This window comes from Physella acuta, unplaced genomic scaffold, assembly GCF_028476545.2.
Source record: "Physella acuta isolate Inbredline_101_S28 unplaced genomic scaffold, ASM2847654v3 ptg001690l, whole genome shotgun sequence".
In the NCBI taxonomy this organism is placed as follows: domain Eukaryota; kingdom Metazoa; phylum Mollusca; class Gastropoda; family Physidae; genus Physella; species Physella acuta.
In genome coordinates this window covers 1-62,500 of record NW_026733203.1, presented here as the reverse complement: position 1 = coordinate 62,500, position 62,500 = coordinate 1, and the positions used below count along the sequence as shown (strand labels likewise).

The 62,500-nt window shown below is 34.8% G+C and overlaps 4 protein-coding genes across 4 annotated transcripts in view; 2 read left to right on the top strand and 2 right to left on the bottom strand.

Annotated features, from left to right (window-relative positions):
* Positions 1–1,720, top strand: part of LOC131929900 (uncharacterized) — a 14,402-nt gene extending 12,682 nt beyond the window's left edge. The window contains exon 6 of the mRNA XM_059286280.1: positions 1,135–1,720. Coding sequence (XP_059142263.1) covers positions 1,135–1,193 — 59 coding nt within the window. The 3' untranslated portion in view covers positions 1,194–1,720. The remainder of the gene's footprint in view (positions 1–1,134) is intronic.
* A 12,959-nt stretch (positions 1,721–14,679) lies between these two features.
* On the bottom strand, positions 14,680–26,239 carry LOC131929897 (uncharacterized). The gene is made up of 6 exons (XM_059286276.1): positions 26,125–26,239; positions 21,304–21,393; positions 20,526–20,761; positions 18,689–18,887; positions 16,154–16,222; positions 14,680–15,179 (listed from the first exon to the last, which is right to left on the bottom strand). Exons 2-6 carry the CDS (start codon positions 21,344–21,346, stop codon positions 15,118–15,120), a joined length of 609 nt encoding a protein of 202 aa, XP_059142259.1. The 5' UTR covers positions 21,347–21,393; positions 26,125–26,239; the 3' UTR covers positions 14,680–15,117.
* Positions 26,240–28,979: 2,740 nt separating this feature from the next.
* LOC131929899 (IWS1-like protein) lies at positions 28,980–46,756 on the top strand. The gene is made up of 19 exons (XM_059286279.1): positions 28,980–29,068; positions 34,337–34,398; positions 34,579–34,706; positions 35,168–35,403; positions 35,977–36,072; positions 36,652–36,948; positions 37,255–37,401; positions 37,490–37,807; positions 38,766–38,796; positions 39,099–39,205; positions 39,456–39,585; positions 40,344–40,491; positions 41,826–41,960; positions 42,158–42,235; positions 42,354–42,471; positions 43,089–43,197; positions 43,602–43,661; positions 45,075–45,189; positions 45,544–46,756. The coding sequence occupies exons 1-19, from the start codon at positions 29,044–29,046 to the stop codon at positions 45,667–45,669; spliced, it is 2,466 nt and encodes an 821-aa protein (XP_059142262.1). The 5' UTR covers positions 28,980–29,043; the 3' UTR covers positions 45,670–46,756.
* A 2,101-nt stretch (positions 46,757–48,857) lies between these two features.
* On the bottom strand, positions 48,858–57,394 carry LOC131929898 (uncharacterized; the record flags this gene model as incomplete). The annotated part of the gene is made up of 8 exons (XM_059286277.1): positions 48,858–50,062; positions 50,625–50,819; positions 51,488–51,585; positions 52,730–52,925; positions 53,811–53,988; positions 54,962–55,092; positions 56,062–56,199; positions 57,241–57,394. Coding segments are annotated over 8 exons (1,339 nt in total), but the record flags the coding sequence as incomplete, so codon positions are not given.
* Positions 57,395–62,500: the final 5,106 nt, after the last annotated feature.

Genomic DNA, 62,500 nt, shown 5'->3' with positions numbered 1-62,500 from the left:
TAAAATGTTTATAATTGTTGCATTTTGAACACTCTTGAAGCGAGGCGTAGAAAAAAAGGAGCAATGTCTTTGTTATCAATGGGAAACATGTTCACAATTATTATTTTAGTTTGAAAAGTTATGTCTCCCTGGCCAACGTGACTTCGAATTTTTAGCGAGAGAACACGAGACCGGCAAGCCTTATTGAGATCCCACAGTCAGCACTCGAAAAAAATCTCGCATCAAATCTGCTTTGATTATAAGCCTACAAAACTGTAGGTGTTCGGTTATATCTAGAGAGGCAGGTCCTTGTATTGAAATCGGTTTGCGCCGTGTTATATATGCCGGTAATTTCATAGTACATACTAGAAGATCGACAATAAAAATGTGCAGTAAACATAATCTTAACTTGAGCTTCCGAAAAATATTCTTGCTTTATAATCTTGCTCTATATTCCTGCTTTATAATCTTGCTGATAATCTTCATTTATAATTTTGATTTATAACCTTGATTTATAATATTGCTTTATAATCTTGCTTTATAATCTTGCTTTATAATCTTACTTTATAATCTTGCTTTATAAGCACACAGATTGAATCAAACGTTGAGCCATTTTCTATACATGAAGATCGATGTGATAAAATCAATAATTAACTGAATTTAGCAAATAAAAGTTTTAAATAAACTAGCTACAATTGATTGTAAATAAAGAATAGAAAAAAATTATAAATTCAGAATCGTTAATTATATAATGATGATCATATTGTATGTATCATACAGTCTCAAAGGCAAACTTTTTTTTTTGAAAACTTAATTACAAATGTATTTTTCTGATCTTTTAAAAAATATCCAGTTTTAAATGCTTAAAAACTATTCTAAAAGCAAAAAAAAACTGTTCAAAATAAAGTTACGCTTGCGAAAAAAATTATTTTCATTAATGAAAAGAAACAAAGAACTCTATGTCATGTTGTATTAAATTAAAAATGTATTTATATTATTTTTCCGAGTATTGTTCCTTTGCACTAATCGCTTTTTGGCGATTGCCAAAAAAAAAATACTTTGGGCGAACAATTTGGATTTTTCTCGAAAAGACATTATCGAGTAAAACCCTAGTTCGGGCCTATTTATAAATTGCTATGTTTACATATTTTACAGGATGGATCATCGCAACTGGAGCTGTGGTTTCAGTTGCTCTGGCTAAATTTATCGGTTAATCCTAATTTTGAGAAGAGCTTCATGTCCGTGAAGTTTGCACAGACAACGCTGAGTTATAAACGATATCTAGTTTTTAAAACTCGATTGCAAAAATGCGTATATAAATATTAGTTTAAGATGTTAAATACATACATGCAGTATTTCATGTATTAATTAATATAAAAGCAACTTTTGTGGAATGGGTTGTTGAAAATTCACATTTCAATGACAGGAAATGAATTTGTAATGTTACGAACTAAAACAATATTTAAAACAAATTAAAAAAACATCTTGTTTAGTTCATTTAATTTTTTTTTTATTTTACTTACCCATTTAATTTTGAAGTAACAAGTAAAGTTAAAATTGAAAATTCGCACCTGTAAGTTAAAATTAACAGCTATATTTTAATTGCTTACATTTTATGAATTTGTAGATGCAAAGAAACGAATAGCTAAAAATGTACTTTATATTGTATTTATAGTGTAAAACTGAGCTAATGTTGAAAGGAAATTTACAGTAAAACCGAAATAAACTTCTGTGATTGCAATAAAAAATCAGTATTGTCTATCTTTTACTTTAATGTATGTAATCATTGTTGACTTCTCTTGTTTTCAGTTTTTATGTGTTTTATATTTTATGCATTCTGTTAAAAATTTACCATTTTAATTTAGTTTAAAAACTGAAAATATTAAATCTTAATTAAAGAAATAAAATAACGAATTTTATTATTTTAAAAAGACTACTAATTTTTAAAAATGTTTGAATTATGCCTTTGTTCTATGTTAAATAGTTTTAGTTGTCTTAACTTTCTTGTTCTCAGTACTTTGTATCAACATAGATCTTGTACAGTGCTTGTATCATCGCAGATCTTGTATCATCACACAGTTCTTGTATCATCACACAATGCTTTTATCATCACATAGTGCTTGTATCATCACACAGTGCTTGTATCATCGCAGATCTTGTATCATCACACAGTTCTTGTATCATCACACATTGGTTGTATCATCACACAGTGCTTGTATCATCACACAATGCTTGTATCATCACACAGTGCTTGTATCATCACAGATCTTGTATCATTAGACATTGCTTGTTTTATCACACAGTGCTTGTATCATCACACAGTGCTTGTATCATCACACAGTTCTTGTATCATCACACAGTTCTTGTATCATCACACAGTGCTTGTATCATCACAGATCTTGTATCATTAGACATTGCTTGTTTTATTACACAGTGCTTGTATCATCACACAGTGCTTGTATCATCACACAGTGCTTGTATCATCACACAGTGCTTGTATCATCACAGATCTTGTATCATTAGACATTGCTTGTTTTATTACACAGTGCTTGTATCATCACACAGTGCTTGTATCATCACACAGTGCTTGTATCATCACACAGAGCTTGTATCATCACACAGTGCTTGTATCATCACAGATCTTGTATCATTAGACATTGCTTGTTTTATTACACAGTGCTTGTATCATCACACAGAGCTTGTATCATCACACAGTGCTTGTATCATCACACAGTTCTTGTATCATCACAGATCTTGTATCATTAGACATTTCTTGTTTTATTACACAGTGCTTGTATCATCACACAGTGCTTGTATCATCACACAGTGCTTGTATCATCACACAGTGCTTGTAGCATCACAGATCTTGTATCATTAGACATTGCTTGTTTTATTACATAATGCTCGTATCATCACATAGTGCTTGTATCATCACACAGTGCTTGTATCATCACAGATCTTGTATCATTAGACATTGCTTGTTTTATTACACAGTGCTTGTATCATCTCACAGTGCTTGTATCATCACACAGTTCTTGTATCATCACACAGTGCTTGTATCATCACAGATCTTGTATCATTAGACATTGCTTGTTTTATTACACAGTGCTTGTATCATCACACAGTGCTTGTATAATCACACAGTGCTTGTATCATCACATAGTGCTTGTATCATCACACAGTGCTTGTATCATCACATAGTGCTTGTATCATCACAGATCTTGTATCATTAGACATTGCTTGTTTTATTACACAGTGCTTGTATCATCACACAGTGCTTGTATCATCACACAGTTCTTGTATCATCACACAGTGCTTGTATCATCACAGATCTTGTATCATTAGACATTTCTTGTTTTATTACACTGTGCTTGTATCATCACACAGTGCTTGTATAATCACACAGTGCTTGTATCATCACATAGTGCTTGTATCATCACATAATGCTCGTATAATCATATAGTGCTAGTATCACCACACAGTGCTTGTATCATCACATAGTGCTTTTATCATCACACAGTGTTTATATCATCGAACAGTGCGAGTATCATATTGTGTGAAATTATTGTGTATTCGAAATCTTTATTCCGTGAGATCTTTTGTCTTTGAGCTATTTTGTTTAGAATATTGTGTCTAATGTTATTTGTCTTGAGATCTTTCCTGTATGAGGTATTTTGTCTTTAAGATAATTTGTCTCTTAGGTATTTTGTCATTGAGATATTTTTGTCTTTGAGATAAATTGTCTCTGAGATATTTCATCATTGAGATATTTTGTCTGAGATTATTTGTCCTGTCATTGCCCTATCTTAATTAACGAAAATATTAAAACAAATGCAGAAAACGGTTCAGAGACAATCTATTTATTTTATTAATAACTACAAAGTGACAAAGCTGAGAATGCAGAAATCTAAATGTATCTTAAACAGCATAATAAATATGGTAATATTTAATTGTGAATAATTTATAGCTAATACAAAAAATACAATGTTTTAGTATAGAAATGCGTTAATAGGAACGTAATCTTCAATCTAACCTTGTCAGCAGACAAAAAAGCTAAAATCAACAATTTATTACATATGTTACATATGTTATTACATATGTTATCATTTTATGTTGAAATCTTTGAACAAAGAATATTATTTTTGTTGCAAACAGGCAGAAACTTCTCTAAAATGGGTTGACGAAATGTGAATAATAAAAATAAAATACTTAAAAAAAACTTTTTAAAAAACCACGTTTTTCTTGTGGACTAAAAAGTAGAAAATAACTATTTACATACATTTGATGACAAAAAACGTGGGTCGGGCAGATGGGTCGGGAAATTTGATGGTGAACGTACCCACGTTTTTTGTCATCAAATGTATGTAAATAGTTATTTTCTACTTTTTAGTCCACAAGAAAAACGTGGTTTTTTAAAAAGTTTTTTTTAAGTATTTTATTTTCTACTTTTTAGTCCACAAGAAAAACGTGGTTTTTTAAAAAGTTTTTTTTAAGTATTTTATTTTCTCCTTTTTAGTCCGTTGCTACACATGAAAAACGTGGTTTTTAAAAAAGTTTTTTATATAGTTTATTTTCTACTTTATCTAATGACTTGATTAAGTATGAATTGACTAAGTGTTTATAAATACACGGACTAAAAAAATCTTGAGCGACCAGGATTCGAACCTGGGTTGTCGCGGCCACAACGAGAAGTACTAACCACTATACGATCACGGCCAGCGCGCTCACATCGATTGGGGCCGAAGTAACTGTGTCGATAAGCCTCCAGTCTTGTCGGTATCTTTAGAAATCATGTCCTCAATTTTATGGTCCTTGGGGCGTAATTAAATTAAGCTAATTACGGTCTCTAATTGCTAGTTTTTATGATTGCATCTGAAATTGTTAGGCGAAAGTAGCATGCATGCCAAATTTCAGGTCTATAGAGCAATCAGAAGTGGGCTAATTTTCGATGTCAATTTTAACAACAAACACACGCGAAGCTGAGTTAATAAAAACGTGTTAAAAAGCTAAATTTAAAGTATATATATATATATATATATATATATATATATATATATATATATATATATATATATATATATATATATATATATATATATATATATATATATATATATATATATATATATATTTATATATTTATTTATATATATATATATATATATATATATATATATATATATATATCTAATATATAAAGCTCAGTTCTGTATGTAATGCATTTGTATATCGTTGGAATTGTACGAATTTAAAAGTTAGAAAATTAGCGTGCGCATTTGTCTAAATTTATGAGCTAAAAAATTACTATTGAAAGTGTTAGGAAATAATTTTCATTTTTCAAATTCTAGTAATAATTGTCGGCATGTTCATTAAACACAAGTTTTTAAAAAAATATCATCTTTTACAAAAATTCTAATTATGTCTTTATTTAGTCCTATAGCACTTACTTCCCTTTGATAAATTAGGAAAAACACAATTACTTCCCTTTATAAACCCATTGCATTCCGTGAAAATAATTTACTTTTTAATTACTTTGTTTTGGTGTTGGGAAAAAAAATAATTACATAATTAGCGGGGATTGATCAAGTGCAAATGTTGTAGGTATTTTACGGATAAGCTTGGAGTATTAAAATTGTTTATTAAATTGAAACAGGCGCGTTCGTTTAAGTGAGTGCAAAAGACTGTGAATAAGTTGGGGTACTATAGTCGTTCATTAAGCTAAAACAGGTGATTCCGCCCCGGGCGTTTATGTTCGCGTTAGTGTTTTCTTTGTGTTTAGGTGGGTTTGCGTTAGTGGTTGCGTTTTGATTTGGTTCGTTTTTGTTCTTTCTTTTTTCGTTTTTGTTTGTGTTTTTTTTGTTTGGGTTTGTATTTGTGTTTTTGGTTGGTTTTGCGTTTGGATTTGGTTTGTTTTCGTTTGCTTTTTCGTTGTTTTTTTTTTTTTGTTGGTATTGGTGTTTGTGGTTGGGTTTGTTGTTAGGTTTTTGTTTTCGTTTGCTTTTTTGTTTGTTTTTTCTTTGTGTTTGTATTGGTGTTAGTGGTTGTAGTTGTGTTTGTTGTTAGGTTTTTGTTTTCGTTTGTATTTGTAATTGTGTTAGCTTTATGTTTGCGTTTTGTTGTTTTGGTTGGTTGTGGTTTGGGTGGGCAATGCCGGGTTTATGATGATTACTAAACACACAGGTAATGGTCTTTAACAGAAAGGTTTTTCACAGAAGCCAGAGCAGGGCCTGGCCGGGACGGCTAGTATATATATATATATATATATATATATATATATATATATATATATATATATATATATATATATATATATATAACACTACAAGACTTGATAAAATGTGAATCCCCACAGGATGATCAAAGTAAAAATTCACTTTTAATATTCCTATTACAGAAGTGTCGTTAAAAATGTAACAGTTGCAATTTTAAAGATAATTATAATCTATGTACTACTAAAACTCGAGGGCTGATTCGCGTAGATTGTTACGCCGCTTAGAAGTAAAATATATAAGTTATTAACGTCTGTAGAGTACGAGCCTAGATAGCTAAGAGGTTAGCACATTAGGTTACTATGCGGGTGGCGTGGGTTCTAGACATGCCAGTTTTTTTATTTATTTCTTGGTATTAGTTGTGAATGATAATGTTGCCTTTGCCTATTGGAACTTAGCGGGATAGTAGAGTTCACCTGTTTCTTTGTCCTCAGTATATAACGTGGATAGTGTCGTCAGAGCCATGCTCGGCCGGAATCTTTTTTTTTTAAAGATTAAACATGTTGTCTGAGACTTGGCGGAACACTGGGCAGGTGACGTAGTGTTGGGTAGGTGTAAAGTTCACCTGTGACGACAGCATATGAAACGATAGTGTAGATAACGGGTAGTCTAGTTTATAACAGAGTTACATTTTACGTGTTTGTAGCTTGTATAAAATTATTAAAATTACAAATTTTGAACTGAAAAAAAAACTTTTGACATAAAATGCAAATAGACTGATTTTTTTTTTTTAATAATAAAATTTAAGTTGGTCAATTTGAAGTTTTTAGCTCTATACAACAGTATGAGGCATACAATCGTACTTCAACACAATTAAAGAACTTTAAATACTTATTTCGTAAACCTTCAGCGAGCCATGCACGAGCAGAAACTTTACAGTGTCCAGGCTCATCTGATGGTATAACTCACAGCACCAAATCCCGTCAATGTAGACGATATACTTATCCTGCCTCACCAAGACGTACACTTGCGTGTCACGATCCACTACAAACGGATAGGTCGTCATGTTGGAGAGTCCTGACGATTTCCATGAATAGTTTAAATAATAGCTGATGCCTATTAAATTTTTCTGCACATCCGAGTTCCAATTTGCTCGAAAGTGAAACGGTACGCTACTTCCTTGTTGGCGAAGCTCTATTGCTATGTTTTGCCCGCTCAAGTATCGGCCGTAGAAATAGATCTAAAAAAAATAAATCGAAACCTTATTAATGCTTTAATGTAATATGTGAGATTTAACAATTGTATGTTTAACTGCATAATATACGTCTGAGTCCACAAAGCTCTGATGGGTACCTAACTCATGTTAAAGAACGTAAAGGCGGCTGGGCATACTGCCGACCACATTATCCCTTCATATGCCGAGTTCACAGAAAAATATGAACTCTACTCCATGGATCGCTAGGTCTAAAGAAAAATCTTTACTTTTACGTAATATACATATGATGATGATATTTCAAAACATACAATGCTACTACTGTAAATCGTAACACATTCCATTCATATTTTTCTAGTCCAATAAATTACATTCAAACCAAAAGTATAAAGAGATGAGAATTAATACTGAAATTACACTTTGAAGAAAATTACCAGTTCGTTCAATCAGAGGCGTAGCGAGGGGGGGGGGGGGTCGGGGTTGGGGGTGCGGACCGCACCGGGTGACACCATTTAGGTGGGTGACACCAAGGCAAAAAATAGCAAAATATATAGAGAAAAAACTTGAGGGGGGGGGTGCAGATCGAAAATTTGTCCCCGGGAAGGGTCGCTGTGCATTAAGTGCCGCACCGGGTGACACCGACCTCGCTACGCCACTGCGTTCAATATTTTGAGAGCAGGACATTAGCCACCATAGGACTATGTGGTGAGATTGTAGAGTGATGACTGATAACCCAAAAGTTCAACGTTCTCGAGTTCGTAGAAGTTAAATGAGTCCATCCAGCTCTGATGGGTTCCTGGCTTACGTTTGGGAAAGTAAAGACAGCTGGGCGTAGCGCTGACAACTCTGTCTAGTCATATGCCGAGGTCACAGAAACAGGTGAACTCTACTTCTCTTCCCTATTTACGGCCAGGTTTGAAAGGGTAGCTATTTTTTATACACCATCCTCTTGTCAATTATCCCTCTCCCCCCCCCCCCTCCTTAAAAAAAATCTCCAGTCGAGACATTATCACCCCTGTCTAAATCTAAAAAATAATACAAACTGATCTGGATTGGATTCGGGAAATATAACAATTCCGGAAGCGCGGTCTGTTTCCACGGGAGGGGAGGGGGGAGGTAATGGAAATATGGAATCCACGTTGTTACTCGCAGTCAGCTGCAGCTTTCGTCCAGTTCCTAAAAGCCGAGCTGTAATTTTTCTACATAGGCAGTTAACAATCCAGGCAGTGTTTCTTCCAGACTTTTTTCTCCGGGGGGGGGGGGGGGGGCACTTGAAATTTTCGGGAGGGCGGTAGACTTTCTTCGGGGGGGGGCGGACACTGTTAAAAGTATATATTTTCTATATATAAATATATAAATTTCATTTCGTTCGGGGGGGGCGGTAAAAAATTTTCGGGGGTGCTTCGCCCCCCCGAAGAGATGCCTGGAAGAAACTCTGAATCCAGTTGGAGGCAACTGTGTTTAGCTTACACGTATTCTACACAACATCTACAAATGGTCAAGTGCGGGCAGTTTTCTCCCCTGGTCGAGACCACTCACCTTGCCCATCCAACCCCCCCCCCCCCCCCCCCCACCCCCGGAAATTGTAGTCCGCCCAATGATCAAGTGCCCCCCCCCCCCCCCCCAAGAGAAAACAGTTGATGTTTTTAAATACTTACAATGTCGCCTGCCACTAGTGGTTTGTTCAACGTCAAGTTGTACTGAATCGCGTATGCATCTGAGTTTAAAGGCAAATCTTTTATGACCGCCCTCCTCAGCAACATGATGTTCTGACCCACCGAGAAACTTAACTTCTGGGTTCGACTTCCGGCACACGTGACTAACGTTGACGTAGCAGACGTGAAGTTAAAAGCTGTACAGTCGGTGTCAAGGCCACACTGGGTGGCGCTGCTGACGCGTGTCGCTTTTTTACTTGAAGGTGTCGTCTGCTGGCACCCGTCAAGTTGTAGGTTGTTGTATTGTTTGAAAGTCAGCTGGTTGATTCTTGCATGTACACGCGGAAATATCACAGAAATGATGATCAATGACAAATTAAAATGTTTGAATTTGATCACTTTTTTACTTATAACATTTAGAAAAGCCATACTGAAAATGTTTACTATATATTCAATTCAACATTAGTAAAAACAAATATAAGCAGCTACTTTATTCCTCCGTGTCACACTTTAGTTGATTTTAAACTAAACTAAAATGTATAACAGCTTGGAGATTTTAAAATACACACGTCTACTCGTTAACTATGTTAACCTATTGGTATAACACAAGCTAAATGTAAAAGACTAACTAACCCAGTTCTTCATCATTCACCTAGACCGCCACATACAACAATGTCGAACATTTTAAAGCATGAACATTTTTATCTAGTGCAGGGGTCTCCAAACTTTTCAGCCAAAGGGCCGCATTAACTATCAAATATAAGCTCGGGGGCCAGAGTTTCTTCCAGGCATCTCTTCGGGGTGGTATATATATATATATATATATATATATATATATATATATATATATATATATATATATATATATATATATATGTATATATATATATATATATATATATATATATATATATATATATATATATATATATATATATATATATATGTATATATATATATATATGTATATACATATATATATATATACATATATATATATGTATATATATATACATATATGTATATATATATATATATATATATATATATATATATATATATATATATATATATATATGTATATGTATATATATGTATATATATATGTATATACATATATATATACATATATATATATACATATATATATACATATATATATGTATATATATACATATATGTATATATATATATATATATATATATATATATATATATATATATATATATATATATATATATATATATATATATATATATATATATATATATATACAAATTTCAGTGCCCCCACCCGAGAAAAAAGTCTGAAAGAAACATTGTCGTGGACCGACAACACACTCGAGGTCCAAGTTTGTTCTCATATTGTTCTTCACGTAGGTCTACTTCATTCTTGATAAAGTTTGTATGCTGTTCCGAAATTTGAAGGGTACTTTTTTTAATATTAGGAAAGTCTTCCATTGGCAAAACTTACAAACCCCACCAGCCCCTATTTAAACTTGTCTTTAATGAGGTCATTAGCTGGGCAACTGGTCACATTTACTTCAATGGTATTTGCACTCAATGCTACATTTTCAGTTTGTTTTGATTTTTTTTCAGCCACCTCCAACAAATTGTTTTTCCATGGAAAAAAAATCACCGAGGGTCGGATGAGAGGACCCCGCGGGCCGGATGCGGCCCGCAAACCGTAGTTTGGAGACCCCTGATCTAGTGTAACAATGCTGATGTAATTGTTCACATTATTCTTTTAAGTTAAGTCATGCGTTCAATTTCTTTCTCTCGTAATAAAACACTGGTAACTTTTTTTCTTCATTTTTTTAATACTGTGTTAGCTTAATCAATATTCTGTGCCCGCTAATGCTGCGAAAAATGACAATTTTTTAGTAACAGCATTTTGCTTTTATTAAACCACAACATTCAAATGAAACTGTGCATTATATAAACATTCAGTTAACTAAGTTATTCTTAAGTGAATCAATTATTTAATATTCTTTAGCAGTTTATTAAAGAAAAATGTGTTTATACCCCGAACAAGGCCAATGTGTAGAGGAAGAAGAAAATAAAATAAAATAAGAGAACATTTATATCAATGCAGTGAAGGGAAGGTGAGGGGGGGGGGGGGGCAGTCTGAAGTGTGACGTCATTTTAGAAGGGATCTGCTATTGTGAGAAAAATATGCCTGAGGGATGGTGCGTCAAAAATGAGTTACGACATTCATTACGACATTCATTGACGAAAACTAATTTTAAGCCGATGCATGCAACGAAACATGCACCTTAATTTGCATCTAACGCACATCTTCTTCAACTGTAACATATCTTACCTTATAATACCAGGCGGATTATTGTTGTACGCAGTCCTTTCTGTTCATTTTACGTGGCATTATTTTTTTTACAAGGCTCTAAACAGGTCCCTTTCCATTCATTTAACCTGGCATTGTTGTTTTACAAGATCCTAAACAGGTCCCTTTCCGTTCATTTAACCTGGCATTGTTGTTTTACAAGATCCTAAACAGGTCCCTTTCTGTTCATTTAACCTGGCATTGTTGTTTTACAAGAAATCTGTAGATATTGTTGAATATTTAGGATATTTCTACTTATACAACAAAAATAACAACATTCAAGAATACTTGTCCATCGAAACCTCACAATATGTCGTGCGAAAATGACTACATTGAATGTACACGTTATTTCTATTTACAATTTTCTTTTATCCCTTTGAATTCTATAACAGCATTTCCTGAGTAAATGAAACAAACGTGTTTAGCACAAATCATTCGAGCAACGTTTACATCATTAAATAACCGAACATTGTGAATTAAGCGATTTCCTTTTTGTCTAAAATATCAACCGAAGCTATTTGTTTGGAGGGCTTTTTATTCATTTTTCAAAAATCTTTCACAGCATTTGAAAAGAATTATTTCTATTCAGCTTGACTTCTCGTGTTTTTCTCAATACAATCGAAGTCTAACACAATCCTTAACATTTGAAACTTTCACCTTAGAACGTTTGGTATAGTTAACTATTTACAAGCACTCATGCTAAACGCTGACATGCCCGCTGATTAACATTTCGAACACGAACCCGTACAATGAACCCAAAACCGAACCCGTACAATGAACCCGAACCCGTACAATGAACCCGAACAATGAACCCGAACCCGTATAATGAACCCGAACCCGTACAATGAACCCGAACCCGTACAATGAACCCGAACCCGTACAATGAACCCGATCCCGTACAATGAACCCGAACCCGTACAATGAACCCGAACCCGTACAATGAACCCGATCCCGTACAATGAACCCGAACCCGTACAATGAACCCGAACCCGTACAATGAACCCGAACCCGTACAATGAACCCGAACCCGTACAATGAACCCGATCCCGTACACTGAACCCGAACCCGTACAATGAACCCGAACCCGTACAATGAACCCGAACCCGTACAATGAACCCGAACCCGTACAATGAACCCGAACCCGTACAATGAACCCTAACCAGTACAATGAACCCGAACCCGTTCAATGAACCCGATCCCGTACAATGAACCCGAACCCGTACAATGAACCCGAACCCGTACAATGAACCCGAACCCGTACAATGAACCCGATCCCGTACAATGAACCCGAACCCGTACAATGAACCCGAACCCGTACAAACAGAAGACAAATTGACTAAACACACCGATAACTGACAGATAGCTTGACACACTATCTAGCGGCTTATATAATAGAAACTATTTAACAATGTTTAAAACAAACACAATAATTCGTCGAATCTCTTTATTGATGCATTGAACAACAAAATCGATTTGTACTAGTATTTTACCTGACGTTACTAAGCCTACTTGAGCACCCAGCAGTTGTTTGTGATTAAAATGGAAAGAAATCGATAGCAAAGTTAAACATCAGTTTTCTTTATTACGGGGACGTTCTACCCGTTTGAACATAGATTCGAACCCAAGACATTTGGGTTAGCAGCCGTATGCTCTACTATTCAACCTAATGCCCCTTCACTCTGTAAATTATATATTTATTTAACCTGGTAAAAAAAAAATCCACACCCTCCTCCCCCACTTCATTTAACGAGGTTGGTATCACTTTTTTACCAGTGACTATTCAAAAGAAATTATGTTTATTGTGATGCCATACAATTAATGTAGAAAATAGTTGAATATAGCGAGTACAGCCTTGTAGCCGTTTACTCTCTTTAAATGTGTGTATAATTCAACATCCTTGCTTAAAAATGAACCACACCCAACCTCCCCTGGCTAAGGTACTAATTATAGAAATATTCAGCTGCTGTTGTTGTGGGTACCTTGCGTGTTTCTTTTTGTTCATTATTAGATGATATCCTCTGCATTCAGTTTCTCGTTCTACATTCTTTGTTTCAACAAACTGTTTTTGTAAGCTGTTAATTAGTATTGCTCAAAATAATTCTTTTCCGCTGCGGGTATCTATAGGTATTTCTAGTACATTCGCATCAAAATACATGACAGAAGTCATCTCTTAGTATGAACACTGAACTTGTTTCGTGTAAAGTGCCCTTTCAAGCCTGGCAGTTCATGGGGCAGGTGAAATAGAATAAACGTATCAGTCCAGTCATTACAATACTGCTCTGTGTTGCCGCTATAGAAAAATCATTTAAAGACTTTTCTGTTTTGCATAGACATCATACATTAATGGCCTGCTCGTTGTATTGATTAATAATTAACAATTAACAGTTAATAATTAACAGTTAACGACAACAAGCCCCAGAAAGCTAAATATACTAAAAAGGATTTTTTGTTTTTTAACGTTCTTCGTTTTCTGGACTAGATAATGGGGTTCACAAATCTTTAAGATTTAAATCTTTTGATATGTATTATACATTTTTAATGTGTGTATTTTAATGTGTATGCGTATGCGTAAGTTTTTGCATACGCGTAAGTGTATGCGCACTCGTACGTGTGCGTGTGTATGTGTGTTTGTGTGTGTGCGTATGTGTTAGTGTGTGTGCGTGTGTGTGCGTGCGTGCGTGTGTGTGTGCGCGCGCGTGTGTGTGTGTATGTGCGTGTGTGTGTGCGTGTGTGTGTGACGCCCTGGATATGATTGTGTAAACATGATTAGAAGGAAACCCCAGGCGTTTTCAAAATTTCTATCGCTAAAATCTGGATGTATGGGGCTCAATTGAGTGGCAACTCTCATTTTGAAGTGTTAGTTAGGTTTACAATTCTACTGGTAAAGTTCAAGTTCAATATAAGAAATAGATATTTCATAAGGATATGTATGTCGTTATAATATTGTTATAATTATAATATTAAAATATCGTTAATAAGTCTTTAATATGTTAATGCATGTAAAAATATATACTACAAATATAATAAATTAGAGCAGCTTGCAATTTTTAAATGACTGAAAAATTTAAATTTCTTTTTGGTTGAAGATCAAGATCTTGTTGTTTCAATTTCGTTCACTAACATTAAAGATGTAAATTTTAGAAAGCTTTAAAATGAAAATAAATGTAATCAATGGCATACAAAGTAAGTCAACAATTAATGAATCTGTAATACCTACAGACAAACACCGATTTTTTAAATAGCATTTGTATGAATTTAATTACATTTGGTAATTTTTCCTGCAAATTATGTCAGGTTTTCACTACAGTAATTTTAAAGTTCATGCCGAAATACATTTTCAATTATTGTATTGTTTTTGATCTACTACAAACAAATAAACATAAGCTATGATACATTTAAAACTAGCTGTTAATAATTAATTCATCTATGCGTATTTTTTATTTAACTTCAAACATAAATTTAAAAAATGCATGTATTAAAATAAACAGGTATAACTTTTTTTTTGAAAATAAAATCTTATTATAACAATTCTTAATAATTATAAATGCAATTTATGTCTCTAAAGGCATTAAGTATGAATGAAATAGTCAGTTTTACTTCTAATCAAATACTTGTCTTTACAAAATTGTTGGTGTAATCAAGTTTGAAGTATAATGTTTCTATATCTTATAAATTCGTCTGTGCGAGTATCAAGAACATTATACACTTCTCAAAATGTGACTATAACATAATTTTTGCCAGACGAAAGGAAAGCACGACTCCATTCAGTACAGCTATCCATTCTGTAAAATATGTAAACACTTTAATAAAAGGCACCAATGAATATTTTATTTGTTTCTGTCTCTACAAAGAAACGCAAAAATTGTTTTGCCAAAGTAATTGATTTCCAAAGTTTTTCATTTATTAAAATAAATTTCCTCTTGCAAACCTTGAGTATTATCAAGTTAGGTGAACCAAATTTCAAATATAAGTATCCAAGATAATTTGATAACTGTTTCCGTTAGGTAGAAGAAATTTCACATGCTTGGATTAATCTCAATTTTGCATTGACAACCCAAATCAGAAAGTGATATTTACGCTGTGTCCCGTTTCTATAATACCAATAACATAAGTACCACTTCAAGTAGTTTATATATATATATATATATATATATATATATATATATATATATATATATATATATATATATATATATATATATATATATATATATCTTCATACATAGGTAGGCTATAAGATCTTATTTTTACATTCGTTCAAAGTGTGATTTTTTCCTGTGAACGAAAATAGTGATGTACACACTTATTGTAAAATACTACTTTTGTTCCTGTAATCAGCTTTCGGGAAAATTGCCTTCTTGGCAATAGTCGTTGCGTATATTTCGGACAATCGCCAATGACCCAATATGCAGTTAAAAGTCCGTTTCTTTAATATTTGGAAAGGATTTTAATTATTTTGACAGCTTTAAGAGGGGACAACGTGGTAGAATACTAGTGCGTTTGGCTATTAGTCCGAACGTATGAAGTTCGGTTTTCGGTTCCGACTGTAATGCGTCCCTTAGTCTATCCAGCTCTGATGGGTGCCTGACTAACGTCAGGGAAGGTAAAGGCAGCGGGGCAAAATACTGACCACATCAACTGTTCATACGCCGAGATCAAGAAACGTATGAACTATACTTAATCCGCTTAATAAACCATTAGGTCTAAAGAGAAATCTTTAAGTGTTATACATAAAAGAAAGGCCTAAAATCAATACCTGAAATTACACGACAGCCTACATTGGTGCTCGCTAAGAAGTCAGGTTTCTCTAAAGGATCCCAATCTTCTGTAAATGTGTATAGGAATAATTTTATATATTATATATGGGTAGACATACATATCTATCTATCCATCCATCCATCCATCCATCCGTCCGTCCGTCCGTCCGTCCGTCCGTCCGTCCGTCCGTCCGTCCGTCCGTCCGTCCGTCCGTCCGTCCGTCCGTCCGTCCGTCCGTCCGTCCGTCCGTCCGTCCGTCCGTCCGTCCGTCCGTCCGTCCGTCCATCCATCCATCCATCCATCCATCCATCCATCCATCCATCCATCCATCCATCCATCCATCCATCCATCCATCCATCCATCCATCCATCCATCCATCCATCCATCCATCCATCCATCCATCCATCCATCCATCCATCCATCCATCCATCCATCCATCCATCCATCCATCCATCCATCCATCCATCCATCCATCCATCCATCCATCCATCCATCCATCCATCCATCCATCCATCCATCCATCCATCCATCCATCCATCCATCCATCCATCCATCCATCCATCTATCCATCTATCTATCTATCTATATATATATATATATATATATATATATATATATATATATATATATATATATATATATATATATATATATATATATATATATAAAGCAATGTATGTGTATTTGTGTGTCTGTGTGTCCGTGTGTCTAGCTTTTATTCATTACTACAACTTTCATCAGAACGCAATGAAATTGTGGGAAATTGTTGAGAATACTCCTGGGGAGGTTTCTGGGGGAAAAAAATAAAATTCGTCGGAGTGGCGCTCCGGCATGGCGTGATTTGTTTTGTTTTTCTTCAAAATATACGGTATTTAAAAATAAAGTCGATAGCGGTTTCACGCCGTTCATCCAATTGCAATGAAACTTTGGGGAGTTAATTAGAAACCTACAGGGAAGGGTTCTGCAGAAAAAAAAAAACATTTTTTTTTAAACTTTGCAAGGGAGGCGCCCCGGGAGGGTGCAATTTTTCGCACGGTATATAAAAAATAAAAGTCGGATGTGGCTCAACACTTTTCATCCGAGTGCTATGAAACTTTGGGCAGTTGATTAGAACACTCCATAGGAGGTTTCTGTAAAACAATCTTTTTTTTAAATTTCGCAGTGGTGGCGCCCTGGGAGGTTGCGATTCTTCTCTATACACGTTACATTAAAAAAAGAAAGTCAAATTGCGATTTGAAACCGCTCACCCGATCGCCGTTAAACTTTGTGTAGTTGATATGAACACTCCTGGGGAGATTTCTGCAAAAAAAATCTATTTTAATTTCGAATTGGCGGCGCCGCAGGAGTGTGCGATTTTTCTCTATATACGTTATAGAAAACAAAAGTAGGATGCGGTTCGACAACGTTCATGCGAGTGCCATGAAACTTTAGGGAGTAAATGAGAATAATCGCTAAAAGATTTCTGCGAAAAAGAAAATTAAATTTTCTTATGGGCGGCACCATGGAGGGTGCTATTTTATTCAATACACGGTTTTGCGCACAGAGTTCGATTTGGCGCCCTGGGCTTTCCCGTGAGCACAATGGCACCTGCGTTCGTTCTAAACAGTGCGATAGACAATGGATTAGATGGGGCGTTACAGTCGCTCACTAAATTGAATCAGGCGCGTCCGCCGGCGCCCCGACAGTGTGCTATTTTGGCGCCTTAGGTTATGACGTGAGCACCGTGGCGCTTACGTTAGTTTTAAGGAGCCAGGAGCAGCACGCGGCGCCACTGCGGTAGTGTAATCGAGGGCTCCCGAGATCGATCCTCTGCGTCCCTGGCACATGCGCGGGCACCAAAGTCTGTACTACCTCATTATTACGGTTAGTAATTAACGCGTACTCAAGGCTTTCGTGCGGTAGTGTAGGTAAACCTATGCCGGATAAATATGATCCAAGCGCAGGCATTGTTTGTATTTAAATAATTCAGTTTTAGAAAACAAGGTCACACGTCACACTATATATATCACGATGTGATCGTCGTTGTAGATGTGGGAGCCGGTGCAGATGTAGATGACAAGTCGTCTGTCTGTTTCAGTCCCCGTATCTGTGACCGTGTCTCTGTGTAAGTGTGCATGTCTCCGTGTATGCATGTGTGTGTGTGTTTGGAAACCTGGATACGCTTCTGATAATAATATTTACAAATGTGTGTTTGTGCGTGTGTGTGTGTGGTGTGTGTGAGTGAGTGAGTGCGTGTGTGTGAATAACTTATACACGAGTTGAGATTTGGTTCGTGTAATAACGTTTTAGGATAACTGTTATTACAGATTGTATTTAAACATATTTTATTTTTACATGCATTAACATATTAAAGACTTATTATTAAAGTTATTAAAAATTATTCCCTATCTAATTCTACGAAAATCCTAAAATATATTTACATATACACGCATTAACATATAGCTAGCAATGATTATTACCTATCTAATCTACGAAGTTTTTATTCACATTATTATAATAACTTTAAATTATGCAAACAATCAATATTAGTTACCTGGGAAATCTCGAGCGTTAAATATGCCGCTTTCAGCTATTGGCTCCTCGTTATCTGTAAACACCATCTTGTACCAAGTAAAGTATCTGGGAAGAATGCTAAAGTAGTACGGCTTGCCACGTTTGCATCGACATGAGTAATATTCATTGTTATCACACGTCTCCTTTCCGTCGATGCAGACACTCCAAACAAGGCAAATCTGAAAATAAATTGTCCAGTTAAAAAAAATATAGAACTATGAAGTCTTATTTTTGGTTTAGTAATAGTATAGAGCCGTTAACCCCTTTACCGTGTAAAATTTTTTTTTCTTTTGGAAATAGTGTATTTTTTTTTTCATTATTTGATTTGTTATGTTGTCCTGACAAAATAAAACATCATTTTAAGTGAAAATGAGTTGCCATTTAGAATTTATGAGGTAAATATAAAGAAGGTAATTCAAAAGCACAGTACCAACATCACGTGATGACCTATTTTTATCATACGCTGTTGAATTGGCTGTTAGATTAGCCTCCCTCTACATTGTTATTGATTTCCAATGCTATTTTCGTATTTTCGTATCAAAACGACTTAACTCGCGACGCACGGCACACAGACGACTTTTTTATCTGAAGACGAGTTAACTCGTGATGTACGGTTAAGCCCAAGATTTTATATGACGAGTTAACTCGTGATACACGGTAAAGGGGTTAATGTTTGTTATTGGTTTGCTCAGATTTTGTAAACATCCTTGTCCCCATGAGTAAGCACGAATGAGTGAACATCACGACCTCGGTCCCCTATTACTTTAAAAAAATGCTTTTCAAAGGTATTGTACGTTTAAATTATCCATTATACACTCCTCTTTTATTTGAATAGCATGTAAATAATGTGCGCCTGTTGTTTTTTTACTTTCTCGTATATACGAAGTATAGAGAAAGTATTGTAATCGTGCAAAAAAAAATAATCGAGATTTTTACAGATCTCGACGTTTTACACCTCACTGATACGGAAAAACATAATTTTGCAATCTTGTCCGTATGTCTCTGTGTGTGTGTGTGTGTGTGTGTGTGTGTGTGTGTGTGTGTGTGTGTGTGTGTGTGTGTGTGTCTGTGTGTCCGTGTGTAAACACGATAACTTGAGTACCGTTACAGCTAGGTTGATGAAATTTCATATATAAGTATTTTATCAAAATCGTAGATCCGTATCAACTTTTGAGCGATTTCCGATAACCGGAAGTGGTACTTTTCCTACTTTGAATTTTTCAAAAGCCTATAACTTGAGTACTATTTCAGATAGATAAATGAAATTTCACATGTAAGTAAAAGATCTAATTCTCTACCTTCTGTTAAATTTTGAGTAATTTCCGTTGACTGGAAGTAGTACTTTATGCTACTTCCGATTTCTCAAAAAACTAATGTAAATTTTAAAAGTACTAATAATATTGCGCACTATTATGCGCTTTTTTATTTGGCGTTCACTTGGTGTGCAATTAATTTGTCTACGAGATTTTATTCTATTTTTAAAACTTTAAGTATTTAAAATGGATTAAAAATCATGTCTATAGCCCGAGTTCCCATCCCCTGTTATTTTATATAAGAATAGTCGAGAAAGTTTAGGGGAGATCACTCCCGGTTTATTTTAAACTATGTAAGTTTTATTATTATCTAAGGGTAAATGGCTTTCTGGTAAACTGCGTTAAATTTCTATTAAATCTCTTCATGATCTTGGATTGCGCGTTGTATCTTATTTGATATATTGGCGTAGCTTCGAAACCCAAGCTTCAAAACGTGTTGAGAAATGACTTTATGTACGGAAACAAGCTTATGACGACTTTTCAAATAATAGACAAGAGACTTACCCTATCCCAAAACCTGGGTTGTGTACAGATATCAAAATCAGTCGGCTCATAGCAGTAATGGACCCAAAGATCGATGCAAGGAATATGTTTTGCCTCTGGCGGCAATATTTTGAAAGGATGCCAAAAATATCCATAAAATCTTCCAGTGTGGCGACAATTATGCCGTATACAGTCCCTTTCAAATCCAACTATTACCGCTTCAAATGACGTGTTTTTTTCATAGGTTCTGCCGTTTTCTATTTTAAAAAAATGTGAACCATATTACATACTATTAAGCATTTGTTATTAGATGCAAATAACATATTTAAAAACATTGTATAGTAAAAGCTGTATAGTTCTGATTATTTTTTCCCAACGCTATTTTTTTTTATTTTATATTAATTGTAATGCATTGAAAATATTTCACAATGCTGTTTTATTTTACCGCCACCGGTCTAATTATATAATTATTTGTGAATTAATTTTTTTACTGTTCTGGACTAAAAACCAAAGGAGCAATTATTGTTTTGCTGAAGATATTAAAAATAACAAATGACTACACTTTTTTGACGATTTCTACATCCCACCACATATTGTATGTATATATATATATATATATATATATATATATATATATATATATATATATATATATATATATATATAATTTAAATGATATATATATATATATTTACACACACACACACATATTATGTGTGTGTGTAAATATATATATCATTTAAATTTACTTTTTGCAATACATTTAACAAAATATCAGTTTTAAAATGCGTTAACTTACCAAGGCAAAATATTAGAAAAACCATCAGCAATAGAAGCATCATAGCTACACAGATAATTTAAAAAAAAATTTCAAAAGCTCCAGGTTTTCCTTCAAGAAATAGAGAAAAACATAAGTGAGATATGATTGAAAGTTTTTGGCAGCCGGCGGTATAGAAGACATAGCAGAAATAGCGATATTTAGGGTATTTATAAACTACGAGCCGCCCCGTGGCGTCGCTTACGCCGCTATTTAATTGTTTTATTTTCTACTTTTCAGAAATTCGTAATTTGTTAATTCGACACTCCCCCCCCCCCCCCCCACACACACACTGCCCATGAAAGCAGCCGTCCGTGACATTTTACAGACGACAATGAAAATATCAAGCAGAATTAGTTACCTCCCTATAGTTTCAAATCGTTTAAATACTAAATTATCTGCCCCTAATAGCCGTCACTAATTAGTCCCGGTTCTACGGTTGTAAATGTAAACATTCGTCGTGAACCATAGCTCACCAGACAAGTGGGGTGAGTGTGGTGGCTATATGCCTAGAGAGAGGGGGAGTAACGGCGTGCGTTTACGTGGTGGTGTCTCGCATGGTCCCTATGAAGAGAATTATATATATATATATATATATATATATATATATATATATATATATATATATATATATATATATATATATATATATATATATATATATATATAAAGCTCAGTTCTGTATGTAACGCATATGTTTGTCGTTGGTCTTGGATGGATTTAAGTGTTAGACAATTATCGTGCGCATTTGTCTAAATTTATGAGTTAAAAAATTACTATTGAAAGTGTTGGGAAATAATTTTCATTTTTCAAATTATAGTAATAATTGTCGGCATGTTCATTAAACACAAGTTTTAAAACAATATCATCTTTTACAAAAATTCTAACTATGTCTTTATTTAGTCCTATAGCACTTACTTCCCTTTGATAAATAAGGAAAACACAATTACTTCCCTTTATAAAACCATTGCATTTGTGGAAAAGAATTTACTTTTTAATTACTTTGTTTTGGTGTTGGGAAAAAAAAATAATTACATAATTAGCGGGGATTGATCAAGTGCAAATGTTGTAGGTATTTTACGAATAAGCTTGGAGTATTAAAATTGTTCATCAAATTGAAACAGGCGCGTTCGTTTAAGTGTGTGCAAAAGACTATGAATAAGTTTGGGTACTATAGTCGTTCATTAAGCTAAAACAGGTGATTCCGCCCCGGGCGTTTATGTTCGCGTTAGTGTTTTCTTTGTGTTTAGGTGGGTTTGCGTTAGTGGTTGCGTTTTGATTTGGTTCGTTTTTGTTCTTCCTTTTTTCGTTTTTGTTTGTGTTTTTTGTTTGGGTTTGTATTTGTGTTTTTGTTTGGTTTTGCGTTTGGATTTGGTTTGTTTTCGTTTGCTTTTTCGTTGTTTTTTTTTTTTTGTTGGTATTGGTGTTTGTGGTTGGGTTTGTTGTTAGGTTTTTGTTTTCGTTTGCTTTTTTGTTTGTTTTTTCTTTATGTTTGTATTAGTGTTTGTGGTTGTGGTTGGGTTTGTTGTTAGGTTTTTGTTTTCGTTTGTATTTGTAATTGTGTTAGCGTTATGTTTGCGTTTTGTTGTTTTGGTTGGTTGTGGTTTGGGTGGGCAATGCCGGGTTTATGATGATTACTAAACACACAGGTAATGGTCTTTAACAGAAAGGTTTTTCACGGAAGCCAGAGCAGGGCCTGGCCGGGACGGCTAGTATAGTTTAAAAACAGAAGCAGCGTGTCTAGATGAGATTCGAGGCCTACATGACAAACATCAACTATTTTTTCCACCATAGCATCGAGGTGAGACGTGTGAGCGATCTGACCAGTTAGTTTTAAAATACTTTGGTCCATTGTATTTCTGTATTTTCTTTACTTCGTGCACTTATTTTGGGGTTTGGGTCGCAGCTAACGATCTCCTGTTTCTTCTGTCCTACGCCACTTTCTCAACGAGGCTCCTGCTTTAGCCCATCTTTGTAGTTTTTTTTTCTTAAATGTTATGTCGACAGGTGTTTCTTGGTTGACCTTTTTTTGCGCTTATCTTGAGGGTTCCATCTCAATGCTTGCCTGGTGATACAGATTGGCGGTAGGCGCACTGTGTACGCTATCCAACCCCATCTTCATCTCCTAATTTCTACATCAGCTGAAAGTTTTTCTGTAGTGGGTAGATGACGATGTCGGGCCAGCTGATCATGTGTATTTGTCTGAGACGGCTGGTTATAAAGGTCTGAATATATATATATATATATATATATATATATATATATATATATATATATATATATATATATATATATATATATATATATATATATATATATATATATATATATATACATATACATATATATATATATATATATATATATATATATATATATATATATATATATATATATATATATATATATATATATATATATATATATATGATAATATATATGGTATACCAGGGGTCTCCAAACTTTTCAGCCCGAGGGCCGCATTGACTATCAAATATCAGTTCGGGGGCCAAAGTTTCTTCAAGGCATACCTTCGGTGTCAGGTAACTGAGGTTAGTCCAGTCCAAGTTATAATCAGCAAATGTTTTCTTTAACTCATTGAATATATCCTCTCCGGTAACAGTGTCATACATATTATGTAGGGAAGCCAGCTCTTGTGTTATGTTCATGTCTTCATCCACACCCCTAATGAACACAAGCAGTTGAGAGGTGAAACAGCTGTCCAGCGACTCATCCATTGCAATTAGAAAATAGTGAAACGTGCTTGCATTTTTCGCTATTTGAGTCACGATGTTTTCACCAATGTCTGCAACACGGTGGGCAAAGGTATTTGCACCCAAAGCTACATTTTCAAATTGTTTTGAATTTTCTGGGCAAAGCTACACAGCCACCTCTAACAGACATTTTTTCCGTGGACAAAAAGATCTCCACGGGCCGTAGTTTGGAGACTCCTGTGGTATACGATCGTTAGCCTTCCAAAATGGATTAGGAATACAAATAGAACTTTTCTCTCCTTCATAAAATAAGCAGCTTCTAAGCCTGTGGATTTCGCCAGTCTTGTACTTCCTCACCCAATGTATCGCACTACCTAGGTTAGACCAATGGGAATGTTCGCTCAGGCAACAAGCTAGTCTCGCACATAGGCGAAGCTAGGGGAGGGGGGAGCCAAACGGGATATAACAAAAATAAAACTTATGAGCCGACCCGCGACGTATCATACGCCGCTATTTAGTTGTTTTATTTTCTACTTTTCAGTAATTCATAATTTGTGAATTCGACAGTACCAACGCTGCCACTGAAAATATTTGCTTTAAAACACTTTCAGTAGCTCGTTAAGGACGATAACCCCCCTTTCCCCAACCCCAACCCCCCCCCCCCCCCCCCCGTGAAAGTAAACTCCTCTTAGTTACCTCCCCTAAGTTTAAAATCTTTTTAAACTAAATTATCTGCCCCTAGTAGCCGTCACTAAACCCGGCTCTACGATTGTAAACATTTAGCGTGAACCACAGCTCACCAGACCATGTAGCGGTGGGGGTGTTAGGGATCGCGCTTACAGCTTGTTTTCTATCGTCTCCAAGAAGATAATTATATATATATATATATATATATATATATATATATATATATATATATATATATATATATATATATATATATATATATAGATTCTGAGTTATAATAACTGAAATATATCGAGTCAAAGAACTTCACTTTACTTTATTTAACTGTTTTCTGTAACAAATTGTATGGCACCAAAATAACCGTTAAGCGACTGGTAAAAAAACGCATTTTCCGCTATTTCAAAAACCGGGAAGGATGGGTCGCTACGCTTTTGGTCTTGGGCCGAGCTAATTATTTTTACCTAGTTAGCACCGACTATAGGCAGGCTGACACCTTCATTAACACTGTATGTCAAAATCTGCTACAATATTGTGCACAAGGCTCATTGCTAGTGTACCCCTTTTCCCAATCATTTTACATTTTTACTTTCTCGTATATACGAAGTATAGAGAAAGTCTTGTAATCGTGCACAAAAAAATAATAGAGATTTTTACAAATCTCGACGTTTTACACTTCACTGATACGGAAAAACATAATTTTGCAATCTTGTCCGTATATTGCGCACTATTATGCACAATTCATTTGGCTTCACTTGGTGTGCAATTCTTTTTTTCTACGAGATTTTTATTCTATTTTAAAAACTCCAAGTATTTAAAATGGAGTTCCCATACCCTGTTGTTTTATATAAGAATATTCGAGAAAGTTTAGGGGAGATCACTCCCGGTTTATTAATTTTTACTTTCTCGTATGTACGAAGTATAGAGAATGTATTGTAATTGTGCAAAAAAAAAATCGAGATTTTTACAAATCGCGACGTTTTACACCTCACTGACACGGAAAAACATAATTTTGCAATCTTGTCCGTATGTCTGTGTGTCTGTGTGTGTGGTTGTCTGTGTGTTACCGAAAATATTAAAAACATCAAATGCATCCAATCTTTAGTTAAGTCCGAAAAAAAACGGACAGGATTTTTATAACCACATTAACTTTAACTAAGCCGTGCATTTTTTTTTTAATTTTTAATTGGCCTTTAGAATACCTTTGAGAATTTTCTCGCACGCGTCCATTTACGACGGAAAGAGACAACAACATCTAGATCGAGATCTAGATTCAGATTCTAAAACTATGTTTTATTCGTATTTTATTTAGATCTAGTTAGTGCATTTAAAGCGTATTTTAATTTAAAAACCTAAATTATGTTTAGTCTTTAGTCTTAAGATTCAAAAACACTTCCTAGATTACCTCTCAAGTAACGTGGTAAACATTTTAAGTATAGATCAACATTTGTAGAATATAAACATTGATAAACATGATTTTTCTAACTATTTCAATGTTGTAGACATTTTTTTTTAATTTTAGCATTAATTTAAGTGTACGAACTGTATCCGTTCACTAAAATGGTTACGAAAAAGTAAATAGAGTAAATAGGGATTTCCCGTTTACTTATAGAGGAGCAACTTAAAGCTTAGGCTTAGGTCTTGTAAGTTTAAGGTTCCCAAACTGTGTGTAGCGGCACAAAACATTTCTCTCAGGGGTCTCCAACTAAAACAAAATCTACTTTACAAACACAACGCTTATTAGATTTGAAGCTGTTCCCTGTATTTGTCAGCCATAATGTATCAGAAGACAATAGTTGACACTAAATCTTTTTCCGTTCGTGCCCAAGACACATGGAGCAGATGAAGTAGAGTGCATCTGTTTCAATGATCTCGGCATACTAGAGGATAGTTATGCCCAGCCCAGTTATTTCCCTAACGAGTCAGAATCTACCAGAGCTGGGTGGACTCAGGGATCCCTAGAGCTCTAGCCAGGGATACAAACTCGAGACTTTCGGGTTGGAAGTCTATACATATATAGGATAAGAAAGGTTACTGTAGTCTTTAATTGAATCAAATCCGGGCGTCAGTAGCGTACGCAGCGGGGAGCAGGGGGAGCGGCCGCTCCCCCTCTGACCATTTTCAGCAAAGCGGCGCCTTTTTGGAAACTTTTTAAACTCAAAGTTTTAAACAATGATATTTGTTAAAAACATATTTTTGGTCGGCACATATATGTAAATCACAAGATTTCTTTTCATGCAGCAATAAAGCATTATTGTACTAGTCTAGTAGTGTCTACGTTTACAACACTTATTAACAGCTACATCAGTTTGCCCTTCTAAAAATAACCATTCCGATGCATTGCAATGTTTAAAAAACCTCTACGGGTAGAACCACTTTGCAAGAGGGGTGTTAAGTTTAAGGCAACTGTATAATGTATTTGCTTACGAATAATTGAATTAGAAAATGTAATACATAAAACTTCACACATAATTACTTTGTATATACAGTTTGAATCGTGTGATTAATTTATTTAAAATTACAATACAGAAACAAATACAACTGATGTGGCACCTCTATTTAAATTTATTTATGGGCGAACTGCGTAGCGGTGGGGAATTTTGACAAGGTCAACAACGTCATCACGATGAAGTAGTAGTACTCTTACAGTTTGGGCAATAGTGATTACGATTACAAATTATATGAAACAGTTACAAACCCCCTCCCCCATGGACCCCTCTTTAAAAAAAAATATTGTCATAATACCACTGCTACTTATTCAAATCTATTTCTGTAATATATATTTGTGTAATATATATTTGTGTAATATATATGTATGTTTAGAACAGTCATCTAAAAACTGACGCTATGTTCACTCTGAGTTGGTTATCTCCCCCCCCCCCCCCCACACACACACACCTCACCACCACAATTGTGTAGAGAGCGACATTAATGTCACACCAAGGTATACACTGGGTTGGATAATTGACCTAAAGCGACCAGACAGTGGTGAATGAAGTTGAACCCACCCTCCACCCCAATCCACCACGAACTGATCTGTTAAGTACATGTAGAAAAACGCGTAATGATGTACCAAAGTACCATGCCGCCAGAAAATTAGCTTTTTAAACGTAAAACTGTGAATATTGTTTTTGCAATTACCAGTAAAAAGGTGTGTGATCAATACAGTGATCTAACCCATAACTATCACTATGTTAAAAAATGATCTTTAAAGAACACAAAGAAGCAGTGGTTAATTAAAAATATATGATCTGAACTAAAAAGACCGTTAATTAGTTAAATGTAGGCTGTTATTCCGAATGTTTTCTATTATGTTGAAAAAAGTGGTTTTATACCAACTCTGATTTTTAAAACTGTCATTATGCTGTAATACTTTAGCATTTATGATAACGATATATTAAATTCTGATTATAGACAAAAACATTTTATAAACACGAATAGTGTTAAACAATTTCATTATATTCTAAAGTAATTATTTATTCGTTTTGACATTTATGATTAAATGTGTAGATATATACATATTTATATTAAGAGAGTGATTATTTCCCCTATTTCACTTGTCTTTAAAAAAAAATTTCTCGAATTATTATGTAAGAATTTTTTTTTTACAACAATTACAAAACAGATTGTGTTACGTTTATTGTTTTTGGTTGTAGTGTGTGTATATTTTTTTTGTTTAGATTGATACAATTTTTGTTTTGTCGGCCTACATTGTGTGTTTTTTTTCTTAATTCTTCAGAGAGCTACTTTCAATTTATTTTACATCATCGCGAAGTAATGACATATAGCTAGTAATTATATATATATATATATATATATATATATATATATATATATATATATATATATATATATAATACACGTATATAGAATGTGTTAAAAATTCGGCGCCTTTTTTTGCTCTTTTCGCTCCCCTACAACGAAAACCTGGATGCGCCTCTGCCGGGCGTCCTCCGGCAGCCCGACAGGGTGCTATTTGGCGCCCCGGGCTTTCCCGTGTTCGCTTCGGCGCCTACCACATTTGCAAATTCTACAACAGTGATTCTAAAAATCTTTTTAAAAAATAATTATTTTGAGTCTTAAGTTTTTATTTCTTATTAGCTATACGCTCGTTTTAGTTGCAAAATCTAAAATAAAAGTTTTTTATTAATGTCAACAATAATGATGGATGACTCTCGTCAGTCTGGTTATGTCAATTCATGTAACGATGTACTGCATGTACGAGTTTTGGTAATTTTTGTACATTAGAGCATTGGTTTCCGCCGGAAGTAAATAAACTGTTGAATCGCAAAATAAGGAGAAATAATTCATTGTCGTCCTGTCAATGGATTCCGAGGAAGAAATCGGCCGTAATTATTATTTATTTAATAAATTAATCAAACATGATAATTTAATATTAACAAATAGTTAGTTTTAGGTGCAATCAAACCTTTTTCTAATCAGATTAGACTTGTTTCAAACACTTTTACAAGGGAACTAGAAACGAAAACTCAGTCACAAACTGCGAAACAACACCTGCTCTACCTGCTAGGCCCTAGGCCTAGGCTAGACTAGATCTACTACTGTACTACTACATTTCTAGATCTAGAATAGATCTAGATCAAGACTTGTTTCAAATTGTTTTTTTTTTTTTTAGTTTTTAGCTTAAGTTGTAGACTAGTAATTACTAATGGACACCAGCGAGTTGACAAGATTCCTTCCATAATGATAATGACTGTTGACATGGAATAAAAACGTGCTTTTTAGATTTAGACCGTAAAAAAAATAAAAACTTAAGCCTAAAATTAATTTAGAAATTTTATATTTTTAGAATAAATGCTATAAAAGTTGCAAATCCAGAGAACTTGAAAATAATAGGGTTGTCGGTATCGTCCGAGATCGCGGTAAAAACATGACCCGAAATCGCCCATTACTTTCTGATACCGGGCGCACGAGATTTAGTTTTGCATACTAATAAGTTTTTAATTTATGGTAATTAATTAAGTTTAAAAGGTCATTTCCTAATGTTAAATGAAAAGTAGAATGGTTTTCCCATTGTTTTGATGGCTTAGCGATCTGATCGCACGCTGTCTCTGCTTTGGTCTTTCCCCTGTATGAAGGCTAGTTTCAAATACGTTGGAATCACGATTTTTTAAAAGATTATTCTAGGTGAGATTAGATTACTGATCAGACATATCTTAAGTATGTGGAAATGAAATTTGTTTTTGGATATTTTGATTCCGACATTAGTTATACTGCTCCGAACGAAGGCACTGTATGTAGGTCACGCTGCCACCATTGTTATATTTTTTCATCCCGATCTTCCGGCCTTTAAGTTTGATCAACTAATAACAGCATTATTATGGCATGTGCAAACAAATGTCCTAATTTTTTTATTTCAAAATATATTTACATACCCATCTTTAATTTTTTTCAGCTCTAGTTCTAGTTTTGCAGAATATGTTTTTCCTAAAATCCAATTTTATCAGACTAGACTGACAAGAGTCAGACCTAGATCTAGGTTACCTGTCTGTTGCTATACACTAGCATTGTGCTAACTGTAATTTTAAGTATTCAAGTTCTACTTACCCTTAGATATAGTTATATGCTGAAAATCAGAAACCGTGGGTCGGCGTGGTCGAGTCGGTAAAGCTCATGGTTGCTAAACCGAAAAGTCTCGAGTTCGAGCCCTCGGGCAGATGAGGCTCGTTAGCTGGGGACAGCCACTCTTCTAGGAGAGACAACTCCAAAATTAAACAACTGCTGCCTTGTAGTTTGTTCTTGGTTGGACAAAGGCTATGGAAGCAAATCCAAAAAGAAAAGCAGGCTGAAATCGGAGTCAATGGCCTCAATGGCGCATAACCAGTTGACACGTAACGCTTAATTGTGTTGGAGGCGTGATCGAGTCGGCAAAAAAAGCTCATGGTTGATAAATCGAACAAAGTCTCGAGTTCAAACCCACTGGCAGATAAATCTCGATCACCCTCAACACTAAAAATTAAGAACGAAGAAGAAGAAGAAGAAATCAGAAACCATACACAATTCACACATAAAAACATTGATCTGATAACTTCAAATTTTATTACAAAATGGCTTTTATATGGACTCTACTTCACCTGCCCAAAATAACAAGGCAGTTATAGACACATTGCAGTGTTCAAGTCATTTACTTTAGATTTCTGACTATGTAGTTCTTTCATTCACTGTATTTATATAAAATATTGCTTTAGAAACATTTTCATATTTGCGCAGCAGTTTTATAACAAAATGGCTTAAAGATGGAATCTACTTCACCTGCCCAAAATAATGAGGCAATTATATGCACATAACAGTGTTCAAGTCATTTACTTTAGATTTCTAACTTTGTAGTTCTTTCATTTGCTGTATTTATATAAAATATGGCTTTAGAAACATTTTCATATTTGCTCAGCAGTTTTATAACAAAATGGCTTAAAGATGGAATCTACTTCACCTGCCCAAAATAATGAAGCAATTATATGCACATAACAGTGTTCAAGTCATTTACTTTAGATTTCTAACTTTGTAGTTCTTTCATTTGCTGTATTAACACGTTTTTCTTAACTCAGCTTCGCGTTTGTTTGTTTGTTTGTTGTTAAAATTGACATCGAAAATTAGCCCACTTCTGATTGCTCTATAGATCTGAAATTTGGCATGCAGGTTACTTTCGCCTAACAATTTCAGATGCAATCATAAAAACTAGCAATTAGAGACCGTAATTAGCTTAATTTAATTACGCCCTAAGGACCATAAAATTGAGGACATGATTTCTAAAGATACCGACAAGACTGAAGACCTATTGACACAGTTACTTCGGCCCCAATCGATGTGAGCGCGCTGGCCGTGATCGTATAGTGGTTAGTACTTCGCGTTGTGGCCGCGACAACCCAGGTTCGAATCCTGGTCGCTCAAGATTTTTAGTCCGTGTATTTATAAACACTTAGTCAAGTCATACTTAATCAAGTCATTGGATAAAGTAGAAAATAAACTATATAAAAAACTTTTTTTAAAAACCACGTTTTTCATGTGTAGCAACGGACTAAAAAGGAGAAAATAAAATACTTAAAAAAACTTTTTAAAAAACCACGTTTTTCTTGTGGACTAAAAAGTAGAAAATAACTATTTACATACATTTGATGACAAAAAACGTGGGTCGGGCAGATGGGTCGGGAAATTTGATGGTGAACGTACCCACGTTTTTTGTCATCAAATGTATGTAAATAGTTATTTTCTACTTTTTAGTCCACAAGAAAAACGTGGTTTTTTAAAAAGTTTTTTTAAGTATTTTATTTATATAAAATATGGCTTTAGAAACATTTTCATATTTGCGCAGCACACAGTTTTTTGGAGTTATGGGAGGAAGCCAACACAAAAATATAAGTTCTGTATTATTTTAATTCATTTCAACAGCATTTACAAGTTCTATATATCATTCTAGTTAAACTCTGCAAATATGAACAAAATACAACTGCAAGTAAAATAACTATGCTCAATTTATTCAGGTATACCATGACTTGTCACAATTGGCCAATGCAAAAACAAGGGGATTCCACCCCTCACAAAAAAATTCGCTAAAAAAAACTATTTGAGCTAGACAGAAAATCATTTTTGTTTTGTTTTCATATAGTTGAGCTCTACAAGAATATGTAATTTTTATTTTTATATTATGATTAGTGTTTTTTTACCAAAATCCCTAAAAATAATTTGTTGAGTTTAAGGCTACATTTCTATTTATTTTCATCAAGCCTAAGTTATAACCGGATCTTTCACTTTCGTAAGACAAATATTGATCGGCTGTACAGTAACTTAGTGATCGATAACTATTTGTTTACAAAACTTTGCAGATCAAGTTTTTAAATAACAATGCTAATTTAAAACCCCATGACCTAGTTTTCTATTTTTAGCTTACAATGTGTACAATAAAATTTATGGCGGCCTATCCAATAGCAGGATGCCATTGTTTATGTCGCCATTACACGTGAAAACCAAATTGTTTTTGCTTTTTTTTAAAAATTTTTTTTAGTTACCGAAAATATTAAAAACATCAAATACATCCAATCTTTAGTAAAGTCCGAAAAAACCAGACAGGCAGGATTTTATAACCATATTAATTGTAACTACGCTGTGCATGATTTTTAAATTAATTTATGGACCTCTCAAATACCTTTGAGACTTTTCTCACTGGTGTCCATTAGTTAGACCTAGATTTCTACATCAAGAAATCTCAAGAAATTAATTTAATAATTAGACTCTAGTAGATTTTCTTACTAAATCTAGAATTTACCCAAATTTCAAATTAAGCATGACTACTGAATGATAGACATCCATATTTAATCCATTAGGCACTAATTTAGAAGTTTTTAGTTCGTTTTAAACTAAATTAGGCCTACTTAATTTAATATTTATTGACACTCACAAAAATGCACAACGCACCTCTCCATTCTAAGAAGGTCTCTGGAACTAAGACGAAAAATCGTCGGAAGTCATGCATCCGGTCCGTACGCCATATTGTTGTTAGCAACCGGCCACGCCTCCGGGTTAGCAAGAAATATTAATAATTAGTAGGGTTGTCGGTATCGGCCGAGATCGCGGTAAAAACATGACCCGAAATCTCCCATTACTTTTTGTTACCGGGCGCACGAGATTTGGTTTTGCACACTAACAAGTTTTTAATTTATAGTAATTAATTAAGTTTAAAAGGTCATTTCCTAATGTTAAATGAAAAGTAGAATGGTTTTCCCATTGTTTTGATGGCTTAGCTATCTTATTGCACGCTGTCTCTGCTTTGGTCTTCCCCCGGTATGAAGGCTAGTGTTTTTTTTACCAAAATCCCTAATAATTAGGCCTATTTTATTTTAATATTCCATCATAAATCCAGGCTACTTTTAGATCTTGATTCTGGAGCTTTTTGACTTTTTGTTATTGTTGTTTTAAAAGCGTTAGGCCTTAATTACTATATTAGACTAGACTATTGGCAATGGCTAATATTACCAGTTGTAAGGACACGACAAACTAACTACACTAACTAGATCTAGTAACTTGTAGATTTTCTTATTAAATTTTTTAAAATTTTACTTAGAATTTTCTGTCACTTATCAGACTCATCATACACTCATTATTATGTTAAGATTTAATTTTAGGAGTTTTTTGTACTAGATCAATGTGTCCAATCATCAGACTGTTTTGTTTCCAGTGCCATAATTTGTAGCTAGGGCCTCAATTTTTTTACCTAGATCTACTAAAACTAATATTATGTTTTAAAAGTGCTATCATGGCTAGGTCTATAGGCTATACAGTTACACTTACAGAGTTGCTTAATGAGGGTTTTTTCGGGTATTGATACTAACAAAAATAAAATAGAAAATAGTTTTTATTTTATTACTCCCTATCAGCTTTTGAATAACTTATAGTCTAAACCTAAGCCTTCACCCTACACATACTTGTCGGATAATTGATAACTAGTTATTGAAGCTTGCAGCCTAGTTGGTATCCTTGAGATTTTGTGCTAGAATATTGTTTTTCAGTTAAATTATTTTAATTGATAGTAATAGTTCATGGCTTTTCTGTTTTCACCTAGCTGTAAATGTTTTTATGTGGCTACTTCCTTGTTTTATTCTCAGATGATGGCAGCCTTAATGCCTCATTAGATGATAGCAATAATGAGATAGCTGTGAATCAAGATGTAAGTTTTCAATAGTAAAGATTTTAGAAAGGTCAACATTACATTGCACAGCACACATATAATTGCCATTATACACATATGATTGTTATGGATGACTCTTTTATGTATTGTCATCTTCTTCTTACAAAAATTGTATATTTATATTTGAAAATGCATGATTCATGAATGATTTGTTTGCAGAATGAGGAAGAGGCTGCAGAAGTTCACAATGAAGAGGAAGAAATGGAGCATGATAGGAGCAGGTCTCCCTCACCTGCAGCCAGTGATAGATCCATTAGCTCCCCTAAACGTACAGAGAACTTGAGCAGGTAAGCTCTCCCCTAAACGTACAGAGAACTTGAGCAGGTAAGTTCTCCCCTAAACGTACAGAGAACTTGAGCAGGTAAGTTCTCCCCTAAACGTACAGAGAACTTGAGCAGGTAAGCTCGTTACACAAATTCAGTGGTTCATGCCTAGTGTTTGATCTTAAAGCATGCAGTTTACAAGGATGTGTAAATCATAGTGCTATGAGTATGAGCCATATGATAGGCGTTTTGAAATTTAAAAACATATCTATTAAAGTTAAAAGGTGAAGAAAAATTGAAATCTGTTTTAATTTGTGTTATAATTTTTTTTGCCAAATATTGCCAAAAATATATTTCAATACTTCCGGAATGAAATACAGTTCCTTGAAATTCCGTGGCGTTTTTTTTTTATTTAATTTCCCATATTTATGCAGCTGCAGATCTAAAAGTTTTCTCATGCTTTTTTTTTTTTTTTTTTTTTTTAGATCCCCATCCCCCACACACAGCAGATCAGCCAGCCCCCAGTCAAACCGAAGCAGGTCTCCCGGAAGTCAAGGGTCAAGGTCACCAGCTCACAGTGCACCCGCATCTCCCGAAGGCAGCGGTCCACATTCACCAGCAAACAGTTGCCCCGCCTCACCTGAGGTGAGTGGGCCGAGGTCACCAGACGAAGAGCCTAAATCTCCTGACTACAGTGGTGCAAGTGACCAAAATTCTCCAGGTGGTGTTACACTAGTTTAACTCTTCTTTTACGTATTTTGGGATCAACAATTAAAAGCCAAAAGAGTGGCGTGGTTGGGCGATATAACTGTGTATCTTGCCTGAAAGATTTGAGTTATGATCCTGGGCTTGAGGTCGTAGGACATCCATGAGAACACCCAGCTCTAATGGGTACCTGACCCATGTATGGGAAAATAAAGAACATTATCTATTCACATGCCATGGTCTAGGAAACAGCTGAACTCTATTTCACTTACTATCTACTTACCTTCATGCCCAATTGGGTAGCATTTACTATAAGAACTGGACTCCCTTCTGTTTTGTAAGCTTATTTGCTTTTAAAACAGCCTATACCAGCTGATTCATTCTTTTCTAAGGCGAAGTATCCCAAGTCTGGCAAAATGGCTTAGAAACCATGTGAACTCCATCAGCATCACATCATGTTTAGATACATGTACTAGCATTTATCCTCACTTGAACTCTGACCTTTTTTCAGCATCTTCAAGTTTGTTATCAGCATACATTATAATGATTTCTTTTTTTTTTCTTTCTTTATTTTTATTTTATTTTGTAGGTCAGTCACCTGTGAGGGAAATTGAGGATACTCCTCAGTCACCAAGAGAAAACATGTCAAGGGAAGCTTCACCTGCCGGCAGTAGGTCCAGATCTGGTAAGGAATTGATGTTGCTAATTAGCTACATTGTCATTTAACTACCTTTTCTCTAATCTTGTTTCTGTTTGATAATTAGTTTTAATTGGTTTCAATTGAGTTTGTAATAAAAAAGGTTGAACCCTTTCATATTCTTCAAGATAAAATGAAGTAGTATGTAGCTGTTATTTTTCCTGACACAATTTAAGCAACAAACCAGAGCTGGTTGTATTTAAATCTGGTGGACATGTATTTTAATGCTGTTTATGCATGAAGCTAATCATCTGTTGGTGTGGTGTGGTCAGAAGGTAGAGCATACGGCTACTCACCTAAATCACCAAAGTATGAATCCAGGTTCATGTCACTAGAATGGCCCTGAATCCACCCAGATCTGGATGGGTACCTGACTCGTTAGGGAAAGTACAGGTAGCTGGGCACAGCACTGACCACACTGTCCCTTCATTTGCAGAAGTCACTGAAACAGGTGAAATCTACATCACCTGCCCCATGGACTGTCAGGCTCGAAAGGGTATTTTACGGTTTTTAATAATCTGTTACTCTAAGAACTTTGTCTTATACGATTGTTTTGTACCTGATCAGGCAGCAGAGACAGAAGCGCCCCCGCATCTCCGGCAGGATCGGCCAGGTCAAGGTCCCCCTCACCTTCAGGGTCAAATCAAAGATCCAGGTCACCGTCCCCGGCAGCGTCCGACCCCAGGTCCCGCTCAGCATCCCCTGCAGGATCCAACCAGAGGTCAAGGTCACCTTCACCAGCTGGGTCAAATCAAAGATCTCGGTCCCCCTCACCAGCAGGGTCAAATGTAAGGTCGAGGTCACCGTCTGTTGCTGGTTCAAATTCTAGGTCAAGATCTAGAAGTCCGGCTAGCGTACGCAGTGGTAAGTAAAAAAATAAGTTTCCTCATTTTTAATATGCAGTGGCTAGTCAGGTTTCACTACGATTTATCAGTTCCTGTTTTTCTTTCTCATTTTCAAACCTTTCAGTAGGTGATAGAGCCTGGTTTAAAAAAAACTTGACTAGTACAACATTGAGTTTCTCTTAGTGATACATATATAGAAATGGCTGTGTCATGGTTAAAGCTAACAATCTTCCTTTTTTTATTTAGTGTTTACGTTAATTTGTTTTTAAAAACGTGTGTCTAACTTAGATGCTCAGACTAAGAGGCTAACATGTTTGTTTTTCAGGAAGTCCAAAATCTGCACCTTCTAGTCCAAAGAGGGAACTGTCAAAATCTCCTTCACGCTCTAGGTCTGGGTCCCCGAACAGATCAAGATCCGGATCACCCAATAGATCTCGTTCTGGGTCACCCAACAGGAGTCGCAGCAGATCAGGTCTCTTGCTAGTTACCAGTGTGATTGATAAGACCAGAAATACTGGTGAATTATAGTCGTTTTAACAGTTTTTAACGTCTGTTTGTAGGAAGTCCTAGGTCACCCCCTGTCAGTCCTGTTGGGAGTGGTGCCCGCAGTCGTTCGGGCTCACCGCGAGTGTCAAGGTCGCGGAGCAGATCTGGGTCACGCAGTCGCTCTGGCTCTAGAGCAGGTTCCAGGTCGCGGAGCAGGTCCGGCTCCCCGGCCCATTCCAGATCCAAAAGTAGGTCACGGTCTGCCTCGCCGGCTCGCTCAAGGTCCAGAAGCAAGTCTGGCTCTCGTGGTGGGTCGAGGAGTAGGTCAAGGTCAGGATCTAGGCGCAACTCACGTTCAAGAAGCAGATCTGGGTCAAGAGCACGATCGCAAGGTAAAATTTCATCTATAAATAGAATATGTTGGATGAAACAACATGTACCAGAGAGAGTTAGAACAGGTAGACATAGAAAGAACTGTAAAAGTTTTTTAAAATAGTCAGTAACTCATGCTGGGAATGTTTTCAATACTCGAGTGATAACAATTATAGCAAATTTGAAACCATGAAGTTTTCTTATTGACTATTTTTTTTTTACTTTTTTTTTCCCACATTGCAGTGTACCCCGAGACAATATTATAAATAGTCGTTACTGGTTAACATAGTTTTCAACTGAATGCAGTTTAACACTCTTTGATTTTGAAAAATACAAAGATCTTTTAATTAAACCTAATAAAGTTCTTAAATACATTTTCATTTTCAATCGTATTGTATAAAAAATGCTATGATTAATGCCAGTATAAGAGAGAATTATTGGTCATAAGCTGACTTTGGGAGAGAAGGTTGACTTTTTTTTTGGCAATATGTGATATTAAAGGGGACAGTTAAAAATTTACTTGAGAAGTGTGATTTCATTTATTATGGTTAACACATTTCTAAAATTTCTAAAACTTATTTGGGCTATTTACCTTACAACACGGAATTGTTGGGTGAAGATCTATGCTTGTCTTTAATGGTGGGTGGTATTTAGTATAATTCAAATAAAGGGAATTTCTTTCTTGAAAAATTATTGGAATGTTGTTTCAATTATCTAGTTTAGATAGGTTTCTGCAAATTTTAATAAATTTTTTTTATTTTTGACTTTCGTATCATAATTGTTGAATACTTCAATTAACTTTATGTCTATTCTGTGGCTAAATAATACATGTTAGTGATCTTATGTAGATAACAAAACCTTTTAAAATATAGACAGCATGCTAGTACAAATAGCATGTTAAATTTACAGTAGTTCAATATTTTGTTTATGGCTTGAGAAGGACATGTAATATGTGATAAACTGTTTTTGTTTTCCCAGGAAAAGGAAGTGGGGATGAAGGAGATAAAGAGTAAGTCTTCCATTTTCATTGGCCCCTTAGTCTAATCATACAAGTATTTTGTAAATCTTTTATCCACATTTGACTTATTCCACACCTCTCCACCTGACTCGGTTTTGGGCAGCTCTCTTTATTTGTGCCTATGTAAGCCAAGCAGCCTTTGCCTCTTCTTCTACTGTTCCTCTCCTGGAATTCCTAGCCGGCCTGCTTTCCACTTCCCCTGGGGATTCAAGTCTAACGCTTTCCTCTTTCTTATGTCCTTAGCAGCTCCAGAAATTAACATTCAGTTCAGCTTAACATTTTTATTTGTCTAGGCAAGATGAGTTGATTGCAGACATCTTTGGCTCAAGTGATGAAGACGAGGAGTTTGAGGGTTTTGATGCCAGCGAAGTGCCGAAGAAAGAGAAGAAAAAGAAAGCAGGTGTGTGATCTATTTGTAGAGTCCAAAAAATTATTAGTATTGATGCTACAAAATGTATTTTAACTGAGACATTCTGCTTATTGCCTGACAAGTTGCCTTAACTTACGTTCCTCTCTTTCAAGTTAATTTCCCTTTTGCTCAGCATATTCCTCAACTACAAAATCCTCTACTGAGGTTTCACTTTTACTTGAAATATTCCACTGGCCTTGTATTTATCTTATGACTTATTAAACAATGTTTGATCTATAAGCTATAAAGTCAGATGATGAAGATGATCAAGGGGCATCAGGCATCCCTGATGAAGGTGAAGCAGGGGCGGTGGCGGATGGGTCAGATGATGAGAACATGGATGAAGCCAGAAAAAGTGGAGACGGCGATGGGTAAATTAATTACCTTAAGGCTTTTTTCTGAATTATCTTGTGATTAGATGGAGAAAAATTTTGCTAAAAGTATTTTCTTGTTTTATAAACTGCGATCTGTGTTGTTAGAATCTTGTGATAAAAGTATTTTCTTGTTATAAACTTAGAATCTTGTAATAAAAGTATTTTCTTGTTGTAAACTGTGATGTGCATTGCTAGAATCTGGTGATAAAAGTATTTTCTTGTTGTAAACTGTGATGTGTATTGCTAGGAATCTTGTTGTAAACTGTGGTGTGTATTGCTAGAATCTTGTTGTAAACTGTGGTGTGTATTGCTAGAATCTTGTTGTAAACTGTGATGTGTATTGCTAGGAATCTTGTTGTAAACTGTGGTGTGTATTGCTAGAATCTTGTTGTAAACTGTGGTGTGTATTGCTAGAATTTTGTTGTAAACTGTGATGTGTATTGCTAGAATTTTGTTGTAAACTGTGATGTGTATTGCTAGAATTTTGTTGTAAACTGTGATGTGTATTGCTAGAATCTTGTTGTAAACTGTGATGTGTATTGCTAGAATCTTGTTCTAAACTGATGTGTATTGCTAGAATCTTGTTGTAAACTGTGATGTGTATTGCTAGAATCTTGTTGTAAACTGTGGTGTGTATTGCTAGAATCTTGTTCTAAACTGATGTGTATTGCTAGAATCTTGTTGTAAACTGTGATGTGTATTGCTAGAATCTTGTTGTAAACTGTGTTGTGTATTGCTAGTCTCCCTCTCAACAGGATGTTTGTCTCTGACTTTGATTTGATGATGGCGAAGAAGAAAGAAGAGATGCAGCGCCAGCGCAGGAAAAGGAAAGATGTTGATCTGATTAATGACAATGATGACCTTATTGCTGACCTGATTGTCAAAATGAAAGAAGCTGCTAATGTAATGTATTTCAAGTATTCTTTAAAATGTGATAATACGTGGGTCTTTAAACACTATATACATATTGACATGTCGCTTATTTTATATTTGAATGGAATATTATTAACACTGGGCTGCCTACTTAAATGGTTTTGGAATCACGATAATATCTTAAATGGTTACGCTTTCATCCTCCATAAAAATCTAAAATATTGTCAGCATACATTAGTTAATATTGCAGCTGTGTGGCTTAGTACTTATAGTTTACAAGTTTACACAATGATGCATTCCCTCCCTTCCCTTCCAATGTCATGCGAAGCAGGAGTCTTTTGCTCTATGTTGTGATCTTTTATTTACCATGTGAATGTGCTTAGGCCAATGATGAATAATTTTAAATCTTAACCATTGAAAGACTGTTTGCGGAAAGTAGTCATAAGTTTCAGTCATAAAATAATAAACTGGGCAAGTATTTTTATTTATGAAATTCTCTGGGTGTTACTGTGAGTAAAATGCGAAACTACTGCGGAATTACAGGTAATTTGCGAGACATTTTTGTAGAAGTGTGAGAAGAAAAGTTTTTAACATAACAGACCTGCCTAGATAAATTAAGGGGAGAAAATCCGGACATGGTAGTGGGGGTCCCTAAAAGTTCATATTGGTTAAGATTTCAGCAGTGTAGTCCTTATCCATAACGTGGTGTGTGTTTTTTAAGTAGACTACAAAACTACAAGGATGTAGATTGAAATCACAATTAGTCCATTTTTAAAAAAAATAAATTGCTGTTTGATTAACTTAGTTATCATCATCATGCTGAAAAGTTATGCGATAATATAAAATTTGACTTATTTACAGTGGGTTTTTTTCATTAAAAATACTGATAGTTATGGACAGAGGCAGATTATTACAGAAAATCTATGCTCTTGTTCGAGAAAAACATTTTTTGGGGTAGGCAGCCCTGTTAATGGAAGCAGATTTGAACAATTATACTTTATAGCTTTCAGCTCTTGGAGTTTTTCCTCTTCTTCTTCATTCTTAATTTTAGTGTTGGAAGGGATCCCCCTCCAACACAATTAAGGACAAATTTCAACTGGTTATGCACCATTGAAGCCATTGACTCCAATTTCAGCCTGCTTTTCTTTTTGGATTTGCTTCCATAGCCTTTGTCCAACCAAGAACAAACTTATTTTAACTTATTCTTTTTCTGCACTTTTTAATTGCATTCGATTTTATGATACTGAGTATAAATAAAAGGGTGTCTGGTGTATTATTAATGAAATATATAGGCTATCTATAACTATAATATTTTAAAATGAAATATAGCATAGTGATATTCTAATGCTATTGTGTTTTTGCAGCAAGACAGAGAACTAAATCAAAAGAAAGAGGTGTGTACAAAAAAAATCAAGATGCTCCCCTATGTTTGCAACCAGCTCAAGAAGTCAGACCTTCATGGCATTTTTTTAGAATCTGGAATTCTTAGTGCTATGACGGTAAGTAAACTGTTAAATAAAACCACATACGCTCTTCCTTTATGAAGTTGGTCTTAATTAAAACAGCTAAAGGGTTATTTATTATTTTTTTTCTTACCACTTTAAAAATTAAACCATATATATCTTATAGTTTTCTTAAGTTTTTTTGTCTTATATTTCATTTTACTGCCTAAATTCATACTTTTAATTTTTTTTAGGAATGGCTTGCACCTTTACCTGACAAAAGTTTACCACACCTCAATATTAGAGAAAGTTTTTTCAGAATATTACAACAGGTATTGCTTTTTATTTATATTTCTCCAAACTAATAATAAAAAAAAAATTATTTGAACTAAACTTCTGTTCATAAATTAAACTAGAGTAGTCTGAAATAAGCCTGGCTGTATTTTTCAGTTTCCTTCTATGCATGCGGACATGTTGAAATCAAGCGGCATTGGAAAGGCTATTATGTATTTATATAAACACCCAAGGGAGACAAAAGAAAACAAGGTCATAGCAGGGAAACTCATCAGTAAGTTTGTTCCTGTCACTAGGCTGTTTTTAAATGGTATCTGGTTGGGTGGGGCAGTTTTAGATACCTAACAATCGCACTGTAGGTTTTAGTGCTAATGATTTCTAGCCAGTGTCACAATGGAGATAAAAAAAGTCCAATTATTTTTCTTTTTTTTTCCTGGAAAGTCGATATGATAAAATTGTTTTTTCTTATCAGGATAAATGAATAAATCTGTTTCCTTTATTAATCTTGTGGAAGCTGTTTCCATATGTAACCAGGGTTAATCTGTTTTCTTTTAATTAATTGGCTAAACCTGTTTCCTTTAAATAAACTGGCTAAGCCTATTTCCTTTAAATAAACTAGATGAGCCTATTTCCTTTAAATAAACTGGATGAGCCTATTTCCTTTAAATAAACTGGCTAAGCCTATTTCCTTTAAATAAATTGTCTAAGCCTTTTCCTTTAAATAAACTGGCTAAGCCTATTTCCTTTAATTTAATTGGCTAAACCTGTTTCCTTTAAATAAATTGGCTAAACCTGTTTCCTTTAAATAAATTGGCTAAACCTGTTTCCTTTAAATAAATTGGCTAAACCTGTTTCCTTTACATAATCTGGTAAAACCTGTCTCTTGATTAGATGAGTGGTCCCGTCCAATCTTTAACTTAACGTCCAACTACAAAAACCTGTCCAAGGAAGAAAGAGAACAGAGAGACTACGAGCAGCTGCCTAAGAAACGCAGGACAAGGTAGCCACTTGTTTTTTTTCCAGGTTTCCTAATAGCAAACATATTATTTGGTGGTCTAGAAATTTAAAAATGTTAAAATATAACTGATTCCCAGTTTTCCTAATAGCAAGCATATTATTTGGTGGTCTAGCAAATTTAAAAATATAAAAATATAACTGATGCCCAGGTTACCTTATAGCATGCATATATTTGGTGTAGGAAATTTTCTTTGATGCTTAAAAATTAAAACTGCTGTCCAGGTTTCATTATAACTAATAAATGATTGATGTTTGTATTTTCCAAGGCTTTAAATTGTAGAATTGATCATTTATTAAAATGAATAATTTGTTGTTTTACAGTTTGTTGGTACAATTTAGCTTCTTTTACTAACACAGATGAATTATTTTTTTTTTTTAATGTGATAGCTTGGAAGGAGGACAGACACCAAAAAGAGATATTGACAAAGCTTTAGCCGGAGAGAAAAAGTATGTCACTTTTTTTTGTGTTTCAATATATTAACATATTTTTTTCAATTGGTATAACAATATGTGAACATCACTTTTCTGTTGGTATTACAAAATATTGTTACAGGACCCCTTCCCTAGTCTTTTCAAACTAGAACAAGAACTAATAATGAATAAACGATATATGCAACTATTTCTACTATTTAATGCCACAATAAAAATACAACAATTAACCCACAACCACATAGAACACAATTAAAAAAGACTGCCATCTACTTATAGAATAAAAAGTCCACAATCTGGCTACCCTGCTTGTCCCTAATGGTCAATAATCTGACTACCCTATCTGTCCCTAATGTTCAATAATCTGACTACCCTACTTGTCCCTAATGGTCAATAATCTGACTACCCTACTTGTCCCTTATGGTCAATAATCTGACTACCCTACTTGTCCCTAATGGTCAATAATCTGACTACCCTATCTTTCCCTAACGGTCAATAATCTGACTACCCTACTTGTCCCTAATGGTCAATAATCTGACTACCCTACTTGTCCCTAATGGTCAATAATCTGACTACCCTATCTTTCCCTAACGGTCAATAATCTGACTACCCTACTTGTCCCTAATGGTCAATAATATGACTTACGTACTTGTCCCTAACGGTCAATCCTAGCCTAAGTTTTCAGACATCCCATGACCTGCCACCAGCTCACAAAGAATCATTCTGTTCCATCTGCTAACTCTTGCTATCCGTGTGTCTGTGTCCCTACTCCCCCTGGTCCAGTGGTGTAGGCAAGGAGGGGTTAGGGGGGGTTATAACCCCTCCCATGGACTCACGGCACTATATCTATCTATCTATCTATATCTATCTATATATATATATGTATGTATATATATATATATATATATATATATATATATATATATATATATATATATATATATATATATATATATGACTTTATACATATGGGAAAATATTGGAACCCCTCCCACGACCAATTCCTGGCTACGCCACTACCCTGGTCGCCCCCGCTAAGGTATGGCCAGTTTCTGGCCATCCCTGTTGGTGAAAGAAAGCACAGTGGCAATCCCCCCACCCAAGGGTCAACTTTGGTCAAACAGGTGGTAGTAGAGGTGGTGGTCATTACCATATGAACAATCATTGTTGTTGCAAGATTTCAAACTAGTCGTAAATAAATATTGTATTTGTATTCGTTTTTCAAGATTTCATTTATAAGGTGCCAAGTTAACTTCCTATACTCTTTAATTATACACTGTCTTAAATTCTTTAATTATGAAACAATTATAATATTTTTTAAATGGTTAAAAGAATTTTTGACGAATTCTGTTGTGATTCTGTATTGTAATTACTCCTAATATTTTAAAATCTTAATGGGATTTAACAACATTGTTTTTTTTTTTCACACAGAGCATTACGCCCCGGTGATCCTGGGTGGATCTACAGAGCTAGAGTTCCCATGCCATCCAATAAAGATTATGTAGTTAGACCTAAAACAAACTCAGAATACCAACCTCCACAAAAAGTAAGTTGTCGGTGTCAATTTTTAACCTTTAATATTAGTACTGTAAACTCTTATATTGGTGTGTTGTTGTCTATTGTGTTTTCAACTTTCATGTTGATTATAAACTCTGATGCAGCTCATACTGTATGATATTTTTTATCACACGGTCTTTGGTTCTGTACATAGTACTAAAACGTTTTCATCTAATTTTACATGTAAACTTATATTCTTCTTCATTCTTAATTGTAATGTTGGATGCTATTCTTCCAATACAATTAAGTATGTTATGCACCTGTATTCTGTTAGGCTACAACTAAATTAAAGAATATCTGTTTTACAGAATTATTGTACAATCTACCTGTTTTCTCTTTCCAGAGTTCTTCAAAAAAAGAAATTGGTCGTTATGAGAAACATAAGCGTGCATTTTTAGAAAGAAAGAAATTCGCTAAAACTATGAAGGCAGTAACGATAAGTATTGAAGGCCGCAACATGGCTTTATAATGTTCTGTGAAATACTTGTTTGGAAGACCGTAACTTTGATTGATAATCTGTGAAATACTTGTTGAATCAAAAGCCCTCTTTAAGGGGAAGCTCAGCTGGTGGTTGTGGGAGAAGGTTTGAGGAATGATTTACAGTGGCGATTCCATTTGTTTATGTTTTAAATCATTTTGTTTTTTTATATATAATTTGGTTAATGTTTGTTTTAAGAAGTCGATCCAGCGTTTTCAACAAATTAAAACTGTATTTATCTATCTTTGGTTTTTTAAATGTTTAAAACTACTGTAGTATTGTTGTTGTTTAAACTGATATGGCAGTTACAAAAGTTGATGTTCATCTTCTGAAGGATCTTGTAAACACAAATAAATTTAAAATAAAAAGTTTTGGCTTTGTTATTTAAAGTTAGATGCAGTGCTTTGTTTTTAAAATCACTTTTTATGTCTGCATTTATAGTTTTCAATACTATTTTAACATTGTTTTGGTATGTGTCCAATTTCTATTCCATATCTAAAGTATCTGTGAATATCTTTTGCTCTCCTATTTTAAAGCTGCATAAATAGTTTAAACTATCTATATGGAAATATTTTGCTTTTTCAAGAAACAAAACAACGAAAATTTTTAACCATCTAGTACTATTTCTAGCCTTGTTAAATTTGCTTATAATTTTTTGCATGCAAGTTTGTTTGAGTGAAAAATATGGTATGTATTTAAAAAAATGTAAAAAAACAAATTTGTTTTTTTCCAAATAAACCACTGTGTGTCATGCCATCTTTCAGGTATAATCTCATCATGTATACATTTCTTTAAAATTTTGTGGGGTGGTACATCTCCAGATAAAAGGGAAATTGTTGAACATTGATAGTCAACATTACAAGTTACATTAGTCATAAAAAGGTATTTTGGTTTGTATATTCGTTTTTTTTGTGTGTTATTGTTCATTGAAACTGGTGAAAAGTTTTGTAGTCATACATTTTTTTTATAGTGTAAATGTGGGTATATACGTTGGATGGTGTCTCTGATTAAATATTTAAACCTTACTAAATCTTCATTAAAAAAGCTTCATTAAAGATGAATGTTCACTTTTCAACCACTTTTTAAGTGTTTGTTTCATTTAAGTAAAAATCCATGTCTTTATAATTTTGTGGATATCCTAGTCTAAATGCAGCGACCTAGAGAAAACTAAAAAAAAAGCAAGCAACTGCTGCCTTGTAATTTGTACTGGGATTGACAAAGCAAATCCAGAATTAAAAAAACCGTTGAAATCTGAGTCAACTACCTTTAGGGTGCATAGCAAGTTGACACTTAGTACTTAATTTTGCTTAAGTAAATCCCTTCCAACATTACAATTAAGATTGAAGAAGAAGAAAAGTTTAAAATTTAAACTGCTACACAGAGACGAGTTCTTCAAACAAAAATCAAGCCATAACAAGAGAACCAGTGCAAAGCATGTTTACAGTTTTATTGCTTTTGCTAATACAAAATAAACAATTGATAATAAGTGTTGGAAACAATCTACAACACAACATATTGCACTTGGTGGTTTGATTCATCTCTTAAAACAACCGCCCTAAAACATCTAATAACACACAAGAAACATGAACAAACTTGACATTTGTAGTCTGGATATTATTAATCTCAGTTTTCGAATTATTAACGGTAAATAATAAAATTTTAATTTTGTTCATAAATATTATAGGATAAAATTAAATGACTAGAATCTGAACTGTTAGTAAAATTCTGGTTTATAAAGTCTAAATTAAAAACCAAATTATACATCAAAATTTAAAAAAAAATGTGCTTTTATTAATTACATTTATAAAAATTACTCTTGCTACAAATACAATTAAAATAACGATTCTGGCACTATATTTTAAACTATAAATTTCAGACTTAAGTAATTTTAGTAAACATTTTGAAATCATACATGAAAAGGCAGTTAGTACTGAACATTTTTACATCATTAAGCATAAAATTCAAAATATTTTACATTTGTTAATCTGTGTAGTTTTATATTGACCACAACCATATAAAAGCAGAACATAAAAAATGTAATGGGCACTTCATTGATGGAGAAGGGCATGATCATACAAATATAATATAATGCAAAATATTCAGTATTAACATTGTAACATTTCGCTTAAGTTTAGAAAAAACTTCTTCTGATTCAAAACAGCCTGTTCACAACATCCAATTGTGTATCTGTGTAATACACATTTGAAGCAAGACATCCTCATTTACTATCACAGGTGTTCATGTGTGCATCAAAGGTTCATTTTGTACATAGAATTTGTAGTAATGTATATATTAATACATATATATACATAAATAAATATATATATATATAAAATCTTCTGTAAATGCTAGTAGTACATGCAACACTAATTTTTATTGCTATCATGAATAGTGTTTAGGGTAGAGATGCTAGCTAAAAAGGTGCAGGATTATGGTCACCATACTAGCAAAAGCAGGTTTCAATTAAAGGACTGTGGTAAAAAATTTCATAATTAGGATTATGGTAACAAGTGTAGCAAAAATTGCTTTCATACTTCGTACTAGCATTCTTCAAAGGACCTTATATTTTTATATATATATATATATATATATATATATATATATATATATATATATATATATATATATATATATATATATATATATATATATATATATATATATGTATATATATGTATATATATGTATATATATATATATATATATATAAGAAAAACTATCTTGTTACAAAACAATGGATTTCTAATTATTATAAAAAATAAAAAATATATACATAATTATAATTTTCATTATAATTATCAGTGTAATAAGTTGTTTTAATCTGTAGCTTTTTACAAATTTTTTTTAGAAAGTAGAAAGAAGTGTTGGGAATAGTAAGACTTTGATCTAAAATTAGTTCCTTGTTTTGACTAAGGGTAGAGAGCAATATGTTCCTATGAAGAATTAAAGAATGTTAGAGAATTAGATCTAGATCTAATTACATGAAATAATATAATAATATACATGGTATTTCTAGGTAAAGGAAAGTGAAAAAACATTTTTCACTTCTGAAGAGCTTTAAAATATATAGAATCTATATATATATATATATATATATATATATATATATATATATATATATATATATATATATATATATATATATATATATATATATATATATATATATATATATATATATATATATATATATATATATATATACAATTCCATAGTAAAAAAATTATTATTAAAAGTGAAGTGTCTACAAGTAATATTATCTTAATGAAGAGATACAAAAATATAAGTTAAAATACTAAAAGAAAAATATTCATGACTTAATTAAATAATCACTGTACCACAAAAACTATTATATAAATTCAGAAGACATTAAACAGTGAAATCTATCATTCACAACAGGAATTCTTATAAACATATTATTTACAACAAAATTACATTCAATTTTAAGTGCATAAATTATTAAAGCGTTACTGAAACATTTCTATGTACATTAAATTGTTTTGATAAATCAATTGGCATTATTATACCAATTATAACCAAGGCTCAACATTATACTGCATGCAGAATAAAAATAAATCTACATATTTTACACTTAACTTTATAAGTTAAAATTCAATCATTGCTTGTTTGTAATATGTCATTCAGCATATTTTAGGTAGCAAGCAATGTAAGTGTCTTTATCACAGCGTGTGATCTCTAACATGGGGGTGATCACATTTGTTTTTTGTTTAACGCAGAAATAAGTTATCTCTTAACAAGTAACACAGCTGATGCAAGATGAGGTATTGAGGCAATACAAGCAACAGTACAAAACTGATGTTACTTGCTATACAACAGTGGCAATGGCTGCCATCCCAAGACAAGAATTATGCACATACCTAACAGATCGCACTTTTTCCTTCAATGACTTAGTACTGAAACCTTCAATCATATTGTAATATACACACCTTATTCGTATTATACTACCTCCGTTATGATGAAATTTTTCATTCATAATGTTCAAATATTTCTAGTTTCTGAGACTTAATTGTTTTTAAAATTTTGAATTTTATGTTTCATTAAAAATCAAATTTAAAATTTCTTGTCCGGCACTTTAAAAATTATTTTTTTTTCCTAAAACAGGATTTTTTTATCTTTAAATAGTTTTTGCTGGGGTCGCACCCCCCATGCTTCGTCTCTGTTTGATAGCGTTCCTTGATCGCAGTTTTTTACTGTTGGGATGGCGGATCTTGTGAGGCTTCCTCCCATTGGAAATATTGGGATGCTGGTAGTTAGGTATCTCATTAGTCTGCAGGTCGCCTGAGGGATTGGTTGGGACTTGGTTGGCTTTCTTTTTCTCTTCTTCTCTCTGCAACATCTTTTCTTTCTTCTTATTCAGCCGGATCTGCAATGGGAAGTAACTGTGGTAACCAAATCCAATTCATGACTATTTCATCACATAATTATCTTTTCTTTCCACCTTTTCAAGGAAATTTGATTAACATATATTAGTTATAACCATATGATTTATAAATATAATTTAAATATCTTATAAAACAATTTTCTGAATGTGTATGATTAGAGCTACATATTCTACAACAACCTGGCAATATGTTGAATGCCAGATTTTCTTTTCTTTCTAAGTGATCCCAAAACAAAATTAGTTATGGGGAATTGAGGGCCCATTCTTAGCTGCCATGCCACTTTCAATGTGGACAGTGTTGACAGTAGGCTAATATAATCAAACAGCCTGATAGCAATTTAAATATGCCTATATTTTGAAAATGTGGGACACTTTTGGGGAAGTCTGTGTCTATAATTTTAAACCTGTGGTTGAATCTTACAGAAATAGTATTTCTGAAATACCATCACTAAAAAAAAAAGAAATAAAGCTTTAGATTTAATGTATTGTCTGTCCTGAAAATATTTCTTAAGAACCAAACTAAAAATATTTTTAAATGACTTACATTTCTGGCTTGCTGTTCAGTTGATCGGATATGAGCCTCTACGCTGTTGATATGGTTGAAATATGATTTATTCTTTTCATTTGGGCTCATGTCAACCCACTTAATTCTTAGTTCATGAATATCCTTCTGGTAACTGATCAGCTTGCGCCTCAGTTCCCGAATTCTTGAACAGGGAATGGAGTTGTCATGTCGACACTGAAATAGATAATTTAAAAATATGGGCTTAGGGGATCATCTATAAATGACCTAACGCTTTTTAAAACTATTTTTACCCCCCTTCCCTCCATCACACATCGTCACAAAAAGCCAGACCCCCCTAAAATGACATCTCACCATAACCTACAACCCCCCTCGAAATTGCAGTTGAATTTTTTCTTAAAACATCAATATTTTTTCTAAAATCTTGTCTGAACTCAGTCAATGTAGAGTATTTTAATCAATACCCATTACAATTTTTTTTTCTAAAACGCAAAAATATTGCTTTTTTATAATGTAAAAGTGTGTCGTCACACTATCTGAACCGCCTCCCCCTCATCACACACCGTCACAAATTTACGTACCCCCCTCCTCTACAAGTGTGACATCATTAATAGACAACCCCTTACATTTGTAAGAAACAAAAGATAAAACTATAAATACTACATTAACAATACAAAAGTTAGCTCAACAACAAAACAAAACCATTGTCAGAATGATAAAAAAAAAAAAATGGTAGCTCAATAGCTAATTAATAAATTATTGTTCTTTTACTTAAGCTTAACATAAAAATTAGAATTATTTACTCAACAACATAAAAGTATAATTCTCAATGAAAGACTAAAAAAATTTCTTTAGTTCAGCAGTAAATAAAATTGTTTATTTACCAGTTTTGACATCTTCTTGGACAGGGCAACGGCCTGATGCAGCTTGATCTCCGTCATGGAAATGTTTTCCCACAGTAAAGGATTGAAAATGCGGAACCCTGTTAAACAATGAAATGGGACTAAATTTATGTTTCTTAGTTAGTAACCACTCATCTTACATGTCTTCTTCTTCGTTCTTAATTTTAGTGTTGGAAGGGAACACAATTAATTAAGTATATGTTTGAACTCAAGACTTTTCGGTCTAGCAACCAAGAGCTATAGGGCTGGTAAGTAGGTCACCAACCAGTTCTATGGCTCATGCAGGTTTTATTGAGCCGTAGAAGTGGTTGGTGACCTACTTACAAGTCCTATACCGACTCGACCACGCTGACCCCTTACATATAATTTTAAGGTTTAATGTAGCATGGCTATATTCATGTTTTGTAGATAGTCTGTCCAGAGGCGTAGCGACCCTTCCCGGCGCCCGGGGACAAACTTTCGATTTGCACCCCCCCACTCGAACTTTTCATTTGCACCCCCCCCCCCTCAAACAAACTTTCAATTTGGGACATATGTCCCCTCCTGCCCCCCCCCCCCTCACTACGCCTCTGAGTCTGTCAAGTACGGCTCCTATAACTGGACTAAATTATGCTTCATTATTTTTTCTAAAATTACACATCTTAACTAAGTGGCAATACCATAGCAAGAAGGGAAGGAGTAGTCACTCTGCTCTTAGCAGCAGTTTTTTCAGTCATACGCTATGGACGAGCGGGATGAAAGGACATTCTATACAATGATAAAGTTCTCAACTTATGTCTAATATGGCATTGAAAAAAAGCATTTCATGTTTTATATTGCTATTTCGGTTTACAGTCAATAACGACATCCTTGATGTCAGCAAATTTAGCTTGCTAAAGACTGATATTGTTCAAAATATTCCCTACAACAACATTTACCATGGATGGTGTGGTCAGATGCTAGTCTGCATGACTTTTTAAATCTTGGGTAAGGATCTCAGGTTCAAGTCCTTAGGAAGAACATGAGTCCACCTAGCTCTAATGGGTACTTGACTCATGGTATGGAATATAAAGGTAGCTGGCATAAACTCTACTTCATCTACCCAATGAACCACACAGGATTATAACCTAGCTATGCAATCAGACATCTAGTAAAAACATATATAAAAAGCTAACAGATAAATATTTTCTTGAATTCTAAATTAATTATTCATCAAAAGTGTCTGGTTTTAAAAAAAAAACTTACCAGAATCAACAGTATCTACGTAAGGGTAGAACTCATAATTCAGGTGGGGTGTGATTTTTTTCAGGTTAATTTGATCCATCGTTACTTGACTCTCCCACTCGAGAATCTCAACCTCCCTCAGAGCTCGGTCGAAGTTGTCGATATTAAATTTTTTCACTTGTAGGTCTTTTTGTTTGGCAGTGGATAAGCTGATAATCTGTGATTATAATTTATGAGTTTTAGTGGATAAGCTGATAATCAGTGATCAAGATTTGTGAGTTTTAGTGGGTAAGTCAATAATCTGTTATCAAGATTTGTGTGTTTGGCAGTGGATAAACTGATAATCAGTGATTAAAATGTATGAGTTTGAGTGGATAAGCTGATAATGTGTGATCAAATTTTTGTAGTTTTAGTTGTGTTTTATATTAAAAAAAAATTCTTGACTGTTCACAATCTACTTTGTAAACCTATAATTTGGACTGATGTGAAAATCTGCTATCAAAGAGGGGGAGGGGGCAATGTATGTTAGAGATGAATCAATATGCTTATTTTCTACTAGACCTTAGTAAAAGTGAATAAATAAATTTATAAAGTGGCATAAATTTGTGACATTAGTGTAGGGAACTATGACAATTTTGAAATAAGGGATAAAAATCATCTAAATACAGGTATATTCTTCTTCTCTTCTTAATCCTGTTTATGCCCACAACACATGGGCAGATGAAGTAGAGTTCATCTGATTCAATGACCACGGTATATGAAGGGATAGTATGGTCAGCACTATGCCTAGTCGCTTTTTTGTTTCCCTAACGTAAGTTATGTACCCATCACAGCTGGGTGGACTCGGGGACGTTCAACTGATTTGAACCCAGATTCGCACTCGAGACTCTTGGGTTAGCAGTCTAGCTATCTACTGCTAGGCTACGCCGTCCCACACAGGTGCATTAAAAGTAAGTATAAGACCAAGTATAAGTCTACTAAGCATGTTTAGTTTTGTTTTAGCAACTTCCCCATGCAATTGATACAATAGCTATTAATAACCCATCCAATTTAATTTTCACCCAAATAATGCTGAGTACCCTTGAGTGCTGAATGAACTCACTGTCACTTTATTTGGTTTGCCTACAGCCCTGCTAATGGCCCTCATGTAGTCAGACATCTTTGTTGAGAGCAACTGGATGGTCCTGGAGTAATTGGCAGTGTTAACGTCAGAGAAATGGAACTGGACAAACATTATCTCCATTGTCCCATAGAACCGGTTTTTCAAGTAGTACTTATCTCTGTGGGGGAAAAGAAATTAGAACTACTAGATAGATTTCAGTTTTTGTCAACTAGATGTAGAAATAGAATAATGTTTCACTTCTGAGAGAAGTAATAGTTGGCTACAATAGCATTTATAAAAATGCTTCCACAACAACAAAATTATTTTGAAAATAGGGGTTGTCCATAAATGACATCACACTCATAGGGGGAGGGGGGTCTGTAATTTTGTGACATTGTGTGATGAGGGGGTCAGGTGGTGCGATGTGGTGATGTCACACTTTTGCATTATAAAAAAGCAATATTAGAAAATTAATTTTAACCGTTATTTCACTTTTTAGAAAACTGTTTTAATAAATTGTAATAGAAATTGATTAAAACACCCTATGTTGACAGTGACAGAGTTCTGACAATATTTTTGAAAAATATCACTGTTTTAAGAAAAATTCAACTGCAATTTTGAAGGGGGTTGTAGTCTGAGGTGTGACGTCAATTTAGGGGAGGTCTGGCTTTTTGTGACTATGTGTGAAATTGTCCTAAAAAGCATGACATCATTTAATGACATTTATGGATGACCCCATACATTAACAATAGGTTAACAATAAATACAATTATTTTGAAAATAGATTAACAATAAATACAAAAACTTTGGACTTTAAAAAAATCAACCTACTGTTAAATAGATCAGTGTTTGGTTAGTGAGGCAATGTGAATGTATAATCTTAAAAGAGCAAGTCAAGGGTTAGTAGACAGGGGTATGGGTTACAGCAACATGGGTCAGGAAGAGAGTGTCACATAACACTCCAATTAATAATTTACTTTCTTTTTTTTTGAGGAGAGTGCTAAATAAAATTAATTTTAAAAAGCTATAAAAATATAGATCTAGTTAATCAAATTTGACAATAAAAATAGCCCTTTAAAATAAATATTCTCAAACTATGCGACAGAGGAATTAAAATATGGATCTTATTTATGTAATAATAAAATACATACGTGAAATAATTTTCAAAGCCTTCACGAACAGCTGGTGTGTCTTCAAGGGAATCAAAAGAGCTTCTGTAGTATTGAATCGATGCCCGAATCAAAGTTTTGTCAGTAAAATCTAGCTTGCTAGAAATCTCAACCTGTTACAAAGAAAACAAATGTTTCAGTATAGGCCTATTTCAGCAATACAGCCAGAGTTTCTTTCAGGCATCTCTTCGTGGGGGCTAAGCCTCCTCGAAATTTTTTACCGCCCACCCCCCCCCCCCCCCGAACGAAATGAAATTTATATAATTTATATAGAAAATATATACTTTTAACAGTGTCTGCCCCCCCCCCCCCCCCCCCCCCCCCCCCCCCCCGAAAAATTTCAAGTGCCCCCCCCCCCCCCCCCCCCCCCACCGGAGAAAAAAGTCTGGAAGAAACACTGAATACAGCAACATGATAAAGTTTCAGGACATGTGGCAAAAGTTTTTAAAAAAGGGCAAAAAATTTAAAAGGGCTAATAATTTAAAAGGGCTAAACATCTGAAAGGGCTAAAAGTTTAAGAAGAAGCATCAACAGAGTTCCTAGATCTAGATCTATATTTTTTTTTAAAAAGACTAAAAGTGTAAAAATAGGCAAAAAGTTGTAAAGGCTTAACGTTTTTTTAATTTAAGTTTACAAAGGATCCAAGTTTAAAAAGGCTTTACAAACATTAAAGTTTTAAAATACTAAGTTTTGAAAAAGCTAAAATTTTTAAAATACTAAACTTTAAAGTGATAAAAGTTTTAAAATGCTAACTTTTAAAATGCTAAAAGTTTTAAAAAGCTAAAAATTTTAAAATGCAAAGTTTTACTAAGTTTTAAAAAAGCTAAAAGTTTTTTAAAAAAGTAAAAAGTTTTAAAAAGTAAAAAGTTTTAAAAGCTAAAGATTTTTAAAAGAGTAAAAAAGTTTTAAAAGCTAAAAATTAAAAAAAAAAAGTAAAAAGTTTTAAAAAGTAAAAAGTTTTAAAAGTTAAAAATTTTAAAATGCAAAAAATCTTAAACTGCTAAAAAGCTTTTAAAAAATTAAAAATTTTTAAGGACTAACATCTACAGGTTCTTTAAAAAGGTCAAAGTTCAAGGACTCACCGCCACACAGTCCCCGTGAATGAGAATACCCAGATACGAGGCTGCCTCACCCCCACACAGGCCGATGTGTGTGATGATCTGCAGGGGGTCGGTGATGAGCACGTTTCTGGAATCTTCCTGGGGCCCGCAGGTGGTGGGTCACAGTGCCTGACTGCTTCACGCTGCTGAAAATGTGGAAGTTACAATTTGTTTTTAACTGTTTGGTGGAGAAATGCCCAGATTGACATAGTTGATATATTTTTAGCAACGATCACTGAGTTTCTTTTAGGCATCGCTACGGAAGTGGGACAGTGCCACTCCCCACCCCCTCTCCGAAAGCACGTCAACACCACTCCCCCCTCCCTCCCTCAACATAATGGTAATAATAATTAGAAAATATATATATGACCATTTTCCGACCACCCACCCGGGAAATTTTCAAGTGCGCCCCCCCCCCCCCCTCCCCCACCCCGTTCAGGGAAAAATGTCCATAAGAAACATGGAACTTTCACCACCCAGGAAAATAAATATCAAATAGGGAGCATCTACAGAGTGCTTTCAGATATTGGCTTGACAGAGTGTCTACAGATATTGGTTTCACAGAGTGTCTACCGATATTGGTTTTACAGCGTGCTTACAGTTACAGATAATGGCTTGACATAGGCATAGTTACATTATTACACTAAGATAAATGTAGCTAACTACATTTTTTTACTGAAAAATTCAAACGCTGACAAGCTTCACCACGCATACACTATTTATATATGCTCCGGGGAATGATATTGTTGTAGTAATGCGTTTCTATGTAAGTTATAAATGTGTGCCAATTGTTACTTTAAGATTGGTTACTGCACCAAACGTTAATTCATGAGAAAACGCAGTTTTTAAATAGGGTTCGTCTATGAAAGACATCAAGCAACTGAACAAAGATGAGATGTAATCAATGAGGATGATACTGCGAAGGGATAGGGAAAAGGGGTTGGGGTATTTTGAACACATCGTCACGTATCCAAAAATTAAATATGAAAACATTTAACTAATGCTTATTTAGGGTGTTGTATGGAAATAACAATGGGTGAGGGGGGGGGGGAGTTTTGTTGCAGGTGACCCGTTAGTTATAAGAGGGGTGTAATAAATACTGCGTGACTTTAACCCGTTTTGACTTTTACTCACAGTAAATAAAAAGCATCAGCTACTCACCACTGCCTGATTTCGTTGACCGTTAAATTTGTGTTGTGTGGCAGGGCAAACTTGACCTCTCTGGTGGGGACAGTCGCCCAGCTCGAGGTAGCTGTCGAACTTGCGATGGTACTCGAAGGCTGTAATCTCCATTCTTGAGGCGGATACTGGGTGGCTGTAGGGAACAAACAAAAAAAAAAAAGGTTATGGTAAACTCCCTTAACATAGGTTATCTCCCCCTTGTTACTACTAAATTGATAACGCAAACGATTTAAAAAAAAAAACTAAACCATACATAACAAAACATTAAATATATTTGTAATCCATTTTAGAGGTCAATGGAGATAGAGAAGGGGGGGAGCCAGAGGATTACAATTAATTTCAGATTAAAAGTTAACATTTAAAAATAACAGCTTTTGTTTTTTTTAATCCAATACATACTTTTTTTAAATTATATTTTACACCTTAGGATTGCAACCGCAGAATCCATTCATGTTTTTTTTATTTTTTGTTTGTTTTTTTTTCCCCCAGAGAAAATCTCTTTTTACTCTAATTAAATTATCTTTCGTTTTCTACACTTACCGAGACCTATCTTACTGAATTAACCCAACCAGCGTACTCGTTGTTTTTGTTTTGTAAACAGTTCTAAAATGTGTGTGTGGGGGGGATGGGGGAGGGTGAAGGGTGAAGGGAAATAACAAGCTAACCACAGTAACCAGCCAAGGACAGTGACTCGTGATTTAGACAAGTACGACAACTCCTGGCTTGTGAAGGATAAAACGCACAACTTAAAAAGATATAACGTAAAAAAATAAATAATGACATTACGCCTTCTTAGGGGATCATGGAGTACATGTCAAATTAGCATTTTCGCTTGAGTGTGTGGGAGGTGTGAGGTGGTAATGGATGTGGGGGTACAAAACACGGAGATGCTTATGATTTTAACGATTTTTTTTTAAAAATCTGCGGCTCCCATTTTCGAGGAATTAAAAACAAAACAGGTTTGTTTACGTGAAGGTAGATATGCAGCAACAACGTGAAGCTATCTGTTGTGAATTGGAAAAATGTCAAGATTTACTCGTAAGCCGATTAGCCGTACCCTTTCATCGTGTTTTCAAATACCGCAACTAACTTCAAGATAATAAACTAATTACTCCTCCCCCACCCCCCCCCCCCACACACACACCCGTTTCGTTTCATTTTCAACAACTTTATAAGATGATCCCGTTTAAAGTAGTCCAGGTCTACTGAAGTCACTTATGAGAGTTCAAATATATTGAAATTTAAATCTAACTCTAGAAAAAAATGTCAATGAAAACCTTATGCCTTCACATAATCCGGAAAGTTTAAATATCGTAGACGGGGAATCTAGCTGTACGCGGATGTGGGTAATGCTAAACGATACATTCATAAATTGTATTTTCTCCGGTGAAAATATATTTTGGTAAGAATCAGTGGCGTAGCGATGTTGGGTGTCACCCGGTGCGGCACTTAATGGTGTCACCCCCTCAGAGGCGTAGCGACTCTTCCCAGGGACAAACTTTCAATTTTCGATTTGCACCACCCCCCTCGAACTTTCGATTTGCACCCTCCCTCGAACTTTCGATTTGCACCTCCCCCCCTCAAACTTACGATTTGCACCCCCCCCCCCCCACCTCGACTTTTTCTCTATATATTTTACTATTTTTTGCCTTGGTGTCACCCCCCCCCTAAATGGTGTCACCCGGTGCGGTCCGCACCCCCCCGCCCCCCCCCCCCCCCCTCGCTACGCCTCTGGTAAGAATGCCACACTGTGTTTGCGGAGTTACACAAATTCAGTCCCCGTTATGTGTGAGAAGAAGTTCCGTCAACGTTTAGCGAATGTAAGACAAAAACATAATAGAAGACGGTGTAAATGAACTCTTCGTCGCCGAGTTATTTCCTCAAGAATGAGATCAATCGACAATTAGTAATTGCCCTGAACACACCCAATGTTAAGTCAACATTATTACCGGTGTAAAGATACTAAACGTTCCTTAACGATCGAGTTTTGTGTTGTTTATTTATTAATTTTTTTAACAAGATAGGATATTTTTTTTTCTGAGTCGGCGGTCACCTGATGTCAGATGTATTTGGGTGGGAATTTTGTTTTGTTTTTTTAAAAATCCGATTTACGGTGTTGATGGAAGATGTTTTACCAGGATAAAAAGAACATCAACAGAGAACGGATTAAGGAGGAAATTGTATGATACCTAAGTTAAGTAAACAACGCACGAGTACAGTGGCGTTTCTGGAGGAATGATAGGTGGTGTGTGTGTGGGGGGGGGGGGGGGGGGGAATGGATGCCCGGGTGGCACTTTTTTTTTCAAATTTTTTACCAAAATATCGAGTGGGTGGGGGGGTGGGGGTGGGGGGTAGTAAATCAAGCTCAGTACTTTACGGAGAAGGTAGTTTCAAACTGATTGTGGTTGGCATAGCTATCTTAACTCTAGCCTTAGGCTTAGCCGCAATCGGTTCTTTTAAGATCTCCAGCTATACAGCATATAGTCTCGTGTGAGGTTGTGTTTTTCTTTCTATCAGTATCAGCTAGACTGGAGTTATAGTTATAGTACTGATACTATCAACAACAACAATTTTGAGTACGTTCCATTGTTTTTGTTTTTTATAACTACCCCAAAAACTTAACCCTTAACTAAACCTAAACTAAAAAGCGATATGACAGTTATCATATATAACCACGATTAGAATTACCTCTGCTGTCGGAGGGGGGGGGGGGGGGGTTAAGCATCAGTTTCGTTATATATCCAACACAATAGTGAAAATCTATAGCCCCCCCCCCCTTACCCCCGGGGGGTAGAGATGTTCGGGACACGCCCCTGCACTCATGCCAAGCCACTGGGTTCTCCATCACTCAGCCCCTCATACCCCGGGCCAAGACGGTTTTTTATTACGCACTTACTGTTCCCAGCCGATGAGGTTTGACGAGGCAAGTACAGGCTAACGGTGCCCTTAATGAAGGAAGAATGCTGGCAAACATTCCAGTGTTGTAAGCACACACGATCCCGAATGTGTGTTTGCTTGATTGATAACTTACAATAGAATTCCAGACCCGCGGAGAGAGAGACAACAGCCGGCGAAATAAAAAGGTGAAGTTAAAAAGGTAAAGTAAAAAGGTGAAGTGTATTCCAGGTAGATTTACAATATTGTTAGGTAGGCCCTGTTTCTCGGGTAGTGTAAGAAAGATAATTTCGAATACATAGGTATTGGCGAAGTGAAATGATTAATATAAATAATAATAGTACTTTTTATTACTATATATTATCGTATAATACGAAATACACATTTTAATTAATATCCTATTTGAGTTTTCATTTTTTTTCAAAGAAAAAAGTACAGTACGGGGGGGGGGGGGGAATAAGGCCCAATTGTAAAAACAAAAACCCCAACTAGGCAGTTATCCAAGTTAGTCACTTTTCTGCTATACCTCATAAGCTCGAGAAGGTTATTTATTACAGTACACATTAAACTTATTTTATATTTTATCTTCATTACTAGCTAGGAAAAGTAAAGTTAACCTTTCGGACCTAACAATCTATAGAGCAGATTTTTTTCTAGTCATCGGAATATGCCAAGCCGCCTTTTCTTTCCCTAACGTGAATTCAGGATCCCATTGAGACTTTCTGGTCAGCATTCAAGCACTCTATCACCCGACCACGCCGTCCCATAGCTAGTTTTACGAAGTATACCGTGGCACATCATAACCTTTGACCTACACTGCGCGTGCCCTCCGAGTAGCTCTTAGATACGTAGCGCAACAAATGGTATCCTGACCAGCATATTTAGCATACAGAGTGTCGTGGTATGCTAAGCAGCATATTTAGCGTCTATAGTGTCGAAGTATGCTAGGCAACATATTTAGCGTAAAGGTTACGGTGGTATGCTAGCTAGCATATTCAGCATCTAGAATCTAATGTTAGGTAGTGTTAAGATTCTATCGTTACATTTCATCAACTATAGTATGATTATATTTTAGCTTATCGGAAACGTAATCTATATTTTCTTTAGGTCGAAGTTAGTTTAATTTGAGAACTAAGGAAATATTAACTTGAATCACCGAATTCACTGTAAATAAATATTCAGCCAAAGATAAAATTTTGAAAACATTACTAAGATAATGAGATGAGATTTTTTTTCGTACCTTACGTTAATTAAAAAAAAAAGCTTTGATGAGTACAAGCAACATCCCATTAAAGTGATTGATGATAAGGTGGAACAAAAGGAGCCTGTTTTTATCTCCCTTACATGAAAAGGGCAGTAAACCGATGTACAGTTGTAGAACTTCCACATTCATAACCAGGGTTGTTGTTTTTTTTCCCACAGAACTTTTAATCAATTTTTTTAATGAGCCTTGAAATAGACAATAGTTTTAGTATGTATTTTCTATTATTATATTTACATGTTAGTAATGCTTGTGTGTGTGGGGGGGGGGGGGGCACCACTCCAGCGAAACGCCCCTGAAAAAATACACCCTTAATGTTGTCAATGATGAAGTGGAGCAAACAGGGACATGTGTTTGTCTCCCTTGCATTAAACAAGGCGAATATGTAACAGACGATGTACAGTTCTAGGGACAACCGCATTCATGTCATCAATGATGAAGTGGGAAGCCGGACCACTCTCTACACTCAAAACATGTTCACACACACATACACGTCCCTCTCAAGAAGAACGAGCTAAATTCGACAATAACTTGACCCTTGACCCTATTCACCTTCATCTTTGTTTCCCCTTACCTCCCCTGCCCCCTTTCGACTTTTTTTTGCCTCCCTTTGAATATTTCCTGCCGTCTGTTTGAACTGACGAGTACTTTCGCTTCCCGCACGTGTGACTTCCTGCGCAAAAAGCGCAGCCGCGGAGGAATGGCGTGGGAGGAACATTTCGCACCTGTTGGCTGGCTGCTCGCGCCCATGACGTCGTCGCTGGTCGTTGTATTGACGGTTATCACGTGACGATTAGCACAACTTCCGGTGGGTTTTTTTCCCCTGGCACTGCCGGGAAAAACGTGTACGAGTTATGAATACGCAATGCTAGACTTTACCCATCCAAAATATAAAGGGGTGGGGGGGATAGGGCAGGTTGTCTTTCGGAGAAACTTGGTCCAGTTTTTCAACCGGTAGGACTAAATCCTAGGTGGCAGTGTAGATTCTACACGAGGCTGGGATAGAATTTTTGATTTCACGGATGTGACGTTGCGTCGTTGCGTGACGTCACTGGCCTTGCGTGACGCGTGGTCTTTATTCAC

Excerpts from the sequence above, each read along its gene's own strand:
- LOC131929897 (XM_059286276.1), bottom strand. The coding sequence starts at position 21,346 with ATGATGCTTCTATTGCTGATGGTTTTTCTAATATTTTGCCTTG. Across the intron at positions 20,762-21,303 it reads TTTTCTAATATTTTGCCTTG|AAAACGGCAGAACCTATGAA; the intron begins GTAAGTTAACGC and ends TTTTTAAAATAG. Across the intron at positions 18,888-20,525 it reads AACCCAGGTTTTGGGATAGG|ATTTGCCTTGTTTGGAGTGT; the intron begins GTAAGTCTCTTG and ends ATTTATTTTCAG.
- LOC131929899 (XM_059286279.1), top strand. The coding sequence starts at position 29,044 with ATGGATTCCGAGGAAGAAATCGGCC. Across the intron at positions 39,206-39,455 it reads AGAGAAGAAAAAGAAAGCAG|CTATAAAGTCAGATGATGAA; the intron begins GTGTGTGATCTA and ends TTGATCTATAAG. Across the intron at positions 43,198-43,601 it reads CCTAAGAAACGCAGGACAAG|CTTGGAAGGAGGACAGACAC; the intron begins GTAGCCACTTGT and ends TTAATGTGATAG.